We start from the raw sequence: 71434 nt of genomic DNA, 5'->3' as shown, positions 1-71434 counted from the left end.
TTCTGTCCTTGACTCTAATGCCAGAATCATGTGGCTGAAGCTGCCGAGCTCTGATGCTTGCTGGGGCTGGAACATATCTGCCCTCACTGCCTAAGCTTGGCTGTACTGAAACTGCATCTGTAGACCAGGCTAGCCTCAAACTCAGAGATCCTCCTGTCTGCCTTCCCAGTGCTGAGATGAAAGGCATGCACCACACCAGGCCCTAAATATTTCCTTAATTCCCTTTCCTAAATTGGAAACTTAGCTGGGTGGATGTTACCCTAAGGTCACCACTCCCTTTATTCCATTTCTTAATCTGTTTATCTCCTTGAACACAGGATTAAATCTTCATTTGAGTTATCACTAACATCCACACAACAGAGTCTATACTAGGCTGTTTTGAGATTTCCTCTGCAAATGAAATTAATCCAAAAATCTTCACTTTAGCCTCAGGCAGATTCTTCAGATAAGGGCAAAAAGCAGCCACATTCTTCACTAAAATATCTCAAGAATGATCTCTAGGCAACACACTAAAATTCTCCTCTGAAATCTCTTGAGCCAGCACCCCATCATTTACCAATCACATGTAACGCCACTGTCTTCCATGCTCCTACTAGGATGGCCCATTATCAGCACTTAAAGCATTCAACTGTTCTCCTAATCCACAGTTCCAAGGTCCATATTCCTTCAAACAAAAACATGATCAGGCCTCTCACAACGGTACCCTGGTCCCTGGTACTAACTAGAAACATAACTAAGACAGCACTTAGAGAAGAAATGAACCAATCTCTTAATGAAATTCAGGAAAACACAAACAAGTGAAGGAAGTGAATAAAACCATTTGAGACCTGAAATGGAAATAGAAGCAATAATGAAAACACAGTCCTGGAGACAGGAAATACAGGTAAGCAAACAGGAGCTACAGACTCAAGTATCACCAATAGAATATAAGAGATGAAAGAGAGAATCTCAGGCATAGAAGATATGATAGAGGAAATTGATACACTGGTCAAAGAAAAATGTTAAACCTAAAAATCTCCTGACACAAAACATGAAAGGAATAGAAAAAGGAGAAGATACCCAGCTCAAAGACTCAGAAAGTATCTTCAAAAAAAAATCATGGAAGGAAATTTTCCTAAACTAAAGAAGGAGATGCCTATAAAGGTACAAGAGGCTTACTGAACACCAAATAGATTGAACCAGAAAAGAAAGTTCCCCTATCATATAATAGTCAAAACTCTAAATGTACAGGTCACAGAAAAAATATTAAAAGCTCCAAGGGAAAAAAGCCAAGTAATGTATAAAGGCAGACCTATCCTAATTGCACCTAATGTCTCAAAGGAAATCTAAAATCCAGAAGGGAGTGGCCAGATGTCTTGCAGACATCATCATGGCTGGACATGGAAGTATGCAGGCAGACATGGTGCTCCGGAAGGAGCTGAGAGCTAACACATCTTGATCCACAGGCAACAGGAAGTGAGCTTTCTCACTGAGTTAAGCTTGAGCAAGCACAGGAGAACTCAGGGCCCACCTCTACAGTGACACACTTCCTCCAACAAGGCCACACCTCCTGGTAGTGCCCCTCCCTTTGACACCCCCTTTCAAACCACCACAGGAGCATCTAGGGGACCAGCTAGAAACCTAGTGCAATGGAAATTCCTAGGAATCTACAAAGGCAACTCTAGTTAAGAGTCCTAGCAATGGGAGATATGGAGCCTAAACTGGCCATTACTGTGACCAGGCAAGACTTCCAGTGGGGGTTTGAGACATCAACCCAGCCACACGACCTTCATTCTATAATTTGCCCTGCTTACAAGATGTGCTGAGGTACAGGTGGTGTAGAAATTGTGGGAGTGGCCAATCAGTGACTGGTCCAGCCTGAGACCCATGCCAGGAGAGGAAGCCCATCCCCGACCCTGCCTGGAGGACGACCAGGACCCAGATGTTGGATAGTGCAGAGACCTAGGATAGAACCAAACACAAACACCACTGGCAAAAAAAAAAAAAAAAAGTCAATGAAATGATTCCTAATGATAACTCAGCTATACTCATAGATTGTTACCTAGCCCAATTGTCATCAGAGAGGCGTTACCCAGCAACTGATGGAAACAGATGCAGATACCCACAGCCAAATATTAGGTGGACCTTGGAGAATTTTGAAGTGGGGGGAGGATTGTAGGAGCCAGAGGAGTCCAGGACACCACAAGAAAATGGCCCAAAGAATCAACTAACCTGGGCTCATAGGGGCTCACAGACTAAACCAACAAGCAGGGAGCCTACATGGAACTAACGTAGGCCCTCTGAGTATAAGTTACAATTGGTGTTCTTGTTGGATGACTAACAGGGGGAGCAGGGACTATCTCTGATTCTTAGACCAGCTTTTAGAATCCTTATCCTTATACCGGGGTTGCCCTCATGCAGTCTTCAACATGATACATCAGGTTTGGTTGATATCTATGAGAGGCCTGCCCTTCGCAAATAGAAGCAGAGGAGGAGTGGATGGGGAAGGAGAGGGAAGGTAGGCAGGAGGGACTGGAAGGAGAGGAAGGAGGGGAAGCAGCAACAGGGTTGAAGCCAAAATGACCTTTCTCCAGTTCACCTATTTCCCCCAACATCCCTGTGGCTCCCAGTGGTGAACAGTGATTAGAGGCCAATCTGGGACTCAGTATCTGGTGGAGCCTCCTGCTGGTCTAGATGATATGTTACACTCAGTGTGTGTGTGTGTGTGTGTGTGTGTGTGTGTGTGTGTGTGTGTGTGTGTGTGTGTGTTCTGTACGTGCATGCCCCCAGGGTGCATGTGGAGGTCAGAGGCGACTTCAGGAGGACAGTTCTCTCCTTCCATCATGTGAGTCCTCATCTTACTTAATTTTCTATTGCTGTGATAAGACATCATGACCAAGGTAACTTACACAAGAGTTTCTTTGGGGCTTACAGCTCCAGAGGGGTAGAGTCCTTGACCATCATAGGCGGGAGCAGAGAGCATGGCAGCAAGCAGGCCCAGTGTAGAACAGTAACAGAGAGCTTACATTTTGATTCACAAGCAAGAGGCAGAGAAAGAGAGACACTGGGAATGGTGTGGGCTTTTCAAGCCCCAAATCCCACCTGCAGTGACTCCTCTTCTCCAATGAGGCCACCCCTCCTGATCCTTCCCAACTGGGAAACAGGTACCAAGCATATGACTGTGTGGGAGCCGTTCTCATTCACACCACCACAGGCCCAGAAATTGATTTCGTTCCTCAAGCTTGGCCCTAATCCATCCTGCTGGGCCTGTTCTACTGTCTCCAAAACATAAATTAGACAGCCGGATTTTGTGATGAGACTATGCATACAAATTCTAAATTTCAGACACCCAAGCAAGATTTGAGACACGAAGTTAAGCAGTACCTCCATCCTGCCCTTGGTCATGGCTGACAGCAAGCACCTAACCTGCCTGCTTCAGTGCTGATTGTGGTGATAATTTGTGCTTTATCAAATAAACCTTGCCTGAAGATGAGAGTGCAGAGCTAGCCTCTAGAGGCCAGGCAGTGGTGGTACACACCTTTGATCACAGCAGTTGGGAAGAGGAAACAGGAAGTGACTGGCTGGGCAGAGAGTGTGGAGACAGGAGCTCTGCCCTTTCAGGCTGAGGATTCTGTAGGGGTAAGAGGTCTTTCTAGTTGCTGGCTGCTCTGCTTCTCTGATCTCTCAGCATTTACCCCATATCTGGCTCTGGGTTTTTATTATTAAGACCAATTAGGATTCATGCTACACTGAGGTAAAGCAACAAACTCTCAGCTGGTTGGAAGTGGATATGGTGTAGCTAATGGCTCATTAACCCTTGGATTCCAGGTCAGCGTGTGCCTTATCTCCCTACCCCCTGGATAAGAGCAGAAGTAGCAAATACACAGAGCATCTACTCTACAGACTTGATCTAGACATCAGCCTTGAGTCCTCCTGGCCCACCTCCACTCTTCTGTGAAGCTTGAGAACCTTCTCTGTATGACCATCCTCTGCTTGAAGTGGCAGAGTGCTTCTGATTCTATACCCAGCTCTTATGAGCACAGGAGTTGTCGTCCTCAGACTGGAATCTAGACGCTCTCATCTGTGTACACATCACCCTGAGACCTTGTGGATGTCACCTCTAGCCCCCTCCTTCTCCAGCTGTACCAGGTCTTTCCTCCTGAAACACACCACAGACACTCCTTCCCTCTGGTATTTTGTTCTTCCTCTACCCGGAAAGCGGTCCACACAACTGTCTATTGCAGGACCAAACTTCTATAAGTCTCCTGTTCAAATATTGTCCCCCTTACAAGAGCCAGTTTTTGCTCCAAGCTGGATTTCATCATCAGTATATTGGCACATCATCCTGATCTAAAACATAATGGGGTTTTCCTGAATATGTCTAAAGAGGTGCCAACTCCCACCCACTCCACCCCTCCCACTCCCTCCTATCACACCTTTTTGTAGAGTCTCAGCATTACAGGCTCACCTGTCCAGGTGCTTGTGGTCTCTCTCCACTGAAAGGCAAATGCTGTGAAAGCAGAGCCTGTCAGATGCACCTGGCACCAGTCACCTGCTCCAGGACAGAGCCTGGCTCAGGGCAGATGCTTAGTAGATGTTTGTCAAATAAGTGATGTTTATTTGAAGAGTTTATAGAAGGCTTTGGTAATTAGGATTCCAGAGGTTGTCCTGATTTACCAAATCACTTGATTTATGGCAGGCACTATTCTCTTCCTTACATGAAACAAAATTTTCTAGACAAATCTCTAACTAAAACAAACAGAACAGTGGAGTCATGCAGGACAATAGATCATTGGAATCCATCCACTCACTCAATTTTTATTTATGAAATATTTATAGGAGAAAGCTAAAGTCTTAAAATTATTTTATGTGTCAAGATTGTATAGAATCACATGACATAGCCAGTGTGTTTTCCCTAACAATTGGATCAGTACTTATGATCCCATATGTAACAAGGAACATTAGTCTTTCCCTGGTAGGGTCCAGCATCACCCCATTTAGGAAGGTGACACTCTACACAACTTCCTCCCTAACCTACTATTTTGGTACTTAAAAAAATTCTAACCATCAGTGAGCCAAGGAAGGCCTCCCTGTGGAAGTCACATTTATGATAAGTCTTCCAAAGGAACAAACTACAGTTTGGAAGAATGGAATGTAGAGTTTGCTGACCTGAAACAGAAAAGATTGTAATTCAGTAAAAAAATAACACAGGCCTTTGTGCCTTTATTCTTGTTACTGAAGATTAATTTTTGGGTTGCTTAATTTGCTACTAAAAATGGAAAATACAAATGCATACACACATGCCTGCTAGAAACAATGACAAAATCAGTTACTATGTGGCATATAAGGGAACACAGATGACCTACAGAAACAGATCAAAGATAAACAGGAGACCAGGGAAAGAGCTGGCATTCCAAATTTCAACCAAGAGATATGATGCCTGCAAACAACGCTTCCCATTTATAGTGCATAATTAAATAACTTATGTGGCAATTAAATTACATGCCAATTAAATAGGATTGCAAGCTCTAATGCAGCAAGTGAAAACAAGTGTGACTCATCACAAAGCACATCAATTGCTCTTGTCTCCTAAGCTGAATTGACATTTTAAAATTATTGCTGACCTGTCTTACGGACTTTCGGAATTTAGAATATAAGTTTGAATTAGATCCTTAAAAGTTTTAGAGGTAAAAATGGAATTGGGTTACGGGGAGTAGATTCTGTTTCATCCAAATAAAACAGTAAAGGAAACATCTGCTGCAATGGATTGTTTTACTGTAGTTACCTAAGTCCACTTTCTGTTGAAAATGGGGTTTTTCCTGCAGCAAGATGATAGGTACCCAGAACTGTGTTTAGGTATCTTATTAAGCCAACTTCTTCACCATTGCACCAAGCACATATGTCGCAATTAATGTGTAAGCCTGCCTACATCCACAGCTACCGGCTCTTCTGTGATGTGACTGGAATTTCATTTATTGTCTGCTCAATGGGTGCACTTTAATATAATGGACTTTTTTCACAAGTCTGCTGCTACAGTTTGCATGTCTCCTTGAATGGCATCAAGAAAGAAGGCGTTACAAGCTGGAGAGTACAGAGTTCACCTAATCTCTTACTCATAACCCACCCTTGCGCCTGGCAGTCTAGTTTGTAACCATCACACTGGGTTCCAGCACAAAAGCATTACAGGTTAGGAGCAGCACAGCCCTGCACTACAGGGCAAGTGCCCAGCTGGTGTGGGCCCTGGGTCCACTCTTCAGAGCTGTGCTTATAAATAACACAAATGAAGAGGAAGCTACCTGTCCCTCCCCCATCAACACACTGCTTGTCATACTGAACCTCACCAGATCGGCTTTCTGTCCTCGGGCTTGTGGTAGCCATTTGTTTTCACTCAGGTCTGAGTAACAGCTGATGGATGGCTACTCATACATCCCACTTAACCTTCCAAGGGGAGAAATGTCTTGTTCATCTTCTGAATATGACAACAAAGTTATTCACCGGTCAACTTGAAACTGACCAATGAATAACTTTCAGACTTACTGGGGAAAACGATAACAAATGGAGAGAATGTCATGAGCAGGTGCAGGAGCTGGAACACGCTGAAGGGGGAGGGCAAGTTGGAGGGGAAGGCTGAGCAGAGCCTGCTGTTACATGGGCCAGAGCCTGTGTAAGTAGAATGAACCGAGAAAGACATCCCCACTTCCACCATGGCAGGACATGACAGGGTATCTGCACTCCCCATGGCAGGCACAGCTGGTCAAACGTGTCTTCACCGGGTACTACATCTGCTGGCACCTTCATGTTAAAATCACAACTGTGAGAAACAAATCCCATTGTTTATCAACCACCCAGCCTCAGGTGTTTTATCAGCAGCCCAAATGGACTGACAATGGTTTCTGATCTGAAACCAATTTTACATGCTGTCTAGTTGCTAAATTCCACCAGTCCTCATCACCTAGGGACTTGAGGACGGGATAGATGAGGTCACAATACTAGCAACCATCAAGCTGTTCCAGTGATTCTACTGTCTGACTGGAGGTAGATAGATCCCTGAAAATTCATTGCCAACTGTTCCTTAGGGGTGCAGGACTGTGTGGACCCAAATCATCTTACCCTGGTCTGCCAGGGACAAGGCCATGCAGTCCTGGCTGCTGCTTTTCCTTCACGTGCGTGAGTCTGAACCCAGGAGCTGGGGTGGGGGGTGGGGGTGAGGGAATGAGGTTGAACACAGGATCTGGATGGGGAGGGATTGAGTCTGAACACAGGACCTGGAGGGGAGGGATTGAGTCTGAACACAGGACCTGGAGGGGGAAGACTGACAAGCTCAGGCCCAGCCAACTCCACACAGCTCCTTCTCCTCTGAGATAGAATACACTGGCAGGTGAACAGAGTGTTGCAGTCAGTTGCCCAGGAACAGAGCAATTCTGAGCAGTTAGGGGAATACTTAAATGATGACCGCTGGTCAGTCTAACGTATGGGGCTCAGGACACAGAACAGGCTGGAAACAGGTCCAAGGTATCAACACACAGACGATACCCAGGCCTGGATCAGAAGTGAGGTGAGGTGATACACGCAGGAGGAAAGCACACTGAGGTTCATGAAGTGAGTGGGGAGAAGGAGACTGCATGGAAGCTGAGAAGAAACGGCTCTGGGAAAGGAGCATCATATTCCAGAAGTCGGGGTGAGAGAGGAAGTGAGTTGTTTGTATTATTAAAGAGGACGAAGATCCAGGATTCAATAAAGCCAAGTTCACTAAGAGGCCGCAACGATGGGATTCAGGGACATGTTTGTTTGTCACATCTATAAAAACCAGACTGGGACAAAAGGATGCAAATAAGATTGTGAATACAAAATGCTGTTTTCTTCATTGTGAAGAAAGAAATAGGCAGATTACCCATCACTTGATAGAGCAAAGTGCCAGGAAAGAGTGCTCTTCATTTGGTTAACCAGTAGGCTGGCAATAAAGACATAGAGAAGTGCCAGGCTTTGCTGACTCCCATGGGAGCCCTTACCCTTTTGGAGGAGGGAATGAGGAGGGGAGGCTGGAGGGGGGGCACGGGAGGGGGAATGAGTGGGGCATGTGTGGTTGGTAAGTAAAATGAATAAAAATTTAAATAAAAAATATTCATAAAAAAGAATTCCAGCAACTTAAGGGTCTTTGTTTATGTGGAAATGTAGTTTGAGAGACATAAAATGGGGACATAATCTGAGGAGCACTTAGAAGCTATGATAATGGGCCTGTAAACAAGACTAAGCAAAATCACCTAATAAACCCAGAACTTACACTGTAATGAACCACGGGACACATAAAAGCCCTAATGACAGGAAAACACACTAAGACAGAATTTGGTAGCAAATTCTAAGCTAAACAGCATTTCACAAGATAAGATGTAGATCCCGTTGCTGAAATGCAGTGGTCCTGCTACCAAAAGCACTTTGAGGAGGAGTGATACTTAGAGTGGGATTTCACAGGTCAAGCTGTGAGCGAGGGCAGCATCTGCAGACAACGTGGAAGCCTGAGTTCATCTCAGCTACTAGACTGACCCCAAGAGATGGCTAATAGCTCGCTCCTAGAGATGCAAACACAGAACTCCCTTTTAATCAGATAGTGTTCATCACCAGACAAATATTCTGCCAGCAAGACGGCTCAGTGGGTAAGAGTGCTTATTGCATAGACTGAGGATCCGAGTTCAGTCCCCAGACCCCACATGGTGGGGGGAGAGAACCGGCTCCTGCACATTGTCTCATGGTCTCCACACTCGCTCACACATATGGCAAGAAAAAGAAAGAAAGAAAGAAAGAAAGAAAGAAAGAAAGAAAGAAAGAAAGAAAGAAAGAAAGAAAGAAAGAAAGAAAGAAAGAAAGAAAGAAAAGAGAGAGAGAGAGCAGGAGAGAGAGAGAGAGAGAGAGAGAGAGAGAGAGAGAGAGAGAGAGAGAGAGAGAGCAGGGAGAGAGGGAAGGAGGGAGGTAAAAATAACCTTTAAGATAAAATGAAATGTTGAAAAGGACAACTTGCTATTTAAAAAACAAGAATTAAAAAACAAAATAATTATGACCTACTTTCTTAGTTTGTGTTCTACTGCTGGTGTGAAGAGTATTGTTAAAAGCAACTTGGAGGGGAAAGAATTTATTTCATCTTACAGCTTATAATCCACCATGAAGGGAAGTCATGATAGGAAGTCAAGCAGGAACTTGGAATCAGGAACTGAAGAGGCCATGCAGGAATACTATATATTGGTTTGTTCCCCATGGCTTGCTCAGGCTGCTTTCTTGATATAGCCCAAGACCACCTGGCCAATGATGGCACCACTCACAGTGGGCTGGGCCCTCTGACATCAATCATTAATCAAGGAAATGCCCCCACAAACTTGCTTACAGGCCTTATAAAGGTTATTTTCTCATTTGAAGTTCCCACTTCCAAAATGACTCAAGCTTATGTCAAGTTGACACAAAACTAACCAGTCCCCTTGTCAACTTCACACCCAAATACATCACTATTAAACCATAACCTTCCCTTTCTTGTTTCTCCCCAAGACTGCATGTTAATATTAATATCACAATATAAAACACTCCAACTTTGAGAAGTCCCTCAGTCTTGAAAAGTTCAGTTAGTTATTTTCTGATTTTCTGTCTGTTTTCTCTCTCTAAAAAACCATTTGAAATATTTTATGAAGCTTCTAAAAATGTCTACTGAAATTTTGTTAGGAATTACTTGGAAGTTGGAGAGCACAAAGGGAGACTCTTGACAGCAACCTGGCTAAGAAGCGTTTCTTGGTTATTTCTTTATGTTGCACGCAGGAGAGTCTTACAGTTCTCATTCTAAGATTCTGTATGTTTCTTATGAATTCGGTTACTTACATTTTCATTGTATTTTAAACTAGCAATCACAGTAATGCTGCAATTGTGAGTTTTCTATATTCTCTAAAAGATCATTATGGTTTTCTATAAATTTTTATCCTCTCACCAGTCACCTTTTGAACCCATCAAGTTTTCCTCTTTATCATCTTGCAGTTTCCAGATTCTGAATCACGTAAGTAATGACTCTTCTCTCTGTTCTTTCTATGGTGGTTAAACTTCATTGTTCACATGACTGGCTGTAAAAAGGAGACACACATCTGGGCACATCTGTGAAGGGATTTCCATAGACATACTATATATGTGAGCAAGGTGCCTAGACGGAATTAAGGGGAAATGAGCAATCTCATTCATCAGCCTCAGCACCCGTTCCCAGCCGTGAAGTACTGGACATCCATAGCACTTTAACACTAGGAAGCCCTTTCTTCCACTAGTTGTCCTGGTTGAGCATTTTGTCATATCGAGGAGAAAATAACTAACCCACTTTCCAAATCTAATCATGTGGACTCCAGAAACCTTAGCATGCATCTCTTACCATCAGCAGTGTTTTTCAGACATGGGTCTCTGGGCGATCAACTACTCTGTTGTTTAGCTCACAACATTTTTCTATCATTGCTTTTCTCATCTTCCTGGGGGTATTTTTTTTTTGGTTGGGCAATACCTGTCACATGTGTTTGCAATAGCATGCTAATCACTCAACTGATGGAAATTTAGTTGTTTCCAATAGTTTACTATTAATATGGTTAGGATGAAAGTCACTTGCACACATATCCTTGTAGATATGCCTGACTCGTCAGGAGAACTTCCTGTGGAGGGAATAAGATTAGATCAAATGAGATCTATATTTTAGCTGTGTCGAGGTTACATATGCACATGACCCCTCCTTCCTGTCCATAGGGTGCTCCAGTCCATTCAAATCTGTACCTGTATGAAAGTAGCCTCTTAACTCTTTGTGTCGACCCATGTGATTACTTACTGTACTGTGGCATGGACTTCTCAGTCTCTGGATAATCTGGCCTCTATTTTTAGAAAACACTCATTGATGAAGTGCGTTTTCCCTTCCAGCCTGTGCTGCAACACAGGGAATCTCCGATCAATATTTGTTTGAAAAATACTTTCTGGGTAGCAACTGCCAATTTGGGTTGACCAGTTTGTCATCCCTGTTAACACAGGAGACAGTCCACTAAAATAAACCTTTTTTATTCTACAAGTAGAAAAGGTGTGTTTGAGATTCACTTTGGAGACTTCAGTCCACGAGTGGTTGACGTCATGGCTGTGGGGCCCGTGGCCTGATGCTCATCACAACAGAAACATGTGGTAAATGAAGACCCATCACCCTTACTGCAGACACTAAAGGAAGAGGTTAGAGTCCCATAGTTCTCTTGATGGCACACCCTGTGACTCAGCACCTCTAACAGTCCACCGATTAAATGTCCTGCCACCTCTATATATCACCAAGCAGAGGATCAAGCAAACAGTTGGCACTTTGGCCTTTGGGGACACTACAGGTCAAAAATGCAACTGCTTTGGGAACTGACTCTAAAGTGAAGAGAGAAGGAACTGGTGGATACAGTGGCCTGGGCCTGGCCTTAGCCACCCCTGCCTCAGATGTCCCTTGGTCAGGTGAGAAGGGTGTGCCTTTCCAGAACTGTAGCTCCTGTGTCCTGGGTTAGAGGCAAGGACTGCATTTGGACTTCTTCCTTCCTAATTTAGCTCAGTGACTCGAAGGACGATGGATTCAGAATTCCCAGTGATGGTGGTGTGTGCCACTTTAGTTTCTGACATTACAGTCTTTCTAGGTAATTTTTTATGTAGAGTTGAGAACAGTAAACCAGGAACTGGGACTTCTGGTTGTTTTATAAAAAAAAAAAAAAAAAAAAAAAAAAAAAAAAAAAAAAAACCCAAAATCAAACAACAGCAACAAAAACCCTCCCTGAAATCCACTTCCATATCATGCTCTAGATAAACTCTAATTAAAAACCCACATCTTCTGCTTCTGAAACATTTGCTCAGCTCCAGAGAAAAACCTCTTTTGGGGAAGGGAAGAGATTATCCTAGGATGGCCCTGTAGACAAGATTATGACAACATTCCCTACCCCTTGTAAACTGTTGATTATGTATTGTCAGGGGAGACATCTTATGCATTGACTAAGATCCTGTTGCACACTCATAGAGAATTAGAGGTTCTTCTGGATCTCTGAGTCTTAATTTGAATTCTCAGCTGAAGGAGAATTCTTCCTATTACATACTCAGCACGTTTAATGAATGTTTTTATCACACACTGGTTTGGAAATCAGTTCAGATTTACTCTAAAGGGACACACATGGGCCATCATGGATGCCTGACAGGCCATTGGCAGACAACAGTGAACCCAGGTTTCTATGACATAACACTTCCTAGACCTTTTCTTTGGGTAGAGGAAGTTCCCAAAATATGGGCTCTTTGAAGCAATAAAATTGTTATTGTAATTTTAAATTTTAAAATTTAAAATTTTAAAAAGCAATGTACTCAAAATTACCATTATTAGAGATGGCTAAGGATTGTACTGGGATGCTTTTCTGCCTTGGGATGTGGCTGACCAAAGAAGCTGAGTCAGGGCAGACTGACCTGGTGGGTTTTACTGTTCTTGGAAGTTACCTGGTACAGAAAAATGGCTCTTTATCCTGAGAGCAGTGGGCATCCCAGGAAACAAGTAATTTCTTGCTTTAATGTTTACTTAAGAACATTATGAAAAGTTTCCTGGTTTTCTTTCCTCTTTCAGAGTATCTAAGATTGTCCCCAGCCCTGGTTCCATGGGCAAAGCACATATAAAAAGCTGACAAAGAGCATCAGAAGCGTTAAATGTGCAGGTAGAACTTCCAAGCAACATTAAGTGACTGCCCTGTGAGCCCATGACACCTGTGATGGTTCAACAAAGTCATGTTTTACTTGTTGGGGGGGGGGGCAAAACTATAGCAACTCTATGGAAATTTCTTTCAATAGTATAAGGAGGCCATTTCCAGCGAGTTGAAGGATTTAATAGAGAGAATTCTGCCTCAGAACTCCAAGTAAAAAGCCCAACGTACATTCTGGCCTGCTGCCCCTGACACAGCAACCCCTACAATTGCTTGAGGGAATTCCTTCAAACCCTCTTAATATGTGCCTTAATGATGATGTTTTTCTGGGGATCCCTGACAGAGGCCCCCCAAAGGTGAGAAATCTTTCACAGGGTCTTACTCCATTCAACAATGGACCCTAGGACATGGGTCATGTTTGACTTTTCTTTGTCACCTCCGATTCCAGCAGAGTGCTTTCCCAGACTACTCGATGGCTGCTGAGCTACTGATGAAGAGGCTGAGCCTAAATAACTACTATCCAATCAGAAAATAAGTGAAGCCAGGTGAGGATGATGAACCGAGTCAGAAAAACAAGAGGAACCCACGCAGAGCAGAGCTGGGCAGCAGGCAGTTCCATGCCTGTGGGAGCCAGAGGAATACTAAGTTCAAAAGCCAAAGGCCTTGAGAGGTAAGTTTGGAGTTTGGAGTTTAACATCAGTGACCAGCGAAACTCAGTCCATGCCAAGCTCCTGGCCACGTGCCGGTGAGTGTGCTGCTCCAGCTTTGGGAACCAGGGTTGCTTATCACCTTGTTCTCTAACATGAGTCTTGGGCATCAAACTCAAAGAAGCCAAGAGCAGAAATCCAGAAGGCTGAGAGTTGAAACGATCATTATCTGCCTTTCATGGAGGACAGCCCGTGGTGACCTGGGCCCTGAGCCCTAATTAGTGACTGCAGTGATCTAGAAGCCGGGACAGCACTGGAGCCAGAACTGCAGAGATCCACACAGAAACACACCTGGTGCCGCAGCACCTTAACCCTGGCAGTTAGCTCAGAGTGTGCCTAGTTTTCCCCTCAAAAGTAACTGGCCTGTAGCAATGACTGTGAAGTAGTACGGGGTCTCTGTGTTAGCTTCTATTCACAAGGCAAATGTGCAAACAGACCAAGCTGTCCACACAAGTATTATTCCTTAATCTTTGTACCTAAGAAAGAACCCTGCACTTTAGGAGGCATCTAAAATAACGATCCAAGACATTGTCTTTCTGAAACTTTGTTAAAATGTTATTTTATAGGATAGTTAACCAGTAACAGTGGCTGAACTTAGACCATGCTAATGGCTAAAACACTTTGGTCACAGCACAAACATCAAGACATCAGTGGCCACATCCCCCAGCTGCATGAACAGTGATTTCTGCTCACTCCTTAGCAAACTGTGTTCAACAGAACAAAGGAAACAAGACAGTTACCCATGTAATTCGAAAAGAAACAGATGATATGTTCATGTGGAGAGAAACAAAACCAAAAGTCAGTTATGGAATCTTATCTCCTTGGACATAATACTGGGGTGAGATTTCTAAAAGGCTGTCCATTTATTTAGTCTAAATGAATTCCAGCACAAAAGAGGCCTACTAAGCAGTCCCAAGGTCAGGCGCCATGCAGAAATGAGGCTTGTGCCACACAAATGAGACAGGCATAGGCTTCAGTATTCTACAAAATTGACCCCAAGTTACGGTGCTACGAAAACCAGAGCAGACCTTTCTTACTGTGTTAAATTTGTGAACTTACAATTGTAAGCAAAACTATGGGGCTCGTGTCACACATACAGGAAACTCTAAGTAACCATGAAGCATTGAATGGGTGACTGTACTGAATACCACAGACCCAGGATAAGGTTGCTGACCTGGAACATGGTTGGTGACCAGCATGTGAGTATTCTAGCATTTTCAGATGTGTTAGGAAAACTGGCTGACAGCTTTCTCAGGTGTTGCTCATTTTGCCCTTCCCAGAGGCTCACAGACTGAGATGATTGATACTGGTTTTAAAAGGATGTTTTTCAGCCCCGAAAGTCTTCAGAGTCCAAGACAGCCATGCCATCCAGAGGACTGGGCACCTTAAATAAAGGTAGGCAGGCTTGGAAGCCCCTGGAGGCCAAGAGTCAAAGGCCTGAAGTCAATCAATTAAGAAGTTCTGAAATGAAGCTGTGTGTGGCAGTCCATGACTGTTACCCTGGCACTTAGAAGGCTGAGACAGAACGATCACCATGAGTTCAAGGCCAGCATGAACTACAGAGCAAGATCCTGTCTCAAAAACAAAACAAACAGAAACACTAAACCAAACCAAGAAAACCAAGAGAAAGAAGCAAAACCAGTTTTGAGATGCATGCCAACCCCACATAAGGCTGCATGTTCTCTGCTATGGTGTTACTCCGCTGTGTAACCCCCGAAAGTCATGTTTTTAATACATGAAACCCAGTGAAATGAATGCTGATTAAAGATGACAGATAGAAGAAAGACTTGGGGAGGAAGATGTCACAGTGACACAGGGCGTCCCGAAAGAGTTGGTCATCATGGGAGAAGAATCATTTTCCCGGTCTTCCCACTGCTGTGGATGATGTCTTCATGGGCTTGGACCACCTTCTCCAATGGGTACTCAGAACCTATCACTGGCTTCACCCAACCTTCTTTCATTCCTGCTTGGAGGATGCCTGCGAATTGCTGAAATTCCTCCTAGGGGAAAGAGACAAAAATGTTTTAAAGTGTGTTTTTGTTGTTCTCAGTTTCTCAAGGAACGTGGATATCGGGGAGCCATACCAGAAAGGTCCTCCTGCAAATGTGCAGATTTGACACCTGGCCCAGAACTCCCTTTTAATTCTGTCAATTGCACAAGTCTGGGACAGTGTTAGAATAGGAAATACTATCCTGAAATAGCTACAATTAGCATGCCTTCTCCCAAACAGACTGAATTATACTGCTGCTCTCACAAACCATCCAGGGACCGACCGATATCTACCGCTCCAGTCAGGTGACCAAGCTCAGCATCTACCGTAAATCTGTTGACTAGACAAACTTCCAAGTGTTCATGTTAGCAACATCAGAACCACCTCCTTCCCTACCTTGGTGGATGAAAAGAGAGAAACTCCAATTATACTCGTCTCCTTTGCCATGGTGTCCCTTGGGTTTATTTCAATAGGACCTCTAGAGCCAACGACCTGTCATGGAAAGATCAGGTACACTGTGAAGACCCCTGTGAAGGGGTAAACGGCAGAGAACGTCAAAGGGATGAAGGACAAAACTTACAATTACTCGTCCTCCCCGGGACAGAAGCTTCAAGTCATTACTCAGGTTGACATTCGACAGCATCTCAATAATCACATTAACCCCATCGTCACCAACAGACTTCTGCATAATAAAAGGAACATGATAAAGATGAACGGCTGTAAACTCGCTTCTCCAGTAAGAAATGTGTTTCAGATGGCAGGTAAATGCTGTGTTTTTAAGACTAACAATGCAGGCTTTAAAACGGTCTTATTACAAGGCAGTGATGCCATGCCAAGCAAACAGCCATACTCTGCGGTGTGAAGACTGAGAGGCACCAGATAAATTGACATATGAGATAAAATCTGTATGGATTATTTGTGTGTGCTAGTCAACTTGAACATAAAATGTTGGTCCTTAGTTAAAAATTTCCTATCATTAAAAATGTTTACAGAGAGGAAACAACAAATCAAAACTTCCCAAACCCTAGGGGTCTCCCATTGGTGCTTTCAGGATGTGTGGGGTGGACTGGGGTGTATTTCTGTGTGTGCATATTCAGTGCTGTTCTAAGTGCTTTCCCATTGCCTGCTACACTAATTCTTTTTGTCTGCACTGTAGAGCATTGGTTCTCCGTATTTAAAAATAGTTCTTGAAGAGCCAGCAATATTATTGTTATTTTATATTACATTTGTTTTATTTTATTTTAACAAGAGTGAATTTGTACACCAGGCATTGGATAGAGTGCGAAGAATGGATGTAGTGCACTGAAAACTAGAAATCTGGGTGGAAACCACCACAAGCACAGATTTCACGGAAGGCCTGAGTGCTGTGTTACAGACGTAGGCCATGAGTTACAGGAGGAAAGAGTTAAAGTTTAATTGCCTACACTGGTCAAGGAAAGTTCCTCAGAGGAAATGACCCAGAGGATGAAAAGGGGTCTCCTAAACACAAGGGAGATGAGGAAAATCTACACACAGGGCCTTTGGGGAATTCTTCCTCAGCCACAGCATTGTGGGAGAGAAAAATTCAAACTGTTACAGCTGACAACATGCTGAACAGTGCCTTAAGTGAAAGACTAAGTATTTGGTTTTATTTTCCAGGTGTTCATTAATTCAATGTTTTAAGTATTAGAAACTCAGTAAGAGGCAGGAAGTCAGAATTCCTATTTGAAGAGAGATCCATTCTAGTTTTTCTTGATACACTTAAAGGGACAAAATTCTCTGGGAACCGTAGAAGATAAAGGGGCTCGAGGGCAGTTACAGACTCGTCAGGCTGGGGAAACAGAGGCTTAAGTAGCAGTGGCAAGGACTTGAGAGACCCTTGCAGGGGTGAAGCTGGCAGAGTAACGTGGGCACCGTGGAGAGCAGCAGGGAGAAGATGATTTAAAATGAGCATAAACACTGAGATTGGTTCCTGCCTGGTACATGTATGCCGAAGACTGCCAGGCCGGCGGCACACAGGAATGAAACTCAGGTCCAAGAGGCAACAGAGGGCACACAGACACACAGACACACAGACACACAGACGCACAGGCACACAGACACACACACACACACACACACACACAGACACACAGACGCACAGACACACAGTGTGTAATAACATGGAGAGGAAGGAGGTTAACGTGATGCCAGTGTGCAGGAAGACAGCCAGGTTCAAGGAGATGGAGTCAAGGTCTCACTCCCGAGGATGAAGACCAGCCTAGTCACAAGGCCTCACCTCTGACCCCTGAAAAGCAGCCTGGTAGATGTTCAATTACACAAACATAGAACTGCAATGGGACGGAAGGAGTGAGGAGGAAGGAGGGGGAGGAGGGAGGAGGGAGGGGGAGGGAGGAGGAAGGGAAGGAGAGAGGGAGCAGTGAGTCCACTGTGTTTCCAGACGTTAGGCAGTAAAGGATCTGGAGAGAGAAGGGGAGAGGAGGGGAAAGGGAGCAGAGGGGAGGGAGAGGCCTGGACATGTCTGGGAACATGAGAAACAGAGAAGCCACAGGGCAGGTGAAGGAGTCAAGACCTCAGACTCTGGACAGACAAGGAGCCAGCTCACCCGGGAGCCAGGCCCCCATAACCTCTGTAAACATCCAGGAGTCAGCACGGGGTGCCAGCTCCCCCGTACAAGGCACAAAGGAGAGCCTTGACTGGTGTGTTTTGGCAAGGCGGTAGGGTGGAAAGAGACCCCCACACACATTCTTCCTCTTGGGTAATGACCTCTCTAAAGCACTCAGTGCGGGAAATTCTCATTCTCCTAACTTAAAGTGCTTGTGAGGGTGAGCAAGGAGTCAGTCTTGAGTTAGTTATTAGCAGTTAACAAACAGGGACTTGAGGGTTGAGGTGAGGATTGGGAATAGAAGGCAGTGGCAGAGCGCTGGCCAGGCAAAACAGAGAAGAGCCTGTATGAACTGGGTTGTACGCCACTATTACCTGAATGCTCCTCACATGGTGGGGGGGACAGTGATTATTCCTCCCCAAGGACCCCGTTAACAAGCAGCATATTTTCCGGACAGATGCATCTGCTGTGTACTCCTGGGAATCTCAACTGCAGTGGGAATTTCACATGATAACCGCTGCCATAAGAGCATCGTGGAGCTAGCTGTGAGCTTTACTTACAATGTGACCTTTCAAGTTTTTGAGCCATCAGAAAAGCTCCACCTCATTTAATACGCATGCACAATGAAAACCTGACTGCAAAGGTTGAAAAACTAGATGTCTGTGCCTTTTAAATCAATTAAAACACAGAGATCTGAAAATGGAAGCAATCTTATTTATTAAGCAAAGTCTTATTTATTCATTAAGAGTAGTAGTTAAAATAACTTGTTTTTAAAATGAGTAAATTTTCAAGCAGTGATGTTTGACTTTTTAAAACTGTAGAAAACTTTACCTTGATTTTATCAATATAATTAACTTCTTTGTGATCAAACACTTCATGAGCTCCATTTTGCAGAACAAGCTTTTTTCCTTCCTCAGAACCAGCTGTGCCCAAAACTTTTAAGCCATGAGCTCTGGCAATCTGGCACGCAGCTATTCCAACCTGAAAAACAAAATATAAGCCCGACATTACACAGTCTCTGCATTCCTGAAAAGCCTTCTATGCCAACAGGGAACTACAGATCCTTCTAGAGCAGTGTTTCTCAACCTGGAAGTTGAGCAACCCTTTCACAGGGCTGTATATCAGATACTTACATTATGATTCATAACAGTAGCAATATTACAGCTATGAAGTAGCAAAGAAATAACTTTATGGTTGGGGTCACCACAACCTGAGGAACTGTATTAAGGTGTCACAGCATTACGAAGTTCGAGAACCACTGTCCTAGTTATAATCTATCCTGAAGGTCAGAAGAAAACCAGCTTTGAGTTCATATTCATACCATTCTGGTGACACGCTAAGTTCTCCCTACACTGTGCTCAACTTATCTTCACAGTGCTCAGTGAGGTCTTCATCACCTCTATCTGTATTATGCTGATAAGGAATGTATGGTGATATTTTATTTGTACTGAAATGTGATTTTATTTGTATGTTAATAAATAAAGTTGCCTGGGGGTCAGAGCTAATAGCAAGCCATAGCAGAAGCCGGGCAGTGGTGGTGCACACCTTTAATCCCGATCACATGACAGGTAGAAGATCTCTGCGTGTTCAAGGATACAGCCAGCATGGAGCCACACGCCTTTAATCTCAATACCAACCATAGAAGACCTGGAGGTCTGTATAGACAGGCAGTGATGAGGAGGTCATGTGGTTGGATTTACAAACAATGAGAAGGCAGAACAGAAAGTCAATAAAAAGATAGACACACAGGAAGTAGGTCTCTTGCTGAGGGGAAGGACAGCAGCAGCAGGAAGCGTAAGGAGGAGGTTTTAAGTCTCAGCTCTTAGCTCCTGCTCTGACATCTTGGGCTTTTAACTCTGCATTTGGCTCTGTGTTTCTTATTTAATAAGACTGTTGCATCTACAGGAACGGGCAAGCTCTAAATACACCAACTTTGTCCAAATCTCACACAGCAGAACAAGGTGGAATCTGACTGCACAAAGTAAACCATTAACCACTGCATCAGAACACCTGCTAATACCTGCCTTGTGCAGGAGGTGCAGGCTTTAACGATAATTTCAACACTGCTGCTTAACTATATCTAACCAACTAAACACGACAGTCTTGTAACAAGCATAAGGTCTCTACCATTTAAGTCAGAGACACAGCTTCATAGGCTCATTTACTGAGTGCCTGTCTTGTGCTGCCCATGCACTTAATGTAAAAAAATTACATTCTAAAGACAAGGGAAGATAGTAAATGAACAAACAAGTCAGTCAAGACAGTGAAGTGAGCAGAAAGTACTAGAGGAAATAACAACCTGGGTTAGAGATGTGGAGAGGGGCTGTCTAGGTCCTCAGGAAAGGGGACTTGGAAGAAAGGAGGCCCGGAAGGGAGGTGCGGGACGGGAGGAAAGCCAGTCACACACCGGCCAATTGCAGACGGTAAAGGGCGGGCTGGTTGAATGGATAGAGCAGGGACATGCTTGGGATGGTCAAAGGGGAGAAAGAGGGATGACATGGCTCAGGGAGGGATCACATGACCCAGTGCAGACAGAGTCAACAGCCAAGGTCCAGGGCACGGTAAAGGCTCTGGACAATATTGAGAAACAAGGCACTCCCTGGAGAATCTAAGCTCTCCAGACGTGCTCACAGCTGTACCCTAGACTTGTCTGCCCACACTGGCAGGCAGACCCTCTAAGACCCTGGTGAATCCGCTGTAAGGAAGTGGAGTGATGTGAAATCACCCCACTGGGTACTGCTGATCTAGAGCAGAGCTTGGGATCTCCAACTGCATTCATTTACTCTCATTTTTCATAGAATAAAACCCTTCCTAACTGTGATTTATCATAAGGTTTTAAATCCCCAGTTTTATTCAAAGTCAAATTTAGAAAAGCACTTATTGCTTGAAAAGAAGATATTCAGCCATTTCTTTTTTCTTTTTTTAATCATTTATTCATTTTTATTTTATGTGCATTGATGTTTTGCCTACATATATATATCTGTGTGGGGTTGTCAGATCTTTGAGTTATATAGACAGTTGTGAGCTGTCATGTGGGTGCTGGGAATTGAACCTGGATCCTTTGGAAGAGCAGGCACTGCTCTTAACCTCTGAGCCATTTCTCCAGCACCCCATTTCTCTTTTCTTTTGAGAAACTCACTACATACCCAGCTGGTCTAAAATCACAGTGAGTCTCTGCCTTAGCCTCCCAAGTGTTAGGATTTTCAACATGAGCCACTTGTTAGGCTGTCATTTTCTGTTAACAATCAGTGTTTCATACACAGACCAGGGCTTCCTCAGCATTTTCCACTCAGGACTCCTTTTACAAAACCTTAGGCATATGGACACATGAAACAGACACACAAGTCACACCTCTCAGAGTTTGACCCATTATTCTGACTTTATAATTGTCAAGTGTAAGAATGACACTTCACATAAATATATGTAGTACAAAAGTGGCAGACATGTTTAGGCCCACTTCAGAAATTGTTGAAAATTCTTCCCTACTCCCAGGTCACAATTTATTGAACTATTTTTTAATGAAACTCAAGGCAGCAATTCAATAGCAATTTTTAAAATCAAGCCTTCTTTGTGAGTATATGTGTGCATGTAGAGGCCAAAAATGAGTGTATTCCCTCCCATATCACACCATCTTATTAAAACCATAGATTCCAACACAATACAATTCAAAGACGAAATAATTTGATCCATGCTGACACCAGATCAATAGGTTAGACGGCTTTCCACCGAGCCAAGTCAGAAACCATGTGGTAGAAGTGGAGAACCAACTCGGGCAAGTTGTCCTCTGACCACCAAGAGCATGCACAGACACACAAATCAATAAATGTAAAAAACTCAATTAAAAAATGAAGAAGCTACGATCTGGAAGGCCAACGGGATTGGCAAGAAAGGAAAAATAATTACAATGAGAAATGAGAGAAACTCACTTGAGCAGGAGCAGTTCCAGCCTCCCAGGCTACAATAGGCTTAGAGACTGTAAGGTCCATGAGGCGATGCAAGTCAGGCTATGGGGTTTCTAGACTCTAACCAAAACAAGTATGAGGGACCCCATCTGATGAAGAGGACAGGAGGCCATTAGGTGAAACGCTGCACTACAAGATCATCGCACTCCACTCCGATGACTTAAATTTTCTGTTGACACTATGACTCTAGTAAAATCACATTTTTAAAGTACAGATTTATTGCAAACCTATCATGTAATGCTCTCCTTTGAAGGGCCACCCAGTAGTCTTCTGAATGGCTCTGGCTGTTATTTTCTTGCCAACAATTAGACTCACAATATTTTTCCAAGAGATTATGTGCCATTATCTGCCAGCTATTTTTATTTTTCTCCAACTTACTTTGCTACCACTAAAAGAGGCACTCCCACATACTAGGACAATGGCTGTGTTCGCAAATCCACATCACTTTAAACCCACAACATAATCCTGCAGAAGTGTGAGTTAAATGAGAACAGAAAGTACAAACAGAAGCCAGGCAAAAGCCAGTGCTGTCTCCCTCAGATAGGGCAGGGGGATCAGGTGCTTCCCACTCCAGCCGCCAGCCGGGCCCAGCCAGCCAGGATTTAGCAGGCTCAGTCAGCTCCGAAAACCAACAGTTTGGATTTTATCTTTTCAAAAAGCAAACCAATCTCTCTGAAGCGACAGGGCTTTCTACAGGAGGGTGAGGGAATAAAGAGATTTCCTTTAAACTCCTCTCTCTCCACTGTACCAAAATCTCTCTTCTCTACAGAGCGCCAGGCTCTCAGAAAGCCATAGTAATTTAAATAAACTCATGTGCTTTTCAAACCTTTGGTTGTTGGGTTAAATTTAAACCTTATGCAAAACCAGCCTTTGGTGGTGGTAAACAGTGAGTTCAGCGGTTGTGTTTTCTCAGAGACACCTTGGACTTTTTGATAAACAGTCTGATCCGTGAAATCCTCCAGGATTGACTTCTTTGAGTCAGAAGCTGGATATGAAACAAGGAAGTTCATCTCTAAAGAGACACAAAGTGGCCTGACTTTTGAGTTACCTGGCACTTTTAGAGGCAGAGTCATACTGTCAGGGCACCACCATCATTACATGGGGCATGCTGTGCCCAAGAGTGACTCCTTCCCTCTTCCTCCCAGAACACCCAGTACTGAGAGCTGACAAGTCCCCTGAAGCTGAGCCTTCGTGCCCTGGGCCCTGGGTTTTAAAAACGTGAACTGTTGTCTCCAACATTTCCAAAGCCTCCCTGTGCTGGAGTATCAAATTCAAATGCATGCCTCGACCTTTCCTGCCATGCTCCTTGGAGGCAGACTGCAGTAATATTTCTGAGGAGGAGTCTAACAGTGCTATACTTAGTGATTGCCTAAAGAGGCTTAGGTACTAAGTTCTGAATCCTTTCCCCACTAATCCTTAACATCTTCAGCCTCGGCCTGTGGTGTTGAGGACACAGCTATCTACCAAGCACTCCTTGGATGTCAGCACAGTGTGTGTGTGTGTGTGTGTGTGTGTGTGTGTGTGTGTGTGTGTGTGTGTGTGTGTGTGTGTGTTGGCAGAGAGGACTGGACAGAAGAGAAGCTGACCACACTGCCCTAGAGGTTTAATGAGCCTCATTTTGTTTTCTAAGGGAATATGCAACAACTACTGGTAACCTTTGAACAGCTTAAAATGTCACATAATTCGAAGAACAATGAGAAACGCCACCCGGAGGCAAAGGCAGGTCAGTCTTGGTGCACGCCCCACATGGCTGGAAAACCCACCACAACAATTTTGTTGAGTGGCACAGCCATATCTGAATGGAATGGCAGAAGTCACAAAGCCAGCACAGCTGCTTGACAAAGATCCAGCAGAGCTGAGCCACATGATGGCTGCCATGCCACCTTTGGTTTTCATCTCCACCTGTTACATACTTGGGGCACTGTGGTGGTATTGTGTTCCCTAAAATATTGTGCACCCTAATAAACTTACCTGGGGTCAGAGACAGAACAGTCACTAAATACAAGGGCTAGAAAATGGTGGCACTCACACCTTTAATCCTAGCATTCCAGAGGCAGAAATCCCTCTGGATCTCTGTGAGTTCAAGGCCACATTGGAAATGGCCAGGCATGGTGACACATGCCTTTAATCCCAGGAAGTGGTGGTAGAAAGCAGAAAGGTATATAAGGCGTGAGGACCAGAAACTAAAAGCATTTGGCTGGTTAAGCTTTTAGCTGGTTAAGCTTCAGGCTTTCAAGCAGCAGTTCAGCTGAGAGCCATTGGGATGAGGACACAGAAGCATCCAGTCTGAGGAAACAAGACCAGCTGAGAAGTTGGCCAGGTGAGGTTAGCTGTGGCCTGCTCTGTATCTCTGATCTTCCAGCTTCACTCCAATACCTGGCTACAGGTTTGTTTTATTAAGAAGACTCTTTAAGATTCCTGCGACAGGGCACTTTTTAATATTTGTACAATTTGGGGATGTTGAATTGATAAAAGATTCCTTATGAATCATTTATGCCTTCTCCCAGGAATGCTGCTTCTAAGATTATCCAGGAAAGTCCTGAACATACTACCCCCCCCCCACACACACACACACTTTGAGGGAGATATCATTATCTACCTGAAGGTCTTCCTTATGCCTTAGAGGTTGTGACACATAAGGAAGAAGCCAGAGATCTCTTCATGAGGCTATGAGACATTCTTGAAACATCTCTCCCTGCACTTACACTCAAACAAGATATTTAAAACAAAGTAAAATTAAAAAGGCCACCAAGATTCGGTGGGCTAGAGGAATTGTCCACAGTTCAGATTACAAGGCTCTTCCCACTGTACACTCAGACAATTACGTGGCATACAACTCTGCCCTATATAGAGACATATTGATGAGCAAAGTATGGAGTGGAAAGATGATAAAAGTATGAGATGTTAGGACCTCCCTCTCTTAGAAGTTAGCTCATGTGGAGCCACTGGAATGTCATATGACCAAGGAACAACAGAATGCCAGGATTAGATGTTTAGACAAATTCTATAAAGATATAAATGTGAACATTGATTGTATTATGTCAGGATTTGAATAATAACTGCAGTAGCATTAGCCTGAGGATTTTTCTTGGGCACTCTGACCACTAAGGGTTAATAATACATTGCTTGAGACATGGCAAAATGCCCAAGATGGTTGAAGATTTTGTTTTGGTCTAGTGTCCTTGAAGCAACCAAAACAATCAGCCTGAGCACAGGCTGTCATATGCCTCTAGATTCTCAAAAATTGGGTTATGGGGTTAATGAGTAAGAATGATAACTCTGTTTCTTAATGATGTCAAAACTTGAGGGAAAGTGATTGGAAATGATAACTCTGTTCTGTCATAGTTTATTAATGATGACAAAAAGATGAGCAAAAGGAAGTGAAACACATGTCCAAAACCAAAAATGATATGATCTATGTTTTGGAACATCATGAATGCATCCCTGCTAACTAAATTCTGTATAAATAAACACTCTGGCTGCTAGTCAGTCAGGCTGCAAGATTCTCCCGACCACCATGGCCTGGCTCACTTCCTTCTCCCACCAACTCCTTACACCCTCCGCAGGACCCATCCACAGCCGGGAATGACCCCCAGCATATGAGGTGTTCTGCTGAATTTATCAAGCAAGAAATGCTACAGCATCAGCCATGAATTCCACTCAGGGACCGCTTCTCAGGACGTTTCATGGCACTAAAGGCAGGGGAGGGGAGCATAACTACAAACTGGCTCTTCAAAACAACTACTCTGTACAATGTCAGCATCCCAGCAAGGACAGAGGAGGGATGCACAAGGCCCTGTCCTAGCTGGGAAGCTACTGGCAGTGACAACGGCTGGGGCAGGAAGGGGCAATTTTCTGCAGGGGTGTGGTCCTCCTGGGCCCACTGTGCACCTGCAGATGGCTTCTCATCTAGGCATCACTGACTTGGACCCAATGGGTTACTTTAAAGGCAGAAGAAGAGGATGTGAAGTTGGAAAGGACATGTTTGGCGGGAATGGGGGAGGGGATCAAATACACTGAATGCATGTATGAAATTTTCAAAGAATAACTTTTTAAAATTTAAAAAGTAAAAAGGTAAAGAGATTTCAAGAACTATTAGGTGAGACCCATAACAACAATCTCACTTAAACATAGACTTAAAACTATAGATACTTACTCCTCCACTGGCCCCATGAACCAAGACGCTTTCCCCAGCTTGCGCACGGGCACTGCAGAACAAAGCAGAGGGGCGTTACTCTCTCCTAAGCTGACCAAGAGCTGCTGTTTTCCATCATCCTCGAGGAGCTTCTACTCTTGCTTCAGCTAGCACCCAACGAGCTACTGCATCCTCACATGGAATCACATATCCTCTAATCCCAAGGCTCAAAGGATGGTTCCCAGAGCCACAGTGAACATAAGCCTTCCATGCAGTACCCACCCAGGGGATGCCACTGGGTACCTGTTACCTGCCTCTGTCCATGATGGATGTAGAAATCACACTTCAGTTCTTAGGCTACAGTCCTCCTATGTTGGTGGAACTTCTGAACTAGAAAAATCGGAGTCCCTCATGTTCATGTGTTGCTGTGGGATGGTCTGTATGTGCTCTGATTGGTCAATAAATAAAACACTGATTGGCCAGTGGCCAGACAGGAAGTATAGGTGGGACTAACAGAGAGAAGAATTGAGAACAGGAAGGAGGGGAGAGACACTGCCAGTCACCACCATGACAAGCAGCATATGAAGATGCCGGTAAGCCACGAGCCATGTGGCAGGGTATAGATTTATGGAAATGGATTAATTTAAGTTATAAGAACAGTTAGCAAGAAGCCTGCCATGGCCATACAGTTTGTAAGCAATATAAGTCTCTGTGTTTACTTGGTTGGGTCTGAGCGGCTGTGGGACTGGCGGGTGACAGAGATTTGTCCTGACTGTGGGCCAGGCAGGAAAACTCTAGCTACAATGTGACCCCACTGAGAGTGTCCCCAACAAGTTTTCCGCACCTCAGTCTTTATCCTGTGGTCCAGGGTTACCCAGGTAATAGCAGGTAACTGCTTCTTGCAGTGCCAAGAAACTGTCCCTCCACACCTCTGAACATCAGATCTGAGAGTCCTGAGAAAGGCGGTGCTGGGTCACCAAGGTCCCCAGGGCCCTGTAAAGTGCCCCCCAGGCTTTGCACCTGTGCCCCATTCCCTCGTCCTGTCAATCACTGGGGAGTGCTTCACTGTTCAAACACATGAGCCCTCAGGTCACCACAACACCCTTATCACCCAGCTAACTCTGGGAGATAGGGCCACTCACGGATCGAGGGCCCCTTTCTGGAGACCCTGTTCATTCTAGAACGGGAACATATAGCCCTGAGTCCCTGCTCACGGCTTACCCATGGCAATCACTGAAGCCTCCCTCACTCTTGTTTATAGACAGGGAAGTGAAGACAGAGAGAAAGAGAGTTTAAATGATAAACTGAGATATAAATATCAAAAACTCTGATACCTTGATGTACAAATGTAGGGGAATAAGATTACTAACAATACACACTGAGAGATAAAACATGCCTTGGAAACCTTAGAAAATCCCTCAAACGTGAAGAATGCATTTTCCCAAATCTCAAGGCCTAGATTAAAAGAAAAACAATCTCCCTCACACCCTCTCCTCTGCATGGACCTTCTCCCTCACCCCCTCTCCTCTGCATGGACCTCCTCCCTCACATCCTCTCCTCTGCATGGACCTCCTCCCTCACACCCTCTCCTCTGCATGGACCTTCTCCCTCACCCCCTCTCCTCTGCATGGACCTCCTCCCTCACACCCTCTCCTCTGCATGGACCTCCTCCCTCACACCCTCTCCTCTGCATGGACCTCCTCCCTCACCCCCTCTCCTCTGCATGGACCTCCTCCCTCACCTCCTCTCCTCTGCATGGACCTTCTCCCTCACACCTCTCCTCTGCATGGACCTTCTCCCTCACCCCCTCTCCTCTGCATGGACCTCCTCCCTCACCCCCTCTCCTCTGCATGGACCTCCTCCCTCACACCCTCTCCTCTGCATGGACCTCCTTCCTCACAACCTCTCCTCTGCATGGACCTCCTCCCTCACCCCCTCTCCTCTGCATGGACCTCCTCCCTCACCCCCTCTCCTCTGCATGGACTTCCTCCCTCACACCCTCTCCTCTGCATGGACTTCCTCCCTCACACCCTCTCCTCTGCATGGACCTCCTTCCTCACCCCCTCTCCTCTGCATGGACCTCCTCCCTCACCCCCTCTCCTCTGCATGGACCTCCTCCCTCACCCCCTCTCCTCTGCATGGACCTCCTCCCTCACCCCCTCTCCTCTGCATGGACCTCCTCCCTCACACCCTCTCCTCTGCATGGACCTTCTCCCTCACACCCTCTCCTCTGCATGTACTTCTCCCTCACCCCCTCTCCTCTGCATGGACCTCCTCCCTCACACCCTCTCCTCTGCATGGACCTCCTCCCTCACACCCTCTCCTCTGCATGGACCTCCTCCCTCACACCCTCTCCTCTGCATGGACCTCCTCCCTCACCCCCTCTCCTCTGCATGGACCTCCTCCCTCACTTCCATGGCTCTGCCATGCTGCCCTGCATGCAGCCATGGTGGTTAACGTTGTATAACTATGTGACTGGGAAAACACTTCAGATTTTCTCAAGTATCATTCTGGATGTTCCTAAAAGAGCATTTTTGTTGATATTTTGTTTTTGTACAAAATTAACAATTAATTGACAGTTTCATCGCTTTCCAGTGTGGGTGGACCCCATGCCGTCAGGTGAGGACCTGCACAGAACACAGACAATGTCTCCTAAGCACTGTGCTAGCAGACTCTGAGGCTCAGACTGCAGCCACCCCAGCTCTCCATCCTGCTGCCTCCTCCACCAAATTTCAGTCCTCATAAACCTCTACGATTTTGGAGCCAAGTCTTTAAAATCATGAATCAATTGTACATGTCTAGTTGATTTGAGAAGGTATGTGTGCATACAGATATATAGAGTAGCACCCAAGCACGCACAAATGTCCCTGGTTCATTTTGTTTCTGATGGTCATCGCCCCGTCCCCTGGGGTTCAAACTGTGTAAACATGCTGTCAACTTGTTCACTCTTATGACGCTTACTCAACCCCAGCCCAGCTGTGTTCTGGATTCCAACCTTCATGAAGAATATCCAGCACCTGTGTCCTACGATCCCTAACTTTCATCCGTTCTCTTCCATGTTCAACAGGAACAACCAGAGAAGTGCCAGACACCAGGGCCCACGGCTGCAGCAGTCACCGCTGTTGGCCACTCCTTCTCTTCAGAGCTCCTGTTACCTTTGCCTGACTTCATCTCACCACCTAAGAGCTTTGGATTAATCAGAAAACTTGACTCCCTTGAAATATTCGCCAAATGTATGCGGTGGCTTGAAGAAAATGGTCCCCAAAGGGAGTGGCACTATTAGCAGGCGTGGTCTTGTTTAGGAAGTGTGTCACTGTGGAGGTGGGCTTTGAGGTTTTTTTTACTCAAGCTTCACTCAGAGTGACAGTGAGATAACTTCCTGTTGCCCGTAAGATGTAACACTCTCAGCCCCAGCTCCACATCTGCCTTCAAGCTGCCTTGCTCCCCGCCATGATGATGATGGACTGAACCTCTGAAACTGTAAGTGAGCCACCCTATTGAATGTTTTCTTTATGAGTTGCCATGGTCATGATGTCTCTTCACAGCAATAAAAACCCAAACTAAGACAATGTACAACAAATGTAGGAGAAAATCCCATGGCCCTGAACTTTTGTACCCTCAGCACTGATTCTCCAATGCATAGAAGCGCCTTCAACATCCTGCCTCCTACCTGCAAAGGTTTCCATAGTTACATCTTTTCTTCTAGGTCTCATGGGTGGGTTTTCCTCATGAAACCCGAAGCCTGTCTCCTGTTGGGTCCTTGCCATCTTCTCTTGCAGGGTTTACCTCTCCTCTCCCACTACATCCCCTTTTGGTTCTAAACAGGGACATGTCTGGCTGATGCTTCAAAAAATTAAATAAACAAAAACATCTCCCAACACAGTGGCAGTTTCAATGAGAATGGCCCACATAGGCTCATGCATTTGAATAACTGGTCCCCAGTTGGTGGGACTGTTTGGGAAGGATTCGGAGGTGTGGTTTTGTTGAAGAAGGTTTGTCGCTGAGGGTGGGTTTTGAGGTTTAGAAAGTCCACCCCAATCCCACCTTGTAGTTGTGGATCAGACACAAGCTCTCAGCTAATGCTCCAGGGCCATGCCCGTCTGCTGCTGCTGTGTTTCCACTGCAATGGTCATAGATTCACCCTTTCAAACTCTGAGGCCCAATATGCTCTTTCTCCTATAAGTTGCCTTGGTCGTGGCGTCATATCACAGCAATAGAAAGTCACTAAGACCGTGGTGGTCTGAATGAGAATGGCCCCCATTGGCTCAAGTATTTGAACGCTTGGTCCCCAGGGAGTGGTGCCATCTGACGAAATTAGTAGGATTAGGAGATGTGGCCTTGTTGGAGGAGGTGTATCACTGGGGGTGGATTCTGGGATTTCAAAAGCCCAAGCCAGGCCCAGGCTCCCTCTCTCTGCTTCTGGATCAGGGTATCAATCTCAGCTCCTTCTCCAGCATCATGCCTGTCTGCTGCTGTCCTCTTTGTTATGATGACCTTGGACTAATCAATGCTCTGAAACCATAACCAAGCCCTCAATCAAATGCTTTCCTTTATAACAGTTGCCACAGTCATGGTGTCTCTTCACAGCAACAGAACAGTGACTCAGACACAGATAAACACTTACCTCAGGGTCTTCTAACATTTCCCTCCTGATTCCCAGTTTTTGAGAAAATAATCTGCATTCAAGGAATTAATTTCCTCATTCTGCCTCAAAATGATCAAACTCCTGTCCCCTCCATGATTGTCATGACCCCAGAAATACTTAACGGCAAATGACTAGCAGCCAGAAAGGACAAGCAGCCACAGCACAGGTAGAGAGCAGGTGGTGAGAGCTGCCTGCTTGGGCTGGCCGTGAAATCCCAGTGCCACCTCACCTGTGGAACAGCGCACGGCAGGCTGTGAAGTACGGGATCCCAAGTGCAGCCCCCTGCCTGAAGTCCAGTGTCTCGGGCAGGGTGTAGACGGTGTGATCCGCTGCAAGAGCAAACTCTGCATAACCGCCAGACACTGTGCTGGTGCAGAAGACCCGGTCACCTTTCTGAAAAAGATCAACCAATGCCTGCAGCAGAGATTCATTCCTATTGTGCCAAGATGGACGAGACTTTTCCAATGCCAGCCTTACAGTAAGAAATAATCACTTACATACGGCTATCTCCAACTCAGCATCTCATGAACACAACTGACACACTGAACCTCTGTTCATGTTTTCTAAATGGGAACTTATGAAAAGAAGCATTAAAGGAGACAGGGGGATGCTAGTGTAGATCTGCTGAACACTTACTAAGCTAGACGCTGTAGCCTTCTATATAACCACCACAATGACCTAGGGAAATCTGCCCACTTCCTGCACAGGGGCATGTTAAGTTTCTCCAATTAGACACATTGTAGGTGAATACGGGGCAAAGTTGAGCAGGTCAAGAAAACAGGAGGAAAGAGGGTAGGCATAAGCATGCCACACAGACACTATGCATGCTGGCCATGTCTTTAGGCAGAACAGGAGCAATAACCAAGACCATAGGCCTGATCTCAATGCCAAAACGGCACAGTGACTCTGCATATGCTCACGGTTTATTTATCCTCCAAAGGAGGTAACCTTTCCTCTACTTTGTGAAAACAAATTTAAAATTTCTGTCTGTGTATGACAAGAGTTGGGCCATTTGTCATCTCCCTATTTGTTCTCTTCACTCACAAGTTTCTATTAGACTAAAGGGACCACCACTCACTCATTGAGTCATGGTGCCACAGAAATTACCCAGTACTGATTCCCAACAGTGCAGACAAGCAGGCTGCTGGATAAGAAATACTTTCTTTTTTTGACCAGGAGTGCCCCCACTAGCAGAAACTGTGCAATGGGTACCTTTGAAAGCCTTTAAAGTTAGAATTAATTTCAGAGGAACGCTATTAACCCAAAATAGAAATAATTAAGAATTGAATACCTTGAAAGCTGACACACTCTCTCCAACAGATTCTATGATCCCAGCCACATCGGTGCCTGGAATGAAAGGTAAGGCAGGTTTCCGACTGTAGGTGCCAGAGCGAATATATGTCTCTACTGGGTTGATGCCACAGGCATGGACTTTGATTAGAACCTGCGATGACAATACAATTCAGTTCACACAGAGCACTGTGGCACTGCCTCACAACGATGCTGTAAGGATAATGATGGAGCTAGAAAAACTGAGACAGTAAAGCAAGGCAGAGCATGACCCTGCCTTCAGCAAGCCTGCATTCTAGGTCTGCAGTAAGAAGCAGGGTAGACTGGCTTACATACTAATCAAAACTTTCATGAAACAATACAAGATGCTCAAAGAGGTGTGTTTCAGTCAACTCCACGTATCCATAAGACTTAACTTCCTCTTCTTCTTAGACATGTATGAGGAACATCATTTCCCAGTGAGCCAGCTAGTTTTTATGTCAACTTGGCACACACTATAGTCATCTGAGAGCAGGGAACCTCAATTGAGAAATGGCTTCCACATGATGTGACTGTAGACTGCTTACTCTGTAGAGTATTTTCTTAAATACTCATGTGGGAGGGCCCAGCCCATTGTGGGTGGCCCATCCCTGGTAGTCCTGGGTGCTATAAGAAAGCAGATAGAGCAAGCCAGTAAGCAGCTCCCCTCCATGGTCTCTGCATCAGCTCCTGCCTCCAGGTTCCTGCCCAGTTTGAGTTCCTGCCCTCACTGCTTTGGATGATGAACTGTGATGTGGAACTGTGAGTGCAATAACCCCTCTCCCCCTCAAGTTGCATTTGATTATGGTGTTTCATCACAGTAATAGAAACCTTAAGACCAGTTGGTACCGGGGAGTAGGCTACTGTAGTGAAGCCTGACCTGGCTGGGTTTGTGGAGTGTGGAAGACACTGGCTTTGCTTTGTTCAGATTGTGACTATACCTCTTGGACTAAGAAGGCATTTGACTTACTGTGATTTCACAAGAGCCCATAGTTAAGAGGCTTTGAACTTTTAGAGACTGAATTTTAAAGTGTTTCAATTTGTAAAGACTGGAGCTTCCTAAGTCTGTGAAATATTTTAAACTGTGACGATATTAGTTAACAGCGATGTGTTTGTTTGTCAAGTTGATAAGGAGTCAATCGTGCTAGCTGGTTCTATGTCAGCTTGATACAAGCTCTGGTCATCTGAGAGGAGGGGACCTCAACTGAGAAAATGCCCCAGCAAGTTAGGGCTATAGGAAAGCCAGCAGGTTATTTTCTTAATTAGTGACAACCGGGTGTGGGCCCAGCCCAGTGCTTCCTGCCACCCTTGGGCTGGAGGTCCTGGGTGCTCCAGACTGAGCAAACTATGAAGAGCACACCAGTAAGCAGCTCCCCTCCATGGCCTCTGCATCAGCTCCTGCCTTCAGGTTCCTGCCCGGTTTGAGTTCCTGCCCTCACTGCTTTCAATGATGAGTCATTATATGGAAGTGTGAGTGAAATAAAACCTTTCCTTCCCAAGTTACTTTTCGTCATGGTTTCCTCACAGCAACAGAAGCCTGTTGATGTAACCAACCGTCTTATTAAATAAGAAACACAGAAACAATGTAAAAGAGAAAGCAGAGAAGTCAGAGCTCAGAGCTAAAATCTCACCCTTCCTCCTGCTGTCCCAGCTTCGCGAAAAGAGACCTACTTCCTGTCGGTTCGTTTTTTTTAAAGTATGTTGTTCTGCCTTCTCATTGGTTGTAAACCCAAACACATGACTGCCTCGTCACTGTCTGAATGTACAGCCCCCTAGGTCTTAAAGGCATATGTCTCCAATGCTGGCTGTATCCCTGAACACACAGAGATCTTATGGGATTAAAGGCGTGTGCCACCACCGCCACACTCTTGCTATGGCTCTAATAGCTCTGACCCTGAACACACAGATATCTATGGGATTAAAGGCGTGTGCCACCACCGCCACACTCTTGCTATGGCTCTAATAGCTCTGACTCCCAGACAACTTTATTTATTAACATACAATCAAAATAATAATTCAGTACAATTAGATTATCACCACAGAAGCCCCATGGACTCACCCTATGGAACCGTAAGACCCAGTAATTGCCTTTCTATTAGTTGCCGTGGCCATGGTGTCTCTTCCCAGCAATAGAAAAGTAACGAAGACACCGTCCTTCACACATGAGGAGCCACCAGACTGAGATGGAGCCACAGGACAGTGAGATAAAGTACTTAGAGTCACTTGCAGGCCTGGTCCAGGGAAATCTCCCCAAAACCTCTCTTTCCATGAGAGCCCCATGCTCAAGTCCACAAAGCCTACAAGGAAAGAGCCCTGGGTCTCCACGTCACTGGTGGAGGAGGGCTCCCCACCAGCACTGTGGGAACTAGGAAAAAAATCTTCTGTTGCTGAACCACTGAGTTTGTGGACGGGGGTGCAGACTGTCAGTAGAAGTGCGCTGAAGTCCCCAGGTTCAAGTCCCCATGTTGCAGAAAAGTGTGGTTTTCTTCAGAACACAGTAAGTACCTATCTCTGCTATAAGAGTAAAGGGAGGTCTTACAGAAGAAGCCCTTAAAAAGTAAGGAGAAATTCTGTAGGAATGGGGACCGTGTACTTTTCAGGTTGAAGAAATATGTACAATGACGGAATGAGAATCTCTTGAAGAAACTGGATAAACTTAAGGTTGTTACAGTCTACTGAGAGGGTAATAAGAAGTGAACCTGGAAAGATGAGCTACGGATAAGCTCAAAAATTTTTTTCTTCTAAGGCTTGCTAAGGATATTAGACTAGTGTATGTATGGAATGTACCTTAATAAATATATACAATTTGAGTCAAAAGGATATTGATAAAAAAATCAGGAGAGACAATTAATCCCACCACTGAATTCTCTTAAGTCCAATATGACAGAGCATTAATGCAGAAGAGAAATTTCTTTCCCACCATGTGAGAAATAAAAATCAGAGAGGTTCATGATAGCAAAACTTTTTCAGAATTCTCATGACTACTACATTACATACTAGAATTCAAATCACTATACTACAAAGCTGATTTTCAACATTAGAAACTGTGGTATCCAGAAGTTATTCCTTTTCAAATGCCTACTTCGGTAATTCTCACGTGCATTATTTTGTTGGGATTTGTCGGAGCCTGACGATGAGTTGATTGGGTAGCTGGGTGAGTCGAGAGGTCTGCCAGTCAATGCCGGACAGTGCCTGAGTTTATTTCACAGCCAGCTTATATACAGATTTGAAGGACAGAGCAGAACAATGCACATCACAGGCATTCAACCACTATCAATCCTGTCCTCGTGTCAAGGAGCAGGCGGTTTCATTTTCTATCACGATGTACCTCTGGCTGGCATTAGCAGCCTGAACTTAGATAGTATGTTCTTTCCCATAGGCTAATCAGGACTTTCTCACGGTCCTGGAGCAAACAAGCTTGAACTCTATTGACCCAGAACAGGCTTCAGATTCAAACTGGGGAACTGAGTCAGCTGTGGGCTCCCACAGTGGAGTCACACAGAAAGTTAAGCACTGGCTGGGGAACTGAGTCAGCGTGGGCTCCCACAGTGGAGTCACACAGAGTCACGCACTGGCATTGATCTAGCACCTTTGCAGATGGTTGGGCATCTGCTCTGAGCGAGCACTGCCTGCACTTTAAATAACTACCCCCACCTGACGGCCTTTTGGAACAGGAACTGCCACGTTGGACTGGAGTTTCAGCACTTCTGGTCCACCAAATTCAAACACTCGAACAGCCCTCATCAACTTCTGTCCGGTTGCCATGGTGATCTAGACACCAAGAAAAAATTAATGTATTATCATATCATATCTAGGCTATCACTGTTTTTTCTCCCCCACAAGAGAGGACAGATCAAACAAATTTTGAAACAACAATTTAAACCAGGAGCTTGCCAATGATCTCTTCTCATGTCTAAGGACTTTTCATCCTGAAAATCCTTTAGCCACAAAGCAAAATACTCCATACTACTACATCCCCTAGGGATTTAGTGCCTTCTACAAGGGACTCAACATGCAAATGAAAACATCTGGACCAACATAGCAGGATACCATATCTGATGAGTTGTTGTTTGTTTGTTTGTTTGTTTGTATAAGCTTGGGGTGTGGTGTCTTAAAAATTTTATGAACAAACATTAGGTTTAGGGATCTTTAGTCAGATTATGCTGTAAACATATGGAGAAAAACAATGAATAAACATTTACGCCTAGCTTTAGCAAGTTAGCCTTTTAAAGCATTATAAAGATAATTGAGGCCTAATATACTCATTCTCCAAATGACCTCTGGGCCACACTTTTAAGAATTGGTTAGTACCATAAATTCAACGCTAGCAATGGTCCAATGTGTTTATATGCATTCAGGAGCAATATATGCAATTATTTTGTACATTTACTAACTTTATATAGATTGAATTGTACTGAATTGTGTTTTCTTTAACCTTTTAGCATTCCGTTTTTGAAATATATCAGGTTATGGAAACATTAGACTTCCTGTAGATTTTTATTACATATATGTGTGTGTGTGTGTGTGTGTGTGTGTGTGTGTGTGTGTGTGTGTGTGTGTGTGTAAAAGAAGGTGTGGGCACATGGCAGGGCACAAGTGTGTAGGTCAGAGAACAGCCAAGAGTCAGTTCTCTCCTTCCACCATGTGGGTCCCAGGGATCAAAATGAGGTGGTTAGGGTTGGTGGCAAGTGCCTTTACCCACTGAATCATCTCTTACAGCCCCTCTGTAGTTCATTGTCACAAAAGGAAAAAGAAAACTTAAACCTAAAAAGAAAACAAAAAACAAAAAAAACAAAACAAAACAAAAAAAAAAAAACGATGCAGTTGTTTATACATTACAAAGTTCCAGGTAACCTTTCGGCCCTCCTGTTATTATTAAAAGAAAAGCCCGGTTAAAAATAAACTCTAAGAAAAGCAAAGCTAAGTAGCAAATAAAACTGTGTAACTGGAAAGACCAAACTGGTAGAGATGTAATAAACAAATTTTAACTAAATCTCCATAATTTTAATTGTGGCTTTTAATAATTTCTTTAAATAAATCAAATCAAACAGTTAGATTCTGCTACCACCTAGGAGGTTTTTGTTAACTTGAAGAACAATCACATCACACAAACACCAGGAATAAGAGAGATGCAAAACTCAGAACCTGAGAAAATCAAATGCAGAGTTTTCTATTCAGCCCAGACAAGAAGTCAAGCAAAACACTAACACCAAGTATGCATTGTCCACTGTTCACTCAACATACACGTTTTTCCGATATTAAACGTGGGTGTGGCAAACTCTCTCCCTGGAGGGATGTAAACAAACACCCACCTTGTTAGAGGATCTCAGCAACAGTCACGCCTGACTCGGGCTCCAGCACATCTGCAGTGCTGGCTTACAGAGAGTGAGTGAGGGTCACTTCCAAGGCTGCAGATGACTCCAACCAACCACACCACTGGGAGGTCTCACCCATCATGGATGGATAGGTGGAAACCCTCTCCAGTCAAGCTTCCATCTGCCAAATGTCCTCTGGGACAATGAGGCCAAGCACAGTTAGGGCAGAATTGCATACAGTTGGGCTGCAGGTATAGAAGGGGAGTGGCTGGGATATCAAACAAGAGTCCAGTGACCTCACCTTTCTATAAAGGAACATCAACAGTCATCAATCATGACCTTGAGGAATCTCTTGTAAGTAAATAGTCACAGCTTTCTGATCCAGGTCATGTTGTTTTGCTTAAAGGATGACACTTTCCAATAGAGGTACCGTGCTAAACCCAGAAAATGTAAATAAAGGCTGCTATGAGCTGTACACACACACACACACACACACACACACACACACACACACGCACGCACGCACGCACGCACGCACGCACGCACGCGCACGCACACACACACACACACACACCTCACTGTTTCATTTGTGTAACTGTTTTCTTTCACTGCTAGGCTGTGGCTGGAACCCGGGCCCTATGCCTGCTAAGCATCTACAACTGGGCTCCACCTCCTGATTTTGACTTTTTTGAGATAGAATCTAGCTATGTGGACCAGGCTGGTCTTGAACATCCTATGTAGCCCACACTGGCCTCTAACTCTCCATCATACAGCCTCTGCATCTTGAATGGTTTTAGACATGTACTACCTCACTCTGCTTTTTCCATTTTCAGTTTCTATTTCCAACACATCTGTCTTTCCAATAGACATCATTATTAGCCTGAAAAGACTATGGTAATAATAAAATCAAAATTGTTCTAAACCAGGGTCTGTATCTTGTGGCTAATTCACTCATTTTCTTACATTTTGAGGGAGGGAAGAAAAGAGGGAGGAAGGAGGAAGAAGAAGGGAGGCAGAGACTTCTCACTCTGTCCTGGGCCTCCTGGGAGATAGGCCCTCCATAAGTCCCCTTCCACTTGGTCCTAATGCTTCAGGAGTGGCCACCACCCTTCTGTTTCTCTTGATCTTATTCCCCACTGAACCTCTGCAGTGGACTGATTGAGTTCCAGACTGAACTCACTGCCTTTGAACTCAACCACACTATCATCATTCACTTTGGAACACTGGTGCTGTTATCAAAGAGAATCACAAAGAATAAAACAGCATGTTATACTAATAGCAACTCTGAAAAATCCTTACGTCCTCATAATACTCAGCTCTTCCTAAAAGTGTGTGTTTTTGAATCTCCACTCACTTAATTATCTTCACAAAAATGAAAAGTTACTAAAACTGATACCTTATGTAGAATTAAAAACAAAGCTCCCGTTTTACGAATAAATGAGGTTAGGACTAGGGTTAGCAGCATGGAGCATTGTCCTCTTGCTGAGGGCTTCATTTGGATCTCCAGCACCAACGTGGGGGCTCAGACTCACAACCAACTCTAACTCCAGTCTCAGAGGTCCTACATCCTCTTCTGTCCTCTGAGGGCACTGGGTATGGACATGGTGTGGACATGCCTATATACACACAACACATAGATCTTAAAAAGAAGAACAGAATAAAATAAATTAAGAATTTCTGAAGATATTTTTAAGTGAAGGCTAAGAAAGAGACCAGTAGTTATAAGATGTACTGCCACTGTTCTAGAAAGGCTCATCAGAGCATGTGGCTTATTATTAACTTGGAAATGCAAATAAATGATCAAAATTAAAGTGGCCAGTAAAATTCTCAAGGCTGTGTGGTGTTGTCATGGTCTTGCTCTCACAGATATTACCAAGCTCCAGTGTGAGAGGGTGGGAAGACTTACTGCTGTGTGCTGCATTCCCAGAGCAGGAGCCAGCAGGGAGTCGTGGTGGCTTTGGGGGCTCCCCCGAAGCTGGCAAGCAGTCCACACCTGACCTTTGCACCTTTCAATCATGAACATGTCTTTTCTGCTCATAGGGCTGAGGCCCTCTAGAAACTGTAAACGTGCAAGGTGCAGTTAACCAAAGTATTAGGTTTTTTTCCTCTCTGTCCCTCTGTCTGTGTCTCGGTCTCTCTTCTTTCTTTTGAGAACTATGGTAGGTTGGTGCCACGGAGTCTAAAAGAAGTTAACAACGCCAGCTGCGTGCAGACTGGAGGTCAGAGGTCAGAGCACAGAAAGTCCTCTGCCTGGAGCTGCGGAGTTGAGAACCCAGAGGTCGGCAGGAATCACCCCCGCCTGAAACACCGGCCCTCTGCTGTGCACATCTCAGAGTCCAGATCCTGGTGGTGGTGGTGGTGGTGGTGGTGGTGGTGGTGGTGGTGGTGGTGGTGGTGGTGGTGGTGGTGGTGGTGGTGGTGGTGGTGGTGGTGGTGGTGGTGGTGGTGGAGGAGGAGGAGGAGGAGGAGGAGGAGGAGGAGGAGGAGGAGGAGGAGGAGGAGGAGGAGGAGGAGGTGGTGGTGGTGGTGGTGGAGGTGGGCTTCTTTTCTTTCTTTTTTTAAAGCCTCCCAGCAGACAGGGCTAGGAGCTTGGTGTCCTGGTGTCCCGGGACAGGGAGAAGGAAAGAAACGACTTACCCTTCTGTAGAGTAGAAATCAAAACCTCCTGAGCTCCAGAAGTGCCTTGGCAAAAGAGATGGGCCGGTCTTTTCCAACTTCTGCAAGGTTCCACCTCGTAACGCCTCCCCTACCTTCCGGGGGCGGAGTCTGGAGTCGGCTGATCGCACAGGTGGAGAAGTTTGGTCGTCTCCGGCCACCGTGGCGGCAATATGGCTGCGCCCACGGAGCAGGGAGACGGTGCGGAAGCCGGGAGCCGGCTCCCTGTCGCTGGCGCATGGACCACAGCGCCGAGTTCCGCCGATGGAAAGCGCAGAGTCTGAGCAGGGCGGACCTCAGCCGCAAAGGCAGCGTGGACGAGGACGCGGCCGAGGTGGTGGAGCTGCTGAACTCGCGGGAAGAGTTCTTCACCACCAGCTCGTGCGCAGGCCGCATCCTCCTCCTGGACGGGGTGAGGCCGCGCCGCCGCGCCTGTGCGGCCCCCGGGCCGCCGTCACGCGCCCCGCGGGGCTGTTTGCTAACTCCCGGGCTTTCCAACAGGGCCGCCCAGGTGCTGGTGGAGCTAGCTTGAGCGGCGACAGCTGGGAACACTGGGTTTCTAGAATGCCAGAGGAATGGAGGCTCCCGCCCGGGTCCTCGCCGGAGCCGCCCTGACCAGGTCCCCTGCTTCCTCTGATGGGCGCCGCTGCAGGGAAGGGGTGACAGCCGCCCGGTGGTCCCCAGCCGCCCGGTGGTCCCCAGCCGCCCGGTGGTCCACAGCCGCCCGGTGGTCCACAGCCGCCCGGTGGCGCACCCCATTATTGCAGCAGTGCCTGAAGAGGCAGAGGCCCAGGCCGAGAACCAACCAGTTATCCATTCTCTTCCTGTCCTACGAACTGAAGATAACTAGACAACATCTGTTGCATAGGATTTTGTGTGGAGGAAATAGGATCATTTATTCCCAGCATTTATCGTCATGCCTGGCCCACGTTGTTCGTTAAAAGTTGCCTCGTGTTCATTGTATTACTGTTCCTGTATCCAGAGCATGCATGGGTACAGTTTTGAGATCCAGCGTAATCATTTACCACACTCCAGAATTAGCAAGACCTGCTCGTGTTTATGTTGCTTCCATCCCGTTCTGGTTCTGTGCAAAAGATAGCTGTCCCGCCTCTTCTACCACTGCCCCATCGGGTTTTTCAGAACTTTCCTAATGAGTTTCTGAAGCACTGTTTTCTCTCCTCTAAACCATGTTTTATACATTAACACATTTGTCTTTTTTTATATTCACCTTTTAAGGCAGGATTTTCTTGGCTAAACATTCGTGTTGAAATGTCGTGACATTTCTTATTTCAGAAAAATCAAAATTTATATTGTGCTACGTCCTGCAACCCTATCCCCACTTGAACTAATTGCCGAAATTGAACTCTTCTCCTTGGCTCCTTGTGACCTTGTCTTGCCCGTGTTCTTCATTCAGGAGCACTGAGAACTCGGGCCTCACTCATGCTGGGCAGGAGCTCCACAACTGAGCCATGTCCCCAGCACCTCCCTGTCTTTTACCTTTTAAAGTGGAGTATTTTGAAGTTGTCCAGGCTGGGCTGGAACACATGCCATAGACCAAGGACGCCCTTAACCTGTGATCTTCCTGCCTCGGCTTCTGTAAATGCTTTCCCTGTGTCCACATCTAGAGGATATGAGGATATGAGACCTGAGTTCCCAAGCTTCACTCTTGGGAACACCCAAAGAGGTGCAGACGGACAGACGTGAGCACAGACCCACTTAGTAGTGACTGTTCACCCTGAACTGTCTGAGGACTCTATCTGGATCTCTTTTTAGCTAATGTATCTTATGCTTTGCTGGTATTTAATTTTACTCCGACTTATTAGGAAAGAAGGAGAGTGAAAAACCAGGATGAGAGGAACATAGATGAGCCAGAGGTGCTGCCAAGTCATGGTATTAGATTCTGTGAATTTGTTAAATGTGGACCACCCATTTGGCTCTGAGGTTTATAGCAGCCAGCACAAGGACAAATACATGTTACTAAAGTCTTCTTATGAAAACCAGTTATTCAGACACGTGTTTCCGAGACCAGATGGCAGTGTATCCTCCAGAGCCCTTGTATAAGTAATTATTTTAGAGTCACAGTGATCTCCCTGTCCAAGGTCTCCTGCTTTCACTTTCAAGTGTCTTGGGGAAGGACCTGCATATTCCTACTGGATCTTACAAATGAACAATGTTTAAGTCAAGGTTGTGATGGGAGCCCTTTCAGATCTTTGATGCTTTGGTCCTAGCTTCTCTGCAGACATTCTAATGTAGCAATCACAACATTGTGCCAGTAGTGATGAGGGAGGTGTTGGAAGGCCTGCCCATCACAGATGTCAGCAAATGTAAGTCTTGTGTAGTGTTAGCCAGACCATTGTACAGGTGTCTCCTGATGAGATGCTGCTAGCATATAACCCCTCATCCCCCTTTTCTTCCAACAAAAACAAGACCAAGTGGCATTTGTCCCCATGGTAAGTGTGACCACATGGCATTTATGAGGCCTTGGGCTCCACCCCTAGCATCACAACACAAACATGGAAGCAAAAAACATGGCCGTGCTTCTGAACACACAAGTACTGTTACCGTTCAAGCCCTAAGTTATTTTAGTTGATTTTTCTTCTAGGTTATTTTTGCCCCCAATATATTGAATTATTTTTAGTAATCATTATGAGTATTAATTTAAGAATGCCCATCATATTATACAATGCAGTGTACTTGCTTCGTTAACTATTATAATTAGGTTGTCTGTTTTTTTGGTTTTTTTTAGAGCACAGATGGTTCTGGGGTTCAGAAACAGCACTGCTGCTGGATGCTGGTCACCCACAAACCCTGTGGGAAAGACGACGTGGTAAGTTGTTAATATTTAAAAAACAAACTTTAAAAATTCACAGCTACCTTAAATATGTGTGGAGAGAATAGACGATCCACATGTGTAATTGTAATGGCTGAAGGTGATGAAGCCTCGGGAGTTTTCACTCCATTGGCCCCATTGGGCTGTAGGAGGTGATGGTGTGAAGGTGTCCCTGTGCCTGTGGCTCAGAGGAGCATCATCTCCAGCAACGGAGAGTCTGTAGGCGCAAGTGACAGAAGAGGAAGGGGATTCACCCTCTCTGCATTGCTGGCTTTGGTGCTGGAAATAATTATACATCGTGGATCGCTGTCACGGCCTTCATTGTCTATTCTCTGAGACTGAAGTGTTAGGTAAGCACATGGAAGGTCGCATCAGGCAGGTGCCTTTCCCTTCTGGTCCTTTTAGAAATCCTGTCCCATCCTGTGCAGACAGCATGAAGGGACAGGTGGAGATTGAGGGAGGCATGGCTGATCCAGGTGTTCTCGTGTTAAATGTGGAGAATCCTTCCCTCTGTGTCTCTGGGAGCTGCAGACTGTGTGCTCTTCTGCTGCAGAGAATCTTTGCAGCATCGAGGGGAACTGCCAGCAATCCCAGCAGCAATAGACGTCCTTTTCCTAACATTCATGGACCAATCCTAAAGAAGGACTCTGAGTTGTCCTGTGTGGATTCAGTGCTTCATGGTAAATGAATTGCTTTTGCTAGTGGGTGATATAGTCTCTGCTCAGACGCAGACAAGTGAAGCTCCTGATTGATAGGGAGAGTGAGAATGACAGGGTTGTCATTGACAGCTCAGAGAACCAGTGGTGTGAAGGGGAGAGGGTGCTGCCCATGGATGCCAGGAGACAGAAATGGTAACTGTCTGGTATACATTTTAGCTCAGATGTAGTATTATTTGTTTACTGTGTGCCACTGTATAAATTGTCCATGCCACATGCCACTCAGGAAAGAGACTGGTACATAACTCAGGGTTGCTAAGAACAAACAGCATGTGCTAGGTTTCCACAGTATAATGTTTACTTAGAGCAGGAATGAGGGGTAAGATCCAGACCTGGCAAGGGACGGACAGTATAGCCCATCCCCTATGGAGCATCAGCTGATACAACTGTGTGCTTACCCTGGCTGTTAGAGCTGTAATGCAGCTAAGGACCATTGTGGTCCACACATCCACTGTGTGCTTCAATCAAAAGACCTTTACGCTATGGCATCTGCAAGACAGGTATATGATTCAAGGAAATGGACTTGTACCCAGTACAGAGGAAACAGAGTACTGACTGTGCTCTAAGTTCTCTGTATGTGACATGGTTTCCATGCGTATGAGCCCATCTTATACTCTGCGCACACTGGGGAGACATCGGCCTTGCCTGCATCCTTCATAATGCGTATGTCCCTGTCTCAGTCTAACCCAAAGCATTTCATCAGCCTTCCAAGGGCAGGCTTTGTGTACTATGCCCCTTCAAGAAAATCAAGGAAACGGTAGTTTACCAGAAGGCTCAGATTTATGGGAAAACTAGAAATCAAGTCTTTTAAGAAAATAAGCAAATAGGCCTGATAAGGTGGCTCAGTGGTTAAAACACCTGCTGCCAATCTGCTGACCCAGGCTGATCTCCAGGACCCACGTGGTAAGAGAAGAGAACCGAGGAAAGTTGTCCTGGACCTTCATAGGTGTCATAGTGCAGATGCCCCACCCAGTAAATAAACAACTATAGAGAAAACAATTAACAAAATAAGCATATAATGATGTTAATGAAAGAATGCCAAAACGCAAAAGAAGCAGATATTACAGACACTGTGTACTTTGTGAGTGTGAGGGTTTCTGGGACAGCAAGAGAAGGTAGGCTGTAAGGGTTCACGGGACACGGCGGAGCAGTCCTGCCTGATGCTGCCCTTTGGTTCATGCAGATGGCAGCTCTGAAGGGTGCAACCAGCAATGCTGTTTTGAAGTTTGAACCATTCATCCTCCATGTGCAGTGCCGGACACTGCAGGACGCACAGACCCTGGTAAGACTTTGTACCTCCTCTTGAATTTAGACGTCTGTGGGTAACATTCATTTTAGGCTTAAGCCACCTTTTAAAATTATTTGATGTTGTTTTGATTTAATTGTTTCCATCTGGTTGGTCAGTCCAGCTATTTATGTTGAGTGTTAGAGCAGAGACTCCTGGAAATCTCTGGAAAATAAAATACATACCCATGCACAGCCACGGCTTCCTCAGCATCTACATGTGAATTTCATAGGCTTGTGTCTTTGGTTTTCTTGCCGAGTTTTAGGAGGAAACTCTGTGGCACTGCATGTCTGACATTCCCCTGGGTGTTTTTGCACCTTTTACTTGTTTTCATGCTGAGTTGTTCCATTCCAAGAGTAATGTAGTAAGAGCGCTCCATCCCTGTGCGTCACAGAGCAACTGAGGAGAGCTATGTGCCGGCACGTCTCTCACAAGCGCCTCTGAAGAAGGTTCCTGGGGGTAAGACTGAAAAAGAACAGAAAAAGTTAGGCCTACAGCTGGGAAACCAGGATTCCAAGCAGATTAAAATGTTCCTAATACAGAATTCCAGGAGGGAATTCCGAGAAAGGGCTCAGTGTGTTCATAGAGCAGAGGAAGAGGCCATAGAAGGGAGGGAGGACAGGAGAGAAGAGTGGAGACCAGGAACCTCAGGCCTCAGGCCAACATGAAGAGTCAGGTTCTCTCTCAGCCAGGGGCTAGCTGTAAAGGGTTGATGCAGTCAGGGTCTCGGTGCAGTGTGGTGGCATGGCCCGAGGTGACAGCGAAGAACAGGAGAGGGTGACAGAGTCACATATATTTTAGTGTTCGGGCTAACAGAGTGATGTCAGGGGTCAGACAGCCTGAGAAGGAGAAGAAGACTGAGGGAGTAAGTCTTAGGTCTGGCCTGAGCACCAGGTAGTGTCTTCAAGAGGACAGTGCAGGAAACTAACAGCGTGTTTGAGGCATGCATCTTAAATGCCGAATGCCTGTCTATCAGGGATGCCATAAAAAAATACCAGAGTGAATGATTTAGAACAGATAGAAAAGATACTTAATTTTTTTCTGTGCTGGAGGTCAAAGGTCAGAGGCTGTCAGGATTGGTTTCTCCTAAGACGTCTGTCTCTGCCTTACAGACACCACCTCTCTCCTGTGTCCTCTTCTGGCCTTTCCTCCGTGACTGTACACCACTAGCATCTCTTGTAAGGACATTAGCCCTGTTGGCTTAGGTTCCCATGCTGAAGACCCCCCTGGCATTATCAACATAACAGCCCTTTCTGCAAATGCTGTGGCTGGGGTGAGCACGTCATGGGTGCCTTGAAGGCCAATTCAACTGAAGTTGGTGTTTGTGTAGGAGGCTGCTCCAGGGTGTAGGCTAGACTGAAGATACAGACTGGAGAGATGCCAGTGCATGCCACTTAAAGCTATGTACCCAGAGACAATCGCTGGAGAAAGTGAAAAGAAACTCAAGCCCCTGGAAGAAGCCCTTAAAGCGTTAGTGCTCAGCAGCCTGAGATTTTTTTTTCCTGTAGATTTGGATATGTCTTAACATCCTCTCACTTCAGAACATACCACCAGTGCTGCTTAAGCTTTACCTTTCCAGTTTCCATACCCAGGTCCAGCTCTGATTTCTAATCCTAGTGGTACCTGGATGCACTCTCCTGGGCCAGAGCTGTGGTGGGAGTCTAACATGCAGAGCTGAAACAGTGGAGCCACAGCTGTCCTCTGCCTTTGAGCACACTCAATGTCACCCAGTCTGTTGGGTGCTAGAGAAAAGTAGAAAAGACCCATGCTGTCTCCCCAGAGAAGTTTTGTAGCAGGAATCTTAAAAGTTCTTATTAATAAAATCAAACCTGAGGCCAGTTATTGTGGTGAATACTGGAAGGTCAGAGAGACAGAACAAGCCACAGCTAACCTCACCTCGCCGGATCCTCAGCTGGTCTTGTCTCCTCAGACTGGAGGCCACTGAGTCCTCATCCAGAATGGGTCTCAGCTGAACTGCTGCTCCAAAGCCTGAAAGGTTAACCAGGCTAAATGCTTAACCGGCCACATGCTTAACCAGCCAAAATGCTTCTATTTTCTGGTCCTCACGCCACATATACCTTTCTGCTTTCTACCATCACTCCCTAGGATTAAAGGCTTGCTTTCTGGGATTAAAGGCGTGAGTCACCATGCTTGGCTGTTTCCAATGTGGCCTTGAACTCACAGAGATCCCAGATGGATTTCTGCCTCTGGAATGCTAGGATTAAAGGCGTGTGCTATCACTGCCTAACTAGTGGCTTTTCTGTTCTCTGACCCCAGATAAGTTTATTAAGATACACAATATTTTGGGGAACACAATACCACCACAAAGTTTATATTTATTGCAGAGGGAGATAAGCAGTAAGAAGACAAAAAAAAAAAAATTCTCGTTGGGATGAGTGCTGATTAGGGCATGGTCTGGGCACTGTGATTTAAAGAGGGCAACTGGAGAGGGAATGGGAACAAGACACATGATAAGAATCTAGCACAGAGTAGTCCAGGCAGAGGGAGCATCAGAAACAGAGGCCGCTATCAAGAAAGGCTTTGGAGTATTCAGAGGACAGACAGGAAGCAGATGAGGCTGGAGGAGGAGGGACTCAATCATGTAGAATGTTACACCTCATGGTGTAGCACTTGGACTCCGTTGTGGCTGGTCTGTAAGAAGGGCTAAAGGGCATGGATGGAAACAGACTCCTACCGAAGTCCATGAGGGTCATGGGGACTTGAACAGCCTGCACAGAGGTGGAGCTGGGTGAGCCAAGGTGTGCTGTGAAGGTAGAAGCAACAGGAACTGTGTGCGAGGTAGAACGGTAAAAAGCTAACGTGAGCTCACTTTGGAGCCTGAGACATTGCATGGATGATGGTGCCTGTCTTAGTTAGAGTTTCCATTGCTGTGAAGAGACACCATGCCACAGCAACTCTTACAAAAGAAAACTTTAAATTAGGGTGGCCTTCAGTTCAGAGGTTCAGTCCATTATCATGGTGGGACATGGTGGCCTGCAGGTGGACATGGTGATGGAGAAGGAGCTGAGAGTTCTGCTTCTTGATCTGCAAGCAACAGCAAGTGACTGTGACTCTGGGGGTAGTGCCTTGAGCATAGGAGACCTCAAAGCCCACTCCCACATTGGCATGCTTTCCCCAACAAGGTCACACCTACTCTCCTGATAGTGCCACTCCCTTAGGGAGGCGATTTTCTTTAACCAGCACAGTGCCCTATGTCAGAAACTAGGTGAGAGAGAAATGGGTGTTTTAAACATCGAGTCCACTGTGGATGAGTGATCTGAACTGGAATGAGACTCCTCGGCACAATGCATACGGTGTCTTACCCAGGGAACTGGTGACATCTCAAAAGGAGAGCCACTCAGAGTAAAATCTCAATGCTGGCACTTCTGATGTTTGGAGCCAGATCATGCTTTGTGTAGAGTCTGTTCTTTGCACCGTAGAATGTTGTGGTAGCCGCCCTGGCTCTACTACTCCCTGTATGTCAATGTCCCCACCACCACCACTGCCCTGTAATCGTGGCAGATTGGCGACCCCCAGTATCTCCTCATGTTGCAGAATGCCCCTGGGGGACAAACCCATGCCAGCTCAGAACTGCTGAGCTGAAGGAAGGCCTGTGTCCTGTAGAGGCCACGCAGACATCTGGACATGGACATGGGTTCAGCCTGTTCAGACCCGTCACTGCTTGTCCATAACATCTCATGGTTTTCTTTATGACTGGGAAGGACACTGAGGGGACTTTGCTCTTTCTTAGAGAAAGCACCTCATTCATTTGAAGTTTGCTTTTGTCTAATATGGTTTGGTCATGTGCTTTAGTTCGTGGTCATTGGCCAGGTCCCTGTTTTATTCTCTCTTGGTGACATTTCCAGAGCTGCTCTTCAGGTCTGTGTAACAGGCATATGATGGGGCTGTAAAGCACAGTCCACATAGCCAAACGCATTAATGGTTTTGCAGGTATCTGTTTCTGCCACTTCTGAGACAGAATTGAGGGTCTGGCTAGCTGGCATGACTTAGGGTGTTGTGTTTTCTTGCAGCACTCGGTGGCCATTGATTCTGGCTTCAGGAACTCTGGCATCACAGTGGGAAAGCGGGGAAAGACCATGCTGGTAAGGCGCATCGTCAAGAACAGTTCTGTGGATGGGACATAATAAAGATCACCGAAGCTGCCTGCTGTCACTCCTGCTCTTTCCCTCCCTCCTCAAAATGCCTTACTGTCTTCTGGCCCCAGACCTTAAGTGGCAGGCTCTTCCCTATGTGGAATGTCCAGGGTTCGGTTTATATCCGAGTCCCTGTTTTAGATCCCCCTTCTCTGCTTACTTTGAACCTGATTCTCTACTCTCCCAGCCTCATCCTGAGTCATCAAGGGATAATGGAACAAGTATGCTTGTACCATGTAGAGAGCCTCATAGACATGAGTCCTCCATGTTGGTGACCTGATCACAGCTGTGCTTTATAACCTGTGTGAGTTCCTTAATGCCTTGGGGTCTGCTGTCTGCTCAGAGGTCCAGCAGTGTGGAGATATATTGTGTCCCCCAATATATTGTGCACCCTAATAAAGTTTATCTGAAGATCAGAGGGAAAAGCCAGCCACTATATTAAACATAGAGGTCAGGCAGTGGCAACACATGCCTTTAATCCTAGCATTCGGGAAGCAGAGATTCATCTGCATCTCTGTGAGTTCAAAGCCACACTAGGAACAGAGCCAGGCATGGTAACACATGCCTTTAATCTCAGCACTAACCATGGAGGTCTGGAGGTTTGTACAGACAGACAGGAAGTGATGAAGCTGGGTGGAGAGAGGAAGTGAGACAGCAGAACAGAAAGGTATATATAGGCGTGGGTATACAGGAAGGGGGTCTCTCTGGAGGCTGAGGGCTGGTGAGGTGAAGTTGGCTGTGGCTTGTCCTATTCCTCCGATTTTCAGATAAGCTTTGTTGGGGTACACAGATGAAATATCACCACACAGCAGACTGCTCTTCTTGGGTCAAGTGCAGCCCCTGGGGAGCCAAGTCCACTCTACCCTCTGATTCATGATTGGGTACAGCTTATTCTGTACCACTCCATCAGAATTGAGTAGTAACAGATACTGTATGATCTGCAAAATCAAGGATATTTATTATCTGACCCTTCACAGAAAGTTTGCCGGCCCTCAGTCTTGATGGTCCTCCTGGTCTTCGAATCCTGCATTCCCTTTGTGCTTTCCTGGCCAGCCAACCCATAGTAATCTGGCCCACTTCTGCCCTCTTGTTGCGTTCACTGTTTGCACAGCACACACTGTATTTGATTTTGTCAAATTCCTGCTAGTCTAGCTCTTGACTCTAACTTTTAACAAATACCTTGTTTCCCAAATGGAGATGGCTTACAAAGAACTTCGGAAGCATCTAAGCAATCATCAAAGCTCTCACTCCACAACACATCTGGTGCCCGAGGGGAGCACAGACATGTCCTTACCTTTCTCCCCTTTGTCCCTGTATCCAGTTAGTCGCTGTTCTGATCATCTCTGCCTCTGCCTCTGCAGCCAGGCCCTGCACCCTGCCCCTGAGTCAGAGCTCAGCATCCATCTCCTCGTTCCGAAGATTGTCTCCTGATGGGCTGGCTTCTGAGAGCTCTCTCCAGCCCTTCCAGCCCTGACCAATGCTTCAGCCATAGAGCACTGCTGCTGCTCTGGCTAAAACATCCACCCCCTGTTTTTATGTCTGATTTGTGTCTGATGAAGTTGTCTTTGTCCCTGGGATCCCAGCTCCAGTTCCGGCTTTTGTGTGGAGCTGAGTCCCAGGCTTCACCAGGCGTTTGTCACGTTAAGAGTGTCTTTCATGTGTGTTTGTGCTGCATGGATCTGTGTGCTTTTTTCTCTGTCATAGCCCCGGATTGCACTGCAGTTCTGTGTGGTTCTACATTCGAGCTCTTAGAGGCAAGAACCAGGATGTGCTCCTTTGTTGGGTTGTCTGAGCTAAGAGAAGCTCAGTAAAGATGAATTTTTTTCTTTGATACTGGTGGGGTTTGTAGGATTTTTTTTTTCTGCTGTCCTTATTCTCTACCCAGCTTTTGGATGCACAGGGAATAATGCTGACTGCTTCCTCGACAGAGTCACTGAGATTGGCAGCCCCATAGCACTGAGCAGGCAGCCACGCTGCATGATGGAGGAAGCATGGCCTCCCCATTGCCATACTCAGCTCCAGCAGACGCCGAAAGAGACTCTGATTTTTCCTTGAGTCCTCTATGGAGGTTCCATTTGTTTCCTTTTTAAAAATAGTTTACTAAAGCTTTCTTAGCTATCGTGGGATTGCAACTATTCAAAGTTACTGAATTCTTTGATATTTTCTGATTCTCTGAAAAAGAATGTATAGATGCCTGTCTTGAAAAGCAGCTGTACCTGATGAGAAATCTGTTTGATTTGTTTGAGTTTCATTACCTCAAGTCAAGGGCCTGCATGCCCTGATGGAAGTCAACTGTTCCCACTGAGCCCTGTCTAGGACCCTCTCATTGGGCTCTCTTCTCCATTTCTAACCTGCCTCTCTTCTAGGCCGTGCGGAGCACACATGGATTAGAAGTTCCACTAAGCCGTCAGGGAAAACTCATGGTGACAGAGGAATACATTGAGTTCCTGGTGACTATAGCAAATCAGAAAATGGAGGAAAACAAGAAAAGAATTGGAAGGTACAAGTAATTATCTATTTCCGTGTTTTTCATATGTGCCCATGTCATTCTTAAAAATAGAGACACATGTTCCTTAAGTTTATGATCCCAACTGCTTGTGTAATTGTAAAGCTCCTGTGGAGAAAAGAAAGATGATTGAGGTCTTCGGTGGGACTAGAGCACACTGTGTAGAGCACACTGTGTAGAGCGCACTGTGTAGAGCACACTGTAGAGCACACTGTAGAGCACACTATGTAGAGCGCACTGTAGAGCGCACTGCGTAGAGCACACTGTGTAGAGCGCACTGTAGAGCACACTGTGTACAGCGCACTGTAGAGCACACTGTGTAGAGCGCACTGTAGAGCACACTGTGTAGAGCGCACTGTAGAGCACACTGTGTAGAGCGCACTGTAGAGCACACTGTGTACAGCGCACTGTAGAGCACACTGTGTAGAGCGCACTGCGTAGAGCACACTGTGTAGAGCGCACTGTAGAGCACACTGTGTACAGCGCACTGTAGAGCACACTATAGAGCACACTGTAGAGCACACTGTGTACAGCGCACTGTAGAGCACACTGTGTAGAGCGCACTGTAGAGCGCACTGTAGAGCACACTGTGTAGAGCGCACTGTAGAGCGCACTGCGTAGAGCACACTGTAGAGCACACTGTGTAGAGCACACTGTGTACAGCGCACTGTAGAGCACACTGTAGAGCACACTGTGTAGAGCGCACTGTGTAGAGCGCACTGTAGAGTGCACTGTAGAGCGCACTGTGTAGAGCGCACTGTGTAGAGCGCACTATAGAGCACACTGTAGAGCACACTGTGTAGAGCACACTATGTAGAGCACACTGTAGAGCACACTGTAGAGCACACTGTAGAGCGCACTGTAAAGCACACTGTGTACAGGGCACTGTAGAGCACACTGTGTACAGCGCACTGTAGAGCGCACTGTAGAGCACACTGTGACGGGCACTCAGAGATTGCAAAGGGAGGCTTCTGTTGGGTTTGGGTTTTGGGGTTTTTTTGGTGTGTGTGTGTGTGTGTGTGTTTGTGTGCGTGTCTGCCAAAGCACACTGCTGTGGAGGTCAGATGACAGCTTTCTTGGGTTACTTGGGTTTCAGAGACTAAGCTCAGGCCATCAGGTCTGCGTGTAGGCGCTTTTACCCCCTGGCCGTCTCACCGTGGCTTACCAGCCCGAGTTGGACATTTCCAAGTTCCCGAGTGATGCACTTGTTGACGCCATTTGTAATTTCCCGTTTTCTTTCTTCCAACCCTTTAGGCAGTCTCACATCCCGTGACTGCCTAAATATCCCTGCCATCATTTTTCTTTCCATTTTCATTGCCTCTTTCTTTATTCAAGACCTGTACAGCAGCCCCCCAGGCTGGTCTCAGAGCAGGAGATAGATAGGACGTCTGTCTCTCATGTCTGTATTGGTCAGGTCATGTCCATACACTGCAAAAGAAGCCCATGGCTGGACTTGCCTGCCTGAACCCCTCAACTACCTGGAGATTTCCAGCTGCAGCTAAGAGCGAAGGTGCCACTGAGAGCAGTGGGAACCAGGCCCTATAGCAGCCTAGGTTCAACCCTGTCCCACCAGTTCCTCAGCCCATGTCTGCCGAGTCACTGTCTTGTGTTTGATTGTGTTATCTCTGACCTGAAGAGATGCTAGCTCAGAACAGTTACTAATATCATCAAACAGCATGTTCTTTGTGGAGGCCTTGGCGCCTACCGTGGGCTCTCAGAACAGGAGAGCCCTTCCTCTTGATTCACTCATAACACAGCAGTTCCTTCCAGAAGCATACAATCCTAGAATTAACAAAGCTTTTCCTCGGGAGTCATGTGACCTGTACCAGATTAGATGCAGGGGTAAGAAGCCGATTCCCCATGTACAGTGGCTGTCTCAGAACATTGTAGCAGGTAGAGCCTGGTTTAGAAAAATTGCGCATGAATCCTGGCCACAGAGTATGGACCTTCTCACCAAAGTGAGGCTGTCAGGTAGTCACCTGACACATGTCTGGCTGCAGACGTGAACTGCACACGGATGCTTACTGCCACCAGAGTGCCATGTCTACAGGTGCTGCTCCACTGGGGTGGAGACACAGGAAGCAACTGCTCAGTTTCTCTCTATTCTGCCCTGAATTTCAACAAGATTATAAATATAGCCCCAGATCAACTAACTATACACCTGGTGAAGTTAATTGAGCCACGCTCACCAACCATAAAATCAAATTATGAGTTAAATCTATTGACTCAGAAATGTATTTTGAGATGATAGTCTACATGCTGCTATCAAGACAGCCAGGCTCATCATATAAAATCAGGGAAAAATTAAAGAAGGGTAAAAAGTGTCTTAAGATCCTGATTACAAGATTACGTGTGGATTCAGAATGTGTGAGCAAATTAGGGTGCTCCTCCGGGAGCTGTCTGCACATCAGCCAGATGCAGGCACAGAATGCCTGGTATTAGAAGAGAAAAGGCCGTCAACACCAGTGGATGAGCATGGGAGGGAGGGGGGATGTTTCTTCATGGTTCAGATAGCTAAAAGGATTGGAGCTCTCAATCCAACAAATAACATGTCATTAACAACGAATAGTTTTAGAAGCACAGCAAAGTTAAGAGTTAAAGTTCTTAAAAATAGTGTGTGCATGGCATACAGTGTGTGTCGGTGTGCATACATGTGTGAGTGTAGTGTATGTGTGTCTGGTCACATGTGTATGTATATGGTGTACATACAAATGTGCCTATGTATGTGTGGTGTGTGTGGGTGTGTGTGTGTGTGTGTGTGTGGTATCTGCACATGTGTGCAAGCATACATATGTATGTGAAGTCTTGTGTCCTGTTCTCTCACTCTATGCCTTGGGACAGGTCGCTCACTAACCCTGGTGCTAGGATGGGGGCAGGAAGCCCCAGCTACCCCCCAGCCTCTGCTTCTCACAGGGTTGTTGCTGCAGGCCTCTGGTGTGGGTGCTGGGATCTGAACTCATAATCTGATGCTTGTGCAGCCAGCACTGTTACCCACTGAGCCATCTCCTCAAACCCTAAAATATTTTTAATAGAGAGAAGGTCATGTTTGTGAAAAATAGTTCCCATGCCTGCTTCTCTGTGGGAAGGGACTCGGCCAGCAGAACAGCTGAGAGCCTGCAGCATCTGGAGCCAGGCAGGGCAGTCCGGGGACCATGGCCTGCTTCCTAAAGAGCCACTTTGGAGACTGGAAGAGACAGGGACTGACAGACACCAAAAGATATTTCATACATAACAATTTCCAGGTGGAAAACTGGAAGTTTGTAGATCTGCCTCCAGAGGGGTTTCTTTGTCTGTTAATACCAGGTCAGGACCTGGATCCGATGGAGCCATGTGGCACTGAGTAGAAAGAAATTAACCATGTTCTTCTTTTCATCAGCTGTGTAATAAAATATTAAATAAAACAGAATAAAGGGCTGAATATATTGGCATATAATATTGTTAAGAATAAAGAAATCAGAAAGGCAAAGTAATTGAATCTGTTTCCACTGATTGATTTTTTTTTTAAATCTTTTTTACTGTGGTAAAATATGTGTAACAGGAATTTACCATCTTAACCAATGGCATCCACATCCACATCATTAGTAACCATCACCACCATCCACCTCCAGAACTGTCATCATCCTGAACAGAAACTGTACCCACTGAGCACCAGCCTCACTCTGTTCTGCAGCTCCTCTGACACTGTTTTCTACGTGTGGGAGCGTGGCCACTCTGGCCATGTGGTTATGCAGTCGGTCATCCTTGTGTGTCTGCTGTCTTAGTGCACTCCTGTGCTGCGGCAGTGGTTTTGTTTGTTACAGTACTGGGTATTGAACCTAGGGCCTTGTGCATGCTTTACAAGAGGCTTACCACTGAGCTACAGCTCCCCGACCAACTAAACCTTAAGGGCTCTACTATGCTGTAGCATGTATCAGTCACTTTTCTTTTCCAAACTGGTAACACTCCATTGTATTTGTGGACCATGTTTTGTTTCCTGTTGTTGCAGAGATTTGTTTGTGTTTTCACTCTGAGACCGCCCATGGAGTGAACCATAGAGTTTTCTGGCCAACTCAGAGGAGATTGAAGGCCGCAGAGAATAAGGAGGGGCTAAAAATATGCTAAAAAGATTCCTTTTTTGATAGGAAAGGTGGAGAAGAGGGTGAAGTGATCTTTGCTCCATCCCTCCATGGATCAATCAGGTTTACTCCCTAATATTTGACTCCCAAGCTTTATTGAATAATAAAACATTAAAAGAAGCTACAATACCGTGTTCATCTGGTAACAGACAATTATTTACCAAACACACACTCATCTCCCCACTTCCAGTTTTCTTGGGTATATGCTCAGAACTAGAATAGCATGGTAAATCTGTCTGTGACTTCCTGAAGAGCCACACCTCGCCACCCACAACAGCTGCCCCATCTTGCATCATGGCAAACAGCAGCAGGGCAGTGTGAGGAGGCACCTCTGGGGACTGTCACTTTGTGTTCTCTGGTGTTGGTGGTAAGCATGTGCTCTTTATTGACTGCATATCTGTCATATTTGCACGTGTCTGTTGACGTGTTCACGTGTCCTGAATTGTGGTTCTGCCCTGAGATGCAGGCTTTCCTCTGTATGCTGGATGGTCAGCAGATGTGTGATTGGCAGATGCTTTCCGAATTCTGTGGGTTTCCTGTTCTCTATCAGCAGTGCCTTTCCATAGAAGTTTTAGGTCCTTATGAATCTGTTTGTCTGATTTTCTTTTATTGCCTGTTTTTGGTATTAAGCCCAAGAAAGCATCATTGCCAAATTCAGTCTGGTGATATCTCCCTGTTTGTTTGTTTGTTTGAGTTCTTGTATTTAGGTCTTTGTGAGTATTGACTTTAACTGGCCGGTGATTTCACCACTGGCTAGTGACTGAGTAAGAAAGGGTTGGTGAAACCTTTTTCTGGCTGCCTTTTTGTCCACTGCAGCTCCCAGCTAACTCCACATCAGATGAGAACTCCACAGCCAACCCATCCCAGTGTTGACCTCAGTCTCCAGGTTAGACAGTGTGTGGTTCTTGTCAGCAGGACACTAGAAATTAACAGTGTCTTGTCCATTGTCATAAAGGAAGTAGAGTGGATGAGGATGAAATGTGCTTAGTGTTCCTTCAAAAAGCACTCACATAGATGCCAGTGAAATGGGAAGGTCTGCTGGGCTCTGCAGTTGAGAGATGAGTCCAGGTAGATCCTTAGCTTTTGTAGCAGCTCAGCTGGGCATTGTGACAGGCTCTGAAGAACTGTAATTCTGCCCAAGGAATGGAGAATGCCCAAATGGGCCTTGTGACTACTGGGTTTCCAAGATGGGCAACTAGTATGCAGTTAGAAGTATGGTGAAGGGAACCCCTGACCAGGCCCTGGGGCAGGGTTTCTAAGGAGACCCCTGTGGTGGAGGGAGCTGAAGGGGAGGAGGCGTCCTCCGTGCAGAGATGGGAGCACAGCACTGGACTAGAAGTGGGTGTCTGTGAATATCGTCTTAAAGAGTGAGAAGACATGTTTACAGTGATGAAGGCAAAGGAAGTTTTAGTTGACTTTGTGATTTATAAAACATGACATTGTCAAGCTTCAGAAATAGATCATTTCTAGGTGTGTTTCAGTCATTCACTCAGAATGCTCATATATGTAACCATCTATTTAATTATTTACAGGTTTTATAACTGCCTACAACATGCTTTGGAAAGAAAAACCATTTCCAACTCACATTCTGAGATCAAAGAGAATAATAATCCACTTTGTACTCATAAGAATAAAAGGAGCCAAGGAAAAGCACGTGACCCCTCTGTTACTGAAGGCAATGGAACGGAACTGGAAGGCGCCGATGGCCTGGGAGTCAGTGCTCCATTCTACCTAGAGGATGACTGAGTTATAAAGCTACTCTCTAGAAGAGTGCCGTGGTTGCTGAATGTATCAGCCCTTGGGGGGCAAGAGCTAATTCCTCTCTGTTTTAGAGAAACTCTGAAGTGTAAATGGCTTTTCACAGTAGTTTTGTGTATGTCTGTGTTTGGCTCCATTCTCTTTATTCAGTCTGGGACCAGGACCCATCTCCTTCCTGTCCCCACATCACTTCCCATCTCCTTCCTGTCCCCACATCACTTCCTATCTCCTTCCTGTCCCCCACATCACTTCCCATCTCCTTCCTGTCCCCCACATCACTTCCCTGACAGACGAATTCAAGCTGCAAGAGGAGAGAACAGAGGTGAGGGGCCAGGGGGGCTTGCATAAAGCATGGACATTGAGTAAGAAGAACAAGCTCACAACATCCATTCCTCTGCTGTGACAGGAGTATGTCACAGAAGGCCAGAAGGAAGGGGAGGCTGGGGTTCACCAGACACTGCACTTTCCTTTCAGATTTTTGTAAAACTATAACTGCTGAGAAAAATAGAGTCTACTGCAATGGATGAATGAATGAATGAATGAATGAATGAATGAACGAACGAACGAACGAACGAACGAACGAACGAACGAACGAACGAACGAACGAACGAACGAACGAACGAACGAACATAGGCTTACTTCACAAGGAAGGAACATATAAAAGTCTAGGAAACTAAACTACTCTACTGGGTTTGACACATGGATTTGTGGCTGTTTGAATCCCTCTGTTGGGACACGCCCACATGAGTAAAGCTCACAGTGGGATAGGAAAAGGAGGTTACAGTTGAAGCTCATCCGGAAAGGCTAAAAACTCTAACAAGTATATTTTTATCATGCACCTTACATAGTAGTGTTAGATATACTCCCCCATCGCCAGTTAGTTTGAAATCACTTCTGTCCCCCATCACAAAAGGGCATTTTCAGAGTTCTTCAATGCTTATTTCAGGAACCAATACCCTGCCCTTCCCTAATGAGGACAGGACAGTTAAATCGCTGTTAGAGGGAAGGCACCCATTCTCCTGCAGCTCAGCACACCCACTGCTGTCTCGAGCTGGCCTCCTGCGTATGTGAGCTGTGCAGGAGCCTGTGCTAAAAATGTCTCCCCCTATGGTGTAAGAGGCAGCTTGGTTTGCAGAGTGCCTGCCTAGTGGACACAGAAGCCTTGGGTTTGATTGGTCCTTAGCACACACACTGGGTGTGGTCCTGCGTACATGCACGAACTAGATAGAGACAATGATAGGACATGTGAGATACTGTCTCAAGAAAAAAGTCTCACTCTTGATTTATTCTTAGTGGTAGGTAGCCATCTTCAGATTCCCAAACATCCTTGCACAAAGGGCCCGGCATTTTGATCTTGCGTAAGAATCTTAGCAGGTCCCAGCCTCATCTCTTTGTCCCGTGACACACTATCACAGTAACAGTTCACTTCTCCCCAGAGTCTGTCCAGGAGTTCCTACCACAGACTGATCCCGCAGGGACCAAATAATGAGGTGTCCCACTTGGACTGGGTCGTCAGGGAGCTACAGTGCGGAGGGTCTGAGGTGGCGTTTTCAGAAGTTACAGTAAGAATCTGACTGACTGAGGATCACGTGGGATGTGTGCCTCCTACAAGCCTAGTTTTCCTATTAAAGGTGAACAAACAAACAAACAAAACCCCCTAGAGATGCATTTTTTGTATCAGCCATGAGCTCATTCTATTTTAAACTCTGACCCAATTAGAAGAAACATCTTCCCACGTACCAAACAATCTGCTTGGACACCACCTGGCTGATAGTTTGTGGTCACTGGCTCAGAACTCGAGAACCACAAACACGTCTCTTTCCTCCCTGTTTCTCATCAGGCCTGACTTTTGTCTCTTTCTTTCTCTTAGAATACCAGTTACTTGTGTAGTGTGGAGGGTTCAAACCTTGAATGGCGTGAATGGCTGCCCTGGCCTGGGAAAGCAGGGACTAACTCCTAGTTCCTGTTAACCCTGCAGGGCAGGGCGCATCATGGTGGCAGGTGCGCTGCCCCATGCCGGCCCCACTGCTCTGTGTCAGGGTCCCCACTCACTTGTTTGGTCACCCCTTCCGCCTGCATGCCTGGCAGACCATTCAGATTTCATTCAGTAATTTGGAAGCCAAGCCCCAGGCGCTCTGAACTGTAAGTTTCCTTCCTCGTCCCAATCCCCTACCTGGCAGGGGAGCTGTGCAAGCGTCACACTTAATGCGCAGCTGCACAGCTTCAAGAGTGCCACGCCACAGTTGTGCAAGGCCCAAGCCACACGGCAGCACAGGGCACCAGGCCTTCCGGCCATGCCCTTCACCAGAGAGCAAACAGCAGTGAGCTGTGTGAAGATGGTAGACCATATCAGACGCCCCTGCTCATCCAATGAGCCACAAGAAACCTACAGTGCAGCTCTGTCAGCCTCCGACCATGATGTTCTTTGTTGGGGCATCTGACTGACCAAGGTTGGACTCGTGACAGTTTGTCAGTTTGAGGAGATTCAGAATCACCCAGGAGACAACCTCTGGTGTCTGGGTTTTTGGACAGGTTTAACCAAGGAGGGAAGGGCCTGACACCCTCCCCTGTGCTCACTCAGCACCTTCCACTACACCGACTACTTCCTCATCTGCCTGGCCTCCTAAGGTCCCCACTGCAAAGGCAATGCATGATGATGTGAGGATGCTCTATCAGAGACCATGCTAGGAGTGCTTTCCCTTTCTGCAACACTTTCCCAGGATCCCTATTGATTTTCTTAACACCAACTTTTCACACATCTATATATCACAGAAACAACTTTCTTTTTTTGTTCCAAAGAAAACTGTTTCTTTTACACTACTTACAATCCTTGCAAAAGAAAGGGAAAACCTCTCTCAGTGATCAAATGTTTAACTTTACATTTATATATGTTCAAAACAGTTACATATGTTTAACTCCTAACTTGTTTTCCTCATAAGTATTTATTAAGCAGCTACTACATGTCTGTTAGAACAAGACAGAGTCCCCTCCCACCCTTAAGCGACATCACTAAAGACTGTTGAGTGGGAAGGAGCACAGCTGTAATACCAGCACTAGCCAGGACAGGAGGATCACTTCAAGTTCAGTGTCAGCCTGTTTACATACTGAGTTCCAAGCCAACAAGCACAGACAGCATCGACAGCCTGTCTCAAGAAAAAGGAAAACTGAATCAAGGGCCTATGGTACTTGCCAGGACCCTGTGCAAGGCTCTTGAGAAGCCTGCCCACGCTACTTCAGAATGCATTATGCCCTTCCTGTCCCCACATCACTTCTCACCTCCCTCCTGTCCTCCAAATCATTTCCCACCTCCTTCCTGTCCCCCACATCACCTCCCATCTCCTTCCTGTCCCCCACATCACTTTCCTTCTCCTTCCTGTCCCCCACATCACCTCCTGTCTCCTTCCTGTCCTCCCCATCACTTCCCTTCTCCTTCCTGTCCCCCACATCACCTCCCTTCTCCTTCCTGTCCCCCACATCACTTCCCTTCTCCTTCCTGTCCTCCACATCACTTCCCTTCTCCTTCCTGTCCCCACATCACTTCCCATCTTCTTCCTCTCCCCGACATCACTCTCCCTCTTTACCAAAGCACAATATTTTGCTTAGACTCTCAACTGCACAGACCAGTGGTATCTTGGTGGTTATGAGTTACAGACAAGGCCACCACCACCCTGCTAGTGTGGACTGGCTGAGGAAGGAAGCACCATTGCTGTCATTTTGCATCCCCTGTCCTTGACATGGGTTGGTGTTCAGCAAATGCTATGCTTTGATACAAGTTGTGTAAGTGACTATTCGAAAGCATTATTTAGCTTACTAGTTATAAACCCAGAGAAGCTTGATGTAATAATTAATAAAATTAATAATTAATAAAATTAAAGCCCTGAGCTAATTTGACCAGGTACAATGTCCCTGGTTAGCTGTATAGGATTAGGTTGTATTTGTCACCTACTGAACATGCAGTCTCCTGTGCAAGCTCATGTGTTTGAACCCTTGGGCCTTGGCTGCCCAGGCATGAGGAGGACATAGACCTTTAGGTACTGGAGCCATGCTGGAGGAAGAGAACCACTGAAAAGGAGAATTTATAGATTACAATCGGGCCCTGGTTCCCACCCAAACCCTCTACGCACTGGGTCCTGGGGTGAGAGCAGCTGCAGCTGAACAGCCTGTCATAAACTCTGCCAGACTTCACCACGGTAGACTGTATCACCTTAAACTATGAGCCAAAGAGCTCCTTCCTCCCTCAGGCGCTGCCTTCAGGCATCTTACCACAGTGCCAAGAAAATGACTAATACAGTTCTTCTGAAAGAATTGACAGAATGTTCAGAACCTAGAATTCTAAGATATGCTCTATAACTTAACCTGATATGGCCTTTCTGATTTTTTTCAGTAACTCTTTTTAACTCTTTATATTGAGATAATTTCAAAACTGAAAAAAAGCAACAATCATAAAGAATCTGCACACACCTTACCTAGGCTGATTGTGCCCCCTAGCCTATAAGTATGTAGATAGTATGCACACACACATAGTCAAATTTGTGTAAAGATCCTAGAATGTATTCAAGATACATGACTCTTCTTCTTGAGGCAGGACCTCAGATATCTTCTGGCTATCCCTGAATTTTCTACATAGCTGAGGATGACCTTGACTTCCTTATTCTCCTGTGTCTACTTTCTGAGGGCTGGGAGTAAGTTCTGTGCCGTGACACCTGATTTATATGGTGCAGGAATTGAAACCATGGCCTCATATATGCTAGGCAAGCACTCTACCAGCTAATCTGCATGCCCAGCCTTTTTTTAAATTAATTAACTTTATTTATTTTATATCCCGACCACAGTTTTCCCTCCATCCTCTCCACCCATTTCCTACTCTCAGCTCCCCTTTGCCCTTCCCCACCCACTCCTCCTCTGTTTCTGTTCAGAATGGGGGCAGGTCTCCCATGGATATCATCAAAACATGGCTTGAAGTTACAGTAGGACTAAGCTCCTCCCCTTGCATTAAGACTGGGCAAGGCGACCCAGTATGAGGAATAGGTTTCTAAAAGCCAGCCAAAGCATCAGGAACAGCCCCTGTTCCCATTGTCAGGAGTCCCATGAGCAGGTCAAGCCTCACAACTGTCAAATAGATGTGGAGGGCCTAGGTCAGCCCCAGTCAGGCTCCCTGGTTGTCATGAGCTCTTATGAACCCAGGTTAGTTATTTCTGTGGGGTTTCTTTTGATGTCCTTGACCCCTCTGGATCATACAATCCTTCCTTCTTTTCAGCAGGATTCCCAGAGCTCAGCCTCATGTTTGGCTGTGGATGCAGGTGCTGGATGAAGCCTCTGTGATTACAATTTGGGTAGGCACCAATCCCAAAACATCCTACAGGCAGGACAGACTGTAGGTCAAAGGTTGTGTGGCTGGTTTGATGTCCCAATCCCTCCACTGGAAATCTTGCCTGGTCACAGGAGATGACCAGTTCAGGCTCCACTATTGCCAGGAGTCTTAGCTGGGGTCATCCTTGTATATTCCTGAGAGTTTCCCATGTACCAGGTTTCTATTAGATCCTGAAATGCTCCCCATTTCCAGTCCAACCACTCTCTACCAGATCCATCATGTTCCCATTCTACCTGCCCCCAGTCCACCCACGAGATCTTTTCTGTTTCCCCTTCCTAGGGAGATCCAAGCATTCCCCCCTTGGGCCCTCCTTATTTCCTCATCCCTCTGGGCCTGTGGATTGTAGCATGGTTATCCTTTACTTTACAGCTAATATTCACTTATAAGTGAGCACACATGAAGTTTGTCTTTCTGGGTCTGGGTTACCTCACTCAGGATAATTTTTTTCTAGTTCTATCCATTTGCCTACAAATTTCCTGATGTCATTGTTTTTAAAAGCTGAGTAATACTCCATTGTGTGAATGTACCACGATTTCTTCATTTATTCTTTGGTTGAGAGAAATCTAGGTTGTTTCCAGTTTCTGGCTATTACAAATAAAGCCCAGCCTTTTTTTGTTCTTACATATTTCAATGTATACAGCCATCTCTCAACATCTGTGGGGATATGATCAAGAATCCCTATGGATACCAAAATTAGTGGGTGCTCCAACTCCTATATAAAATGCCATTTTATTTTCATATATCCTATGCACATCTTCCCATAAACATTAAAACATATTGAGATGACTTATGATACCTATTCCCTGTAAATGCTTAAAGAATAATAATAACAAGGAAAAGTCTCAGTGATCAGCACAGATGCAACTTTTTTCAAGTATTTTTGAGCTACAGTTGGCGAACTCATAGGAACATATCCTACCAATGTGATGGCCAACTGTGTTTCCTTTGCTTTAATGACTTGGTTAATGTGGTGTGGCTCGGCTTCTCCATCCTAATCAGACTTTTCCTCTTATAGCTAATAAGGATTTGAATATCACAGAAGCAGGGTGGGAAGACTGTAAGAGCCAGAGGACTAGGGTGTCTAGCAGGAGACAGTGTCCTCTAGATTATAAAAGCCGGAGACCAGGACATCAGCTATGAGACAGTGTCTTCCATATATGACAGGGATGCTGCACCCGTGACATCTCACCAGCATGGCCACCAACAACACCTGCACAATGACCCCCAGTTCACTTGCCTGCCTGGGTGGGGGAATCTCACAAGGTCCTCCCTCGATTAAGAGCCACAGCAAACCAACGGCTCCTGCCAGGAAGGAGGCCCCTGGAGGTCGTCCAGTCCCAAGTAGTTACTTCTAAACACATGTGCATATGAGCAGCACTAAACAGACTCAGCAGGTTGTGTATATGTGACAATAATAATTAAAGAAAAAGAGGTCAAGGGGTTGAGAGGGAATGAGGGTGGACAGAGGAGGGAGTGTAAGGTGGAAATGAAGTAAAGAGAACAATCATTTATGAATTCTGAAAACATAAAAAAATAAATGCTAGAAAGAAGAAATTTGTTTAAAATTTTATATTTTGGAATCTATAAATACCCTACGTTTTATCAAAGTCTCAACATCCACTTACAATCATATTCAAATCAGTTATTACATGATTGCTCTTTTATTTCTTTTCCTATTATTAGTTGGGGTTTCTACTTTGTCTCATGAACATGTATGTGTGCAGCTCTGGCAAATACACACACACACACACACACACACACACACACACACACACACGCACATGTTTGCAAGCAGGTTATTCTGTTCAATGACGTAAAGGTCATTGCTGTTACCATTTATGCTAATGTTTACCTTGCCCCAGGTGTAGCCCATGGGAGTCCCCAGGTTGTCCCTTGTGTGCTTTGCAGGTGTTCTTTTTTTTTTTGGTTTTTTTTTTTTTTTTGGTTTTTTTTTCGAGACAAGGTTTCTCTGTGTAGCTTTGCGCCTTTCCTGGAGCTCACTTGGTAGCCCAGGCTGGCCTCGAACTCACAGAGATCCGCCTGCCTCTGCCTCCCGTTTGCAGGTGTTCTTATCTTGCACAAGAAGATACTCCAGGCTCCTCTTGGGAATATCTAGCCCATGAGCCCCGCCCCTTTGACATTTGTGCCTCTGGGTTCTGCATTTGTAACAGTGGGTTATTTTTATATACAATTATGAAATTGTTCATCATGCATGATAATTATCAGCAAATGATCACTATTCCAAGGTTAGATTTGCAGTTTACATCACCTCCGAGCCATGCTGACAGGAATGGCTTCCTTCTCTAGAATGAGCAGTGAGAAGTTCTCATTGAAGCTCTGGATAGTTGTCCATAGACGTCCTTAATGAGGTCCTTTGTTTCTCAGCTTTTCACGACTAACCCCCTGCTTCTCTCCCAAAACACAATGAGACTAAAATAAACCGTTTTTATGTCTTCAGACATCACCATGGAAAGATCACAGAATTTTATTGAATTTTCTTATCTTGACAATGGGTTTCTGCCCAGTGGTGGTGGCATGTCTTTAATCCCAGCACTCAGGAGACAAAGGCAGGCAGATCTCCCAGATGGAGGCCAGCCTGGTCTAAGGAGTGAGTTCCAGCCAGGCCTACACAGAAAAACCCAGACTCCAAACCCAATAGGTTCCTCCAGCTGCCTGTATTGTCTGTCCTGTTGCTTGGGGTCATTTGCGTGAACTATCGACGGCTCCCACAGCAGCAGGAATCGCATCAGAGTGAAGGTTAATTAACCAGGTTGACAAAAGGGAGAGGGAGCAAGAATGGGGTGGAACGTAGACACCGTCTAATTGCCCATGTTGGCCACCAGGTGGCAGAGTAGGACACACAGTCCACTCTGCTGCTTGAGTCACCCGTGAGGGGCTGAGCAAGGCTGAGTTTCTTTATAATCCTAGAATACTTTAATGGTTTATTTTTAAAAACACATGACAAAGTTAACGTCTATTGACATTTGTAAATAATGAAATCACCTAATGTCAAATGATATTTTAGTCATTTGGTAATTTTATACCAAAAAGCTATTTGCCAGGGACATTTCAGTCTTGTTCCTGAAGCACAGCGCGGACACTGCCACACAGAAAGAAGCCAAAATTGCTTCACACTTCACATGATATATTGTATATGTGATAACTGTATCTGTGTTATATAGATAATCTATAATTGTTCTGCTCATCTTCATATTTTAAGTAGATTTCACTTGTTGGATATGTAAATTAAAAATTCATAATCAGAGTCATTTGTATAATTTCAAAAGGTGAATCTGTGTGTGTGTGTGTGTGTGTGTGTGTGTGTGTGTGTGTGTGTGTGTGTGTGTGTGTGTGTGTGTGTGTTAGGCCTCTAGAGAAATTGCTCTCTTTATATATATATGTGTACTAAATCTACAGGTGTCCTGGGAAGAGTGGATAATTACAGTCAAATTCATCAGGACTATAGATTTTCACCTTATATTGTTTTCTTCTAGGATTCTAAAGTTTTCATAGGGGCCTGTCTATATTTATGCTCATTATTTTGATTATCCCATGGCAAACAAAAAAAACCCCAGTATCTACATTTAATAATCCAATCTAAATAATGCACAACTGTTCACTAAGTGTGTGTGGAGGGGTGTTAGTGGGTGCACATGTCCATGTATGCCTGTGCACGTGGAGACCAGGAGAAAGTCAGCCTCAGGTGTTGTTCCTCAGGAACTCTCTATCCGGAGAGCTCACCGATCAGGTGGGGCTGGCTGGCCAGCGAACCCCAGGGGTCCTCTCTTCTCCATTTCCCTGGTACTAGAATTATACAACGCATTCCACTGTGCCTGATTTGTTTACTTCTTGTTAGAGATCAAACTCAGGACTTTAAGGTTCTCCATTGAGCATCCTGTCAACTGAGCATCCTGTCAACCAGCCCCTCCAGATAATTTTTGATTTTTTGGTTTCAAGGGACTTTGTGACACTGGTTTTTCTCTGTGATTCTAAAGCTAAAGGGTAAATGGTACCTTTTCAACTCAGTGCAGCACTGATAATTTCAAATACAACACAGCGAGAATGTAAGACAACTGTTGTGGTTTGACTGTATAAAAACAGAAATCAGCTAAGAGAAACTGGAAGGGGAGGCTGGTTAGAAATACTGCCCTTCCTGTGAGTATGAGTGTGATCAAATGTGGAGAAATAGTGGATGATTTACCTCCTTGCTACTGCTATTATGTGCTAGATGGAGCTCAAATAAGATCTGGCTTACCCACATAATCTCTAGTTTACACGTTCCATTTCAAAGACAAAGGAACATTTTTGTTAAATATCACATTTGTATTTTCACTTACAAACTAACGGAGGAATTTGGCAGGCACTCCTCCGTGAACTTGAAGTGCTTGCTTTCTGGCCAGGCTCCTTATTGGATCCTAAGCTTAACTGCTTCCCCAGACATTTCTATATTGCACTCTGAGAAAATCAATCCTCTGAATGGGAAAATGGGACATTCTTTCACTCAAGGGATGAAGAATAGCTCTTTAAACGAGGAACATTTCATCCGCCGTTTTTTTAGTTACTTCTTTTTTTTAATCAGTCCATATTTTTAAAATTAAAAAGCTACATATGATCCGGATCCTCAGTTGTTGGTCAATGGCCTGCTGCCCTGCTGACGTGAGCAGTCTAAATATAGGAATGGATCATTCACATTAGTTCTCAAACCGTGCCTTCTCTCTATGGAAAACACAGGATTCAATTTAATTACATCATCTGCCGTTCTCTAAGACGGGGCTTCCAACAGGGCCGAACAATTCTGAAGCCAGTTCATCTCTCTCTTAAAGAGGGCTAATCAGAAGGGATTTGCAATATTGAAATCACGAAGAGGTCGTTATGATTGATTCTGTGCAATTCAGAAATGAAGGAGTCTTCCCCAAAGCCCCAAATCTTTGAAGCGACTCTGTTGTAGAATAACGGAGAGTCTTGCGTCACTTACGCATCTCACTGATGTTGTGTGTGGATTTCCCAAACTCTAAGAACAAAAATGTGCTTCTATCAACAAAGACGAATGAATTACAATTGACAGCAAATGACATTAGATAATTCGGGAAGATTCTGAAAGCAGGAATTCCCAGCATTTAAAGACAGGGAATCTGTTCCATGAAAATAATATTTAAAATGGGTTTCCACGCCAAAATTATTTCCATTGTTTCTTTACAACCAGAAAAGACAAACATCACCCAGGAACTTTCCATAGCCTTGTTGACATTGAATACCAATTTTTGCTATTAATGTAGAAAGCGGTAATTACGTTTTTTAAAATGGTGACTCTGGTAATTATATATTTAAAATATGAATCCCGATGTTTAATTAGGTCATATGACTATAATATCAGCTTGCACGAGAAGCACATCAATCCCTAGCAATTCAAAGAAATATAGGCATAAAAGGCTGCTATGATTGTGACATTTAAATAGAATAAACCATAATGCTCTACATTATTCTTTAAATATTTTAATGTTTACCAGTGTTATTGAGTAATGAAGTTTGTCATCATGGAGTATTCTTCGTAGATAATTACTCTGGTAGCAATGAGCACACTGGGACATTCATGTTTTTCTTCCAGAAAAGCTTCCAAATTAAACTCATAGCTTGATTCAAAACATATATATGGAAGTAGTTTTTTATATTTTAGTATTCATAAGCATATAATTTTTCTGAAATTAATTATATTATACTTTATGTTAGGTAATTTTCATTTTTACCCTGTATTAAAAACCTTCATTTTATTAGTTCTTATTTTTACTTCTTCCTATTTTTCATTTATAAATACTGAATCCTTTGGGTTTGTTTGTTTGTTTGTTTGTTTGTTTTTTGTTTTTCAAAACAGGGTTTTGAATCCTTTGGTTTTTAATGAGTGTTTATCCCATGAATGACTTTCTAAGAAGCTTGTATGCCTGTACTTTACACAGTTTCATTTTGCCATAGTTATAATCAGAGTTTTTTTAAGCTTTTTTAAAATGACGTCTTCCTTCTCTAAACCACACTGATATTTAATAGTTTTATTCGTTGCAAACACAACAAGATGGCCTTTGGTGAGTGGCTGATCTTTACGACAGCTTTCTGATGACCGTGCTGCATTTTGAGGACGATTGAGAACCGAATCCCTTAATATCACATTTCTCTCCCCAAATCTGCTCTTTGAGATATAAAAATCAGTTAAGCAGATTGTGCAGAATTCATGTGGGCAGGGTTGGTGACACACGCTCTTTTAAACACACATGCTGAACGCCTTCTCACAACGAAGTGATGGTTTACGCAGCTGAGATGCTCCGGCGCTGTTCCATTTTGTCCATAAAAGCCTGCATCTGCTAACGTGGTCACCGCTCCCGGCCAGTCCTGCCTCGCAGTCTTCCTGTATTCCGTGCTGAACAACGCTGTGGAAATATTAGGAAAACTCCTGTTTTATTTTGTAGTTTTCCTTCCTCTGCCTGTGTAGCTACAGCTGCTATATTAACTCAGAGTCCTCAAAGAATCTACTGTAACTTGAAAGAGAAGTCCTTTCTGGAAAGAAAATCTGAATCACTTGAGGGTCCTGGAGGACTATAAATTCTTGTGCTAAATGGGCAAGAGAAAGTGAGATATCCTTTACCGAGCCGCGATGAGGTCTCCGAAGCTGACCGAGCCGTGAGTGGAATCCAGGCTGGCAAACCTGACCTGTCCTCCCTGCCTTTAGAAATGTCTGGTGCCTGGGATCTGAGGCTTAAAAAAAAGAAGGTCTGTGTTTTAACACTAGGGGTCATTTCAGTTGGTGGTAATCGAGTATGATACAAGAGAAGGTTAGGGACGTGGCCTGTCTCTGTCAGGACACAGAGCCCTAAGCCCTCCACTGGTTGAACTGGACTACACTGTTACCTTTTGTAACTTCACGAATGTGAAACAACAATACGCTTTCAGTTTCTCCTGAGTTCGTTTTCGCTAATTCTACCCCAAACACTGGCAAAGCAAATGGCAGGTACCCCGGATTGGGGGCTGAGGGACTGAGGGGCCGGTGCTTCCTCTCAAGTTTTTCAGTCCTGACCCCCGTCAGGGGAACTCTAGATTTCAAATCTCTGTTCAGTAAACAGCCGTGAGGACAGGGCTTTGTTCGTCCCATAATACAATTCTCATTTCCTTTACCATACCTCAGACATTCTGCTCCAAAAGGTGTTGGAAAGTTCTGCCTCTCTTCAAAAAGTACCTTTGTTGTTATTACCTGGAACTTATCAATATGAATTACTTCCTTCTTTACAAAAAGTCATTTGGAGACTAGGAGCCAGGCATGTGAAATAACGCAAAAATGTATATGCTGTTTTCAGATTCGCAGTGGGCATTTTCAAATGCACTGTAGACTCTGTAATATGAATTATGATTCTGTTTACATTGAATGGGATGGGTAATTGCTAGTTATAAATCATTTCTGGGTATCTCAAAGGTACAGCCTTCTTACTGTAGTCACCCATACAAATAAAGAAAAGTTGTATTTGTTTGTTTAATTCAAGTTTTAGACCTGCATAGAGTCTGCTGGGCTTCAGAAATCACACCCTGTTATGTATAATGTTTCCAATCTAAAATAAAAATATTTCCTTGGATTCAAAAACCATATATATTCCCCACACCTAGTATTTGCTAAACATACCAGTACTGACAGAAAGTTACTTTGTCCACAAGAAAGGAATAAATGATTTAAACTGTTGACTAAGTCCTCCTCTTGTTCTAACTTGGAAGTATGGCCTGAATTTCCCGCCTTGTCATTTCTCCACAGAGCTCCACAGGCAGGGAGAGGCAGAGCCTTCCTGCTGGTGGTCGCTTATCTTGAAGATCAGACATCTCACAAGAACATCGCTGAGTTGGGATTCTACTTCTGAGGGTCTGTTCCAAATAACTGCGAGATTGTTTTTACAATGAGGTATCTCTTCTGAAGCTGGCAGCTCGATATTCTCAGACCTGCTAGCAAAGGTGTTCTGAACCTGCCCTGGGCCATCCAAGCCTTACTGGGTAAAAAACAAGAGTGCTGCAAGCTGCAAGCTGCAAGCTGCAAGCTGCAAGCTGCACGCGAACCTCCAGTCTGTCCTCCCCTCCCCAAAGTCCTTGACGCCCCTGATGTCTGCAGCTAACGTGCCACATCCAGAAACGGGAGAGTGCAGGCGCGGTGGGAGAGGACCTCAGACCTCAGGCTGACCTTCTGTTGGCTACCTTCCCCATCTTTATGAAACTCCGACCTGTCTTCTGCCTCTGGGTCTTCATTAGTAGGAGAATTAAGCAGCTGGGCAGGCAGTTCTGTGGTCTCTCTTGAGTCTGTGAGTTGGTTTATCTTTCTGTCTGTCCACTAATCCCACCAGCCATATTCCTTTTCAGAAAAAAAAAAAAATCATAGGGGCTGGATCGATAACTTAGTGATTAAGAGCACAGCCGTCCTTAAGGAGGACCTGCACTCTGTCCTCGGCACTCACACTGAGCAGCTCAGAACTGCCTGCGACTCCAGCTCCAGGGCATCTGACTTCATCTACGGCCTCTGCACCTTACACATATGGCATATACCTATACATTCACATAAATAAAGGTAAAATTGAAAATAGAAAACAATATGTTGTTGACTTCTTTAGTACAGTGCTGTATTTGATATGTATGAGTAACATTCACTATACAAATGTGTCTGGCCTGGTGGAAAAGTTAGATTCATCTCAAAATAACGTACATCATAGGCTCCTCAAT

General features: G+C 45.2%; 2 protein-coding genes across 4 annotated transcripts; one reads left to right on the top strand and one right to left on the bottom strand.

Moving 5' to 3' along the window:
* Positions 1-12826: 12826 nt before the first annotated feature.
* Cryz (crystallin zeta) lies at positions 12827-40081 on the bottom strand. Of its 2 annotated transcripts, XM_042280182.2 has the most exons (10): positions 39949-40018; positions 37309-37506; positions 35651-35767; positions 31980-32132; positions 30918-31081; positions 26065-26116; positions 18778-18927; positions 15943-16044; positions 15759-15854; positions 12827-15372 (listed from the first exon to the last, which is right to left on the bottom strand). In XM_042280182.2, the coding sequence occupies exons 3-10, from the start codon at positions 35759-35761 to the stop codon at positions 15211-15213; spliced, it is 990 nt and encodes a 329-aa protein (XP_042136116.1). In that variant the 5' UTR covers positions 35762-35767; positions 37309-37506; positions 39949-40018; the 3' UTR covers positions 12827-15210. The 2 variants fall into 2 exon arrangements, with proteins under 2 accessions (XP_042136116.1, XP_042136114.1); XM_042280180.2 differs by lacking the exon at positions 37309-37506 and having other exon boundaries at positions 39949-40081.
* Positions 40007-57438, top strand: Tyw3 (tRNA-yW synthesizing protein 3 homolog). Of its 2 annotated transcripts, XM_042280183.2 has the most exons (7): positions 40007-40378; positions 42713-42793; positions 44696-44794; positions 48829-48900; positions 51318-51451; positions 56389-56458; positions 57105-57438. In XM_042280183.2, exons 1-7 carry the CDS (start codon positions 40007-40009, stop codon positions 57111-57113), a joined length of 837 nt encoding a protein of 278 aa, XP_042136117.1. In that variant the 3' UTR covers positions 57114-57438. The 2 variants fall into 2 exon arrangements, with proteins under 2 accessions (XP_042136117.1, XP_006974973.2); XM_006974911.3 differs by lacking the exon at positions 56389-56458.
* The last annotated feature ends 13996 nt before the right edge of the window (positions 57439-71434 follow it).

This window comes from Peromyscus maniculatus, chromosome 6, assembly GCF_049852395.1.
Source record: "Peromyscus maniculatus bairdii isolate BWxNUB_F1_BW_parent chromosome 6, HU_Pman_BW_mat_3.1, whole genome shotgun sequence".
NCBI classification, from domain to species: Eukaryota; Metazoa; Chordata; class Mammalia; order Rodentia; family Cricetidae; genus Peromyscus; species Peromyscus maniculatus.
Note: the sequence above shows the minus strand (reverse complement) of the source record. Positions and strands in the feature narration are given on the sequence as shown.

Excerpts from the sequence above, each read along its gene's own strand:
- Cryz (XM_042280180.2), bottom strand. The coding sequence starts at position 35,761 with ATGGCAACCGGACAGAAGTTGATGAGGGCTGTTCGAGTGTTTGAATTT. Across the intron at positions 16,045-18,777 it reads ATTATATTGATAAAATCAAG|AAGTCTGTTGGTGACGATGG; the intron begins GTAAAGTTTTCT and ends TTTATTATGCAG. Across the intron at positions 15,855-15,942 it reads CCCGGGGAGGACGAGTAATT|GTCGTTGGCTCTAGAGGTCC; the intron begins GTAAGTTTTGTC and ends TTTCCATGACAG.
- Tyw3 (XM_006974911.3), top strand. The coding sequence starts at position 40,007 with ATGGGCCGGTCTTTTCCAACTTCTGCAAGGTTCCACCTCGTAACGCCT. Across the intron at positions 44,795-48,828 it reads TGCAGGACGCACAGACCCTG|CACTCGGTGGCCATTGATTC; the intron begins GTAAGACTTTGT and ends GTTTTCTTGCAG. Across the intron at positions 51,452-57,104 it reads AACAAGAAAAGAATTGGAAG|GTTTTATAACTGCCTACAAC; the intron begins GTACAAGTAATT and ends AATTATTTACAG.